The 72,089-nt window shown below is 38.9% G+C and overlaps 4 protein-coding genes across 4 annotated transcripts; 2 read left to right on the forward strand and 2 right to left on the reverse strand.

Moving 5' to 3' along the window:
• Nucleotides 1-14,828: 14,828 nt before the first annotated feature.
• On the forward strand, nucleotides 14,829-25,218 carry LOC114169357 (protein CHUP1, chloroplastic). The gene is made up of 9 exons (XM_028054496.1): nucleotides 14,829-15,224; nucleotides 15,309-15,364; nucleotides 15,495-16,223; nucleotides 16,868-18,235; nucleotides 18,330-18,461; nucleotides 18,590-18,771; nucleotides 18,966-19,077; nucleotides 19,195-19,338; nucleotides 24,862-25,218. The coding sequence occupies exons 1-9, from the start codon at nucleotides 15,140-15,142 to the stop codon at nucleotides 24,961-24,963; spliced, it is 2,910 nt and encodes a 969-aa protein (XP_027910297.1). The 5' UTR covers nucleotides 14,829-15,139; the 3' UTR covers nucleotides 24,964-25,218.
• Nucleotides 25,219-25,537: 319 nt separating this feature from the next.
• On the reverse strand, nucleotides 25,538-29,084 carry LOC114169365 (uncharacterized protein At1g26090, chloroplastic). The gene is made up of 7 exons (XM_028054503.1): nucleotides 28,844-29,084; nucleotides 27,575-27,718; nucleotides 27,406-27,480; nucleotides 27,108-27,298; nucleotides 26,859-27,030; nucleotides 26,359-26,778; nucleotides 25,538-25,745 (listed from the first exon to the last, which is right to left on the reverse strand). The coding sequence occupies exons 1-7, from the start codon at nucleotides 29,024-29,026 to the stop codon at nucleotides 25,614-25,616; spliced, it is 1,317 nt and encodes a 438-aa protein (XP_027910304.1). The 5' UTR covers nucleotides 29,027-29,084; the 3' UTR covers nucleotides 25,538-25,613.
• Nucleotides 29,085-41,150: 12,066 nt separating this feature from the next.
• LOC114168394 (coiled-coil domain-containing protein 130-like) lies at nucleotides 41,151-44,540 on the forward strand. Its single transcript, XM_028053191.1, has 7 exons — nucleotides 41,151-41,302; nucleotides 41,797-41,859; nucleotides 41,949-42,028; nucleotides 42,783-42,891; nucleotides 43,153-43,312; nucleotides 43,683-43,846; nucleotides 43,996-44,540. The coding sequence occupies exons 1-7, from the start codon at nucleotides 41,300-41,302 to the stop codon at nucleotides 44,353-44,355; spliced, it is 939 nt and encodes a 312-aa protein (XP_027908992.1). The 5' UTR covers nucleotides 41,151-41,299; the 3' UTR covers nucleotides 44,356-44,540.
• Nucleotides 44,541-54,511: 9,971 nt separating this feature from the next.
• Nucleotides 54,512-55,147, reverse strand: LOC114174440. The gene has a single exon (XM_028059282.1). It carries the CDS (start codon nucleotides 55,145-55,147, stop codon nucleotides 54,512-54,514), a length of 636 nt encoding a protein of 211 aa, XP_027915083.1.
• Between the last annotated feature and the right edge of the window lie 16,942 nt (nucleotides 55,148-72,089).

A 72,089-nucleotide genomic window follows, 5' to 3' on the forward strand; every position in this document is an offset into this window, starting at 1 on the left:
TTCTTTTGATCAATTTGCAATTGATCTTCATCACCTTGTGATTGGATGGATTTCTTTTGCATCATTTTGAACTTGATTTGTTTGACCAATCTGATACTCATTTTATACTTTGACACTTTACTCGTCTAGTCATCTTTCAATTAGGTCGTCTAATGGAAGTACTCGTTTAATAGGTGTTTCAACATTTTACTTCATGAGTTGACTTTGACTCGTCTAATAGATACTTGTCTAGTATCTTTTGTGTGCTTTTATATTGACTTGTATGATGTTTCATATTGAATTGTTCTAGTACTTTTTGCCTGTCTAGAATGTTTCTTTTCTTTACTCGTCTAATATTTGCTTTAACTCATCATTTGTTTATAAATATTTATTATTGGGATACGCAATTTTTTTAAAACAAAAAATTTTCAAGGTTGTAAATGGTTGCATTAAGAAATAAAAAAATATCTATCTTCTTTTTATTTTTATATTGATTTAGTTATAAATAATTGTAAGTTAAAAGTTATCACTAATTTATGAATATTATAAAAAAGTTATTTGCAAGCTAAATTTTAAAACACTAATAATAAATATACATTATATATGTATATGTGTAAGATCCACTTTAATTTTGTCCTAAAATTTAAGGGCCTCTCTTAGTCAGTTGGGCCTAAGGCTGGCCCATAGGGCATCCCAAAACCCCTAAAACAGCCTAACCCTCTCATGTTCTACCCACTTTGCAAAATCAGCCATCTTACTCCTCTTTTCCCCTCAAATAGTGCTCTGTTAGGGCTCGAAGCTCATTCAGATTCAAGTCAGCTCAACCTCATTCCATGCTCCTGAAGTTGTTGGGTTCGTTGCCGTAGGTGCCTGTGCTTTCCACTAGCATCTGTCCAGGTGAGGGAAGCTAGGATATTTCATACTTTTATAAATAATGTGTCTTTTTGTTTCTGTTGGGTGCTCTTGATAATTTGATGTGCTTTTGATGGTGTGAAAATAATCAGTGTATTGTTTCTGGATGGGCTTTTGGCTTTGCATGCGTGAGAGCAGGTGAGATCTGCTATGCTCGCCTAAGCGAGCTGTTTCTTGCCCAAACGGGAAGCTCTCGCTTAAGCGAGAATGGTAGTAACTCGCCCCTTTTTAGTTTCGAGTGCTCGCCTGAGCGAAGGCCTCTCGCTTGAGCGAGATGAGCTAGCTTGAGCGAGAACTCGAAGTACTCTTTGTTTTCAATCTCGCTTAAGTGAAAGTTTTTTCGCTTGAGCGAGACACCCTGTTGCCTGAGCGAGAGCTCCTTAGCTTGAGCGAGATTGACAATTGTTAAATGCTTGTATGCTCCCATGATTGATTTGTTTACTCTTTTAAAGCATGAAATATGATGCCAACGTTTTATACAATGTGCTTGTGTTTTCTTAAATTTTTGCTGTTTGAGATTTCGTGTTTTTACATGTTGAAACCATTAAAAAGTTGTCAGTTTAGCTTAAGCGAGGGATTTTAGCTTAAGCGAGATCAGTCTCGCTTAAGCGAGAATTTCTAGCTTAAGCGAGATCAGTCTAACTTAAGCGACAATTGCTGCAGAATTTTAATTTCTTACTTTAACTTGAACTTGTGGATTGATTCAATTACTTTTAAAAACATGAATTGGAAGAATGGGTATGAGTAGAATGGTTTATGGTCTGTGATTGATAAGTTTAACATGACCTTGGCATGTGACTTGTATGAGATGGTTGGTAATCAAAGTGGCATGGTGTCGGTATGAATTACACTTCTATATTCATGAATTGGGAAGGATGATTTGGAATGGATTCAACATGGAACATGTATGAAGATGGATTATAAAGGTTGGCATGAGATTTATAAGCATGATAAATATTACTGTTTGTTTGAATATGTATAGTATGTGGTCAGTACGTAATTCCTTGGAATCTCTAGGTGAGATTTCATGGTCATGCTTCAGTGGTGGGACGTAATTCCCTGGCCCCTGTTAGTAGGTGTCCATGGTGGTGCCCCATCTATATAATTTAGTAAGGATTCAAGGTAAGGATTGCATCCTAAGACTCTAAGGAGTCAGTTAGTCTCACTTAGAGCGGACTGACTCTTGTGGTGAGAGTAGCAGGAGGCTTGAAACTCATTAAGGGCTAACCTTGTGTGTGGGGGATTGATTCATTGTAACACTTGTAACACATAGCTCGGGGGTGAGCAGAGGTATCCACCACAAGTGCAAGCATCCGCTGAATCCGACCAAATTATATATATCAAGATGAGTCGAATCGAGTCTTAGTGTATTGATTGTAAGGTCATAACATGCTTGGATGATGTATGTATATTGGACTGTGAAAGTATATCTGATTGCATGATAAAACTAATTTTGGCTCTAGCTTACCCTTGCTTGTTTGATTGCCTTGTATGTTGTCCTTCTACCTTTGCGATGATCATCAATTTATTGATGGGAGCAGATGCGAGAGGTACTCGAGATCAACAGGGAAGAGATGATTCCGCTGCATAGTCTAACACTGGACTTCATGTTTTATTTGGGCTTTTCTTTAGGGCTAAGGCTCGTGTATTGTATTACCCTTAAGGCTTTATTTCGAATACCGGCTATCTCTTACTCCTTTTGGGTTGTAGGCTTTGTAGTGAGCTTTAGTATTTCCTTTTAAGTACCTTGGATAACTGTAAGGAGTGACTTTATACTCTGCAACTTAGCTCTTTATATTATCCGGTGTAAGATTTCATTAAATTATGTTATTATTTAAATGGGATGTTACAATATGTATCATCTTAATTTGATTACGAATTTTATTTCATAAAATTTGGCCCCTTTTATTTAATGTAAATGCGGGAAGAACCCATGCGAAAGATGAAGAAGGAATAGTACATGAAATTTATAAATTAGTTAGCCAAATATAATAAAAAATTAGTATAAAGGTAAAATGCAGAAGGTGTCGAGACAAATATCAATTTCACGCGCTGAACGGAGAATAAAATTTAAAGAAGATAGATGTAGGAAATTCAATTAATGAATCCAATTTCGTTAAATAAATGGAAGAAATATAAAACAAGATCTCTCCATTCACTTAAAAAAATATAAACATAGTAGAATTGATTCCGTGTGAAGTTTTATTCCCTTTAAGAAACAACTAAGAGGGAGATAAAACATATACATAAAAGAAATTTGTAAGGCCCCCATTTTATTTCTGCCCTAAAGTTAGTGGGCTGCCCTTGTAAGTGGGCCTAAGGCCGGCCCAACGTATAAAGTCCTTAGGTCTGCCCTAAACCTAACGTACCTTACCATTTTCAGAAAAACTTTGTCCTTGCCTTGAGCTGCAGCCGTCACCCCCTCCGCTAGGGTTTCGTTCGACTGTCACGTAAGCTAAAGGGACTTCTACTCCATGTAAGTGTCTCTCCCAGCCGTGCCAATTCTCTTTCGCTATCTTGTTCGTATTTTCGGTTAAAAGCCTCCGTTGACTCAGTTTCCCTGGTTCTATTTCGTTGTCCTGCCAGTTCTGCGAGCCATCCTTGAGTTGTTGCACCCCGAGGTCCCGTGTCGAAGCTCCGTTAGCCCTCTTCCAGGTACGGGAAGTTAGGGTTTTTAGTTTTAAGTCATCCTTCGTGTATGAGTTGGGTGTTGATTTTATGGTGTGATATTTGGTTTTGATGCGTGAGAGTATATTGCATGAATTGTTTGGGTGGAGAACATGGCTGCTGCAGGTGAAACAATGGCGAGACCTGTTAATCTCGCTTAGGCGGGCCAGTCTCGCTTAGGCGAGATAAACAAGGGTTCGCCTAGACCAGCTTATGCGAGTGGTCGCCCAGGTGACCCGCTTTTTATTTTGAGCGACACGCCCTCCAGTTCAGGCACCCCATCAGCATCAGGGGAGAGACAGAGGCAACAGGCCTCAGGCGACGGAGTCTATGCCATGACCGGAGCTGAGGCTGCAGGTTTAGGTAACCTTGTTATGGGTTATTGTGTGCTTTCTGGGATGAGATGTTGTGTGCTATATGATTCTGGAGCGACACACTCTTTTGTGTCAAATGCATGTGTGGAACGGTTGGGTCTGTCGGTGCGCGAGTTGCAGTGTGAGCTTGCGGTGTCTACTCCGGCGTCGGGTTTGGTCAGGACATCGTCCTTATGTGCTAGGTGCCCAGTGGAGGTAGAGGGACGCAAGTACAGGGTGAACTTAATTTGCCTGCCTCTACAGGATCTGGAGGTGATCTTAGGGATGGATTGGCTCTCTGCCAATCGCATTCTGATAGATTGTCGGGAGAAGAAGTTGTTGTTTCCCGACTTAGAGGAACTTGAGTTGGTGTCCCCACAGGGAGTGGTGAGGGAGATTCAGAGTGGTGCGCAGTGCTTCATAATCTTCGCTCGTATGAAGGTAGGAGAGGGAGAGAGAACATGAGATATACCGATAGTCCATGAGTTTACAGACGTATTTCCGGATGAGGTACCTGGGTTGCCTCCCAGTAGAGAGGTGAAGTTCTCTATTGATCTAGTCCTAGGAACAGGCCCGATCTCGATGGCCCCGTATTGCATGGCTCCGGCAGAGTTGGTAGAGCTCAAGAAATAGATAGAAGATCTAATGGAGAAACAGTTCATCCGACCCAGCACTTCGCCTTGGGGAGCACCAGTGTTGTTGGTAAAGAAGAAGGACGTGAGTTCACGTCTGTGTGTGGACTACAGGCAACTGAACAAGATGACGATCAAGAATAAGTATCCGCTCCCGAGAATCGACGACTTAATGGATCAGCTACATGGGTCATCGATATTCTCGAAGATAGATCTGAGATCGGGTTACCACCAGATTTTAGTGAAGGTTGATGATGTGCAGAAGACGGCCTTCAGATCCAGATATGGCCACTATGAGTATGTGGTTATGCCGTTTGGCATGACCAACACTCCGGCGGTGTTCATGGACTACATGAACAGGATCTTCCGACCTTTCCTAGATAAGTTTGTCGTGGTCTTCATAGACGACATCCTTATCTACTCCAAGACGTAGGAGGAACATGCAGAACACCTGAGGTTGGTGCTTGGTGTTTTGAGAGAGAAGCAGCTGTATGCCAAGTTGTCTAAGTGCGAGTTCTGGATGGGTGAGGTTCAGTTTTTGGGGCATGTGATATCCGCCCAGGGGATTGCAGTGGACCCGGCAAAGGTCGAGGCAGTGGTTAAGTGGGAAAGTCCTAAGTCGACCACAAAGATCAGGAGCTTTGTGGGGTTAACGGGCTACTATAGGAGATTCATAGAGGAATTCTCCAAGATAGTGGTGCCTCTGACTTTACTTACCCGGAAAGACCAACCCTTCACTTGGACGGACAAGTGTGAGGAGAGCTTTCAAGAGCTAAAGAGGAGATTGACGAGTGCTCCTATATTGGTAATTTCGGATGTGGGGAAACCGTTTGAAGTCTACTGTGACGCGTCTCATCTCGGACTAGGTTGTGTCTTGATGCAAGAAAAGAAGGTAGTGGCATATGCTTCGAGACAACTTAAGGTACATGAGCGCAACTATCCCACTCATGACCTTGAGTTGGCAGCGATAGTATTTGCCTTAAAGATCTGGAGGCACTATCTTTATGGTGCTTAGTTCCGAGTGTTCAGCGATCATAAGAGCCTCAAGTACTTGTTTGACCAGAAGGAGCTTAACATGAGGCAGAGGAGGTGGATGGAATTCCTAAAGGACTATGACTTCGAGCTCCTATATCACCCAGGGAAGGCAAATGTGGTGGCAGATGCTCTGAGTAGGAAGATGGTGCATACGGCACATCTCATGATAAAAGAGGTAGAACTATTGGAGAAATTCCGAGACATGAGGATACAGGTGGAGTTGGGGTCCGAGTCCATTAGGTGTAGTACCCTTACTATATCTAGTGACTTCTTGGACTCGATCAGAGAGAGGCAGTTGTTGGATGCTGGTCTGAACAGAGTTAGAGAACAGCTTGGATCAGATGAGGCTAGAGACTTTGCTTTGGGTGATGATGGTATATTGTGATTTCAGGGTAGGGTATGCGTACCTGATGATGCAGAGGTGAGGAAGTTGATCCTTGAGGAAGGACACAAAAGTCGTCTTAGCCTGCATCCCGGCAAGACTAAGATGTACCAGGACCTCAAGGAAACTTTCTAGTGGCAGGGGATGAAGAAGGATGTGGCATAGTTCGTATCCGCCTGTCTGACTTGTCAGAAGGCGAAGGTGGAGCACCAGAGACCTAGTGGAATTCTACAGCCTTTGGAGATACCAGTGTGGAAATGGGATAGCATCTCCATGGACTTCGTGACTCATCTTCTGCGAACTTTTAGAGGACATGACACCATCTGGGTGATAGTGGATCGGTTGACCAAGAGTGCACACTTTTTGGCGATGAACTTAAGGATGTCCATGGCCAAGTTGGCCCAGCTGTACGTCAAGGAGATTGTAAGGTTGCATGGGGTACCCTCGAGCATAGTTTTCGACAGAGACCCGCGGTTCACATCCCGGTTTTGGCAGACGTTACAGAGTGCTATGGGTAGCAAGCTCACCATGAGTTCAGCTTATCACCCTCAGACCGATGGCCAGTCTGAGAGGACGATCCAGTCATTAGAGGATTTGTTGAGGACATGCATATTGGATCATCTAGGAGCTTGGGATGAGGTATTGCCTTTGATTGAGTTCACCTACAACAACAGTTTCCATGCGAGCATTGGCATGGCGCCGTACGAGGCTCTTTATGGCAGGAGGTGTAGGACTCCTCTCTATTGGTATCAGGATAGAGAGGCAGTGTTGGTTGGACCAGAGTTGTTAGAGCAGACCACCGAGAAGGTGAGGATGGTGAGAGATAGGATGTTGGCTTCTCAGAGTAGGCAGAAGGCTTATGCAGACCGTAGGAGGAGACCCTTGGAGTTTGCAGCTGGCGATCATGTATTCTTGAGGGTGACCCAAACCACGGGCGTGGGAAGGGCTCTCCGCTCAAGAAAGCTTTCGCCCAAATTCCTTGGCCTGTATCTGATCACGAGGAGGATTGGGCCAGTGGCTTATGAGATAGCTTTACCCCCACAGTTAGCAAACCTTCATCCAGTGTTTCATGTGTCACAGCTGAGGAAGTATGTATTTGATCCGGCCCACGTATTGGAAGCTGAGGATATACAGATCAGGGAGGATCTCACAGTGGAAGTACCACCCATAGCCCTTGAGGATAGCAAGGTTGACGAACGTCGTGGAAAGACCGTCAATCTTGTCAAAGTCATCTGGGATCGGAGGACGGGTGACTCGACTTGGGAATTAGAGGAGGACATGAGAAAATCACACCCACATCTGTTTACCTGGTGAGTCTTTATTTTCGAGGTCGAAAATTTTGTTGTTGGGGAGAATGTAAGGCCCCCATTTTATTTCTGCCCTAAAGTTAGTGGGTTGCTCTTGTAAGTGGGCCTAAGGCCGGCCCAACGTATAAAGTCCTTAGGTCTGCCCTAAACCTAACGTACCTTACCATTTTCAGAAAAACTTTGTCCTTGCCTTGAGCTGCAGCCGTCACCCCCTCCGCTAGGGTTTCGTTCGACTGTCACGTAAGCTAAAGGGACTTCTACTCCATGTAAGTGTCTTTCCCAGCCGTGCCAATTCTCTTTCGCTATCTTGTTTCGTATTTTCGGTTAAAAGCCTCCGTTGACTCAGTTTCCCTGGTTCTATTTTGCTGTCCTGCCAGTTCTGCGAGCCATCCTTGAGTTGTTGCACCCCGAGGTCCCGTGTCGAAGCTCCGTTAGCCCTCTTCTAGGTACGGGAAGTTAGGGTTTTTAGTTTTGAGTCATCCTTCTGAACCGTGTATGAGTTGGGTGTTGATTTTATGGTGTGATATTTCGTTTTGATGCGTGAGAGTATATTGCATGAATTGTTTGGGTGGAGAACAAGGCTGCTGCAAGTGAAACAGTGGCGAGACCTGTTAATCTCGCTCAGGCGGGCCAGTCTCGCCTAGGCAAGACAAACAGGGGCTCGCCTAGACCAGCTTACGCGAGTGGTCGCCCAGGCGACCCGCTTTTTATTTTGAGCGAGCGAGCATCTCGCCCAGGCGAGAGGGGTCTCGCCTAAGCGAGATCCTGCATTGCTTCCTGAAGCTCTTTTCAAGCCCTCGCCTAGGCGAAGGGGACTCGCTTGAGCGAGACTGTCTCGCCTGAGCGAGACCCTTCAGCATAAGCGAGGGATTGGGCGAGACAGTGTGGTGTGGGTTGTGTATTTACTCACTTATGATTGAAATTGTTTGGGTATGACTGCCATGATGAGATGCGTGTACAAGTGTATGGATATATGCCTAATGGTTTGCTATATATGCGTGACATGATTCATAAATGATGAATGATGGGTGTTGGGGGAAACTTGGCATGTGAAATGAATGCGTGGTTTGAAACTAAAGGAACATGGTATTGACATGAGATGAGACCCTAGACTCATGGGATGGTGATGATCAGATGTATGGATTCAAAATGTGATGCGTATGAGGAATAAATCTCATGGATGGGTATGGAATTGTAAACATGATTTTGATGTTCTCCTACTGCTGTTTTACGAATATTGGTCCGTGTCAGTGTGTAATTCCTTGGGGTCTCTATGTGAGACCTCCGGGGCTACGCTTCAGTGGTCGGGACGTAATCCCATGGCCCCTGTTAGTGGGTGTCCATGGTGGTGCCCCATCTGTATAACTAGGTAAGGATTCAAGGTAAGGTTGCATCCTAACACTCTGAGGAGCCAGTTAGTCTCACCTAGAGCGGACTGACTCCCGTGGTGAGGGTAGCAGGAGGCCTGAAATCCATTAAGGGCTAACCTTGTGGTGAGGGAAATTTGATTCATCGTAACACTTGTAACACATAGCTCAGGATCGAGCAGCTCAGGGTCGAGCAGAGGTATCCACCACAAGTGTAGGCATCCGCTGAATCCGACCAAGTTATACGTATCCGGATGAGTCGAGTCGAGTCGTAGTGTATTGAATGAAGAGTCATAACATGTTTGGTTGTTATAAGGATATGAGATGATGAAAATATATTTGACTGTATGATGAATATGTTGTTGGCTCTAGCTTACCTGTTTTGTTGCATGGTTGTGTTGTATGTGGCTGTTCTTTCTTGCGATGATCATCAACTTGGTTGATGGGAGCAGATGGGCGAGGTTCTCGTGGTCAACAAGGGAATGGCGATTCCGCTACTTAGCCATCTGGGCTAGATCTTATACTTCTTTCCTTCAGGCTTTCTTTAGGGCTATGACCCCTGTATTCGTGGTTATTAGATTGTAAACTTTTAGTTAAACCGTTATCCTGTTTTTGTTGGCATCGTGGTGTGCCTAGTTTTGTAGGGGTGATGTTGAGAACCCTAGGACTGCGTTGTTATACTATCTTACGTGTGGCGTTTCTTTTAATTGCGTTTATAAATTAAATGGGACGTTACAAAATTAAACTTCAGTATTTTATGAGTAATTTTAACAAAAAAAATACAAAATATTTGACAAATTTAATATTATTAATTAAATTAACTAAATTTCTTTGTATGACAAAAGGAATTTTATATATAAATTGTATTATTATCTTTTAATAAAATCATACTAAATATTAGTATTAGTTAAATTAATATATCATGACACATTTATCATTTATCATCACATAAAAATATTATTAATAAAAAATAAGGTTAAAATACTTTTTTGTTCCCAATTTTTGTCAACTTTTGTCAAATAGGTCCTAGTTTTGTTTTTGTGCTGAAATAGATTCCAAATTGTGTCAATTTGATTCAATTAGGTCCTAATTGGGTAATGCCATTTAAATTGGTAACGTTTCACTGTACAATTGACATTTTTGTGCTACGTGTTGTATTAGTAAACCTATGTGACACTGTTTTAAGTTTAATAAGATGTTTAATCAGTTTTTTTTTAAAATAAATGAAAAGGAAAATTAATAAAAATAGAATGTTTAAAATGTTTAAACCTACATGGTAGCGTTGCACTATACATGTTTAATTAGCATTGTTTTAAATTAAATGAACAGGAAATAAAAATAAAAAGTTTTAGGGTTTGTTCTTTATAAAAATCGAACAGGCCATGTTCTTGCTCGTGTTTGGAACGTTAAGTTTGAATGCAGTAAGCTATGTCTCAGACCTAATCTTCTTCTTCATATTGTAATAACTATGTTCAGCATAGTGCTACCTCGTCTGAAGGTGGGGGGCGTAGGGTTTTGGGGTTAAGACCCATTTGTGATTGTGGAGAAGTTGTAATTCTCAAGACAACAATAACTCTAAAAAATGTGGGTAGAAAGTTCTATGGTTGTGCTAACTACAAGGTAAGATTGATTTAATTGTTATTCTTCTATGTATGTCTGATTTAATGAATCTTCTAATTGTTGTTCGTTTTAATGTTTTTCTGTTCAATAAATAATGAATACTAAGAAAAATATTAATTAATAGCTTCTGTTGATCGGACATAAATGCACATGCCCCACAAACTTCAGGTCCACCGAGATCACCCACTAGGATTTCCAAAAACCACTTCCAAGTCTCTTTGTTCTCTACTTCCACAATGGCATATGCTAGAGGGAGCATTTGGTCGTTAACATCCCGCGCGACTGTAGTAAGCAACTCTCCCCATATTTCCCTTTTAGAAAGCAACCATCTAACCCAATAAAGGGGAGACAAACCACAAAAGAATCTTTGCATGCCTTGAAACATGTGTAAAACCTAATAAATACTGATCTGCCTTGCATATCATCCACTTTCACTTTGATTGGGCTACCAGGATTGCATCTCATAATTTCGTATGCATAGTCATGTATTCTTCTAAAATGTTCTTTAAATGACCCTTCCACTTGGTCTAAAGCTAATGACTTTGCCCTACGAGCCATCGTGACTGAGATACTTGTATTCCACTTCCTCAACCCCTTCTCCCGCATATCCTTAATCTTGAATTTAGGATTTTCCCTTAAAGATTTTTCTATGTTCTTACTAAGACATTTTGCGCTCATAATCTTTAGTTTGAACTCCCTAGAACAACTATGCCTATCAACCACTTTCCTTAACTGTCATGTCTTGCGTAAAGGGAAATATGCAGCATATGTGGACCATTCACATTTTCCTTCTGCCCCCACACATCTTACTCTTACTCTTTGTTTATCATTTTTAACCCATTTAATATTTCTACCAGAATGAAATACATAAGAAATTATAGCTTGTTACAAGTGTTCCTTATGTATGAAAATTATGCCTACATCCCACTTATAGTCAGCCATGGAATTTGGCATGACAACTGTCCCAAACGTACCATAATTGCCCCCCTTCATCCTTTGATATGTCATTACCACTTTCTTCAAGGTTAAACAGCTCATCTGACTGCCATTCATCTCCTGTTGTCTCCTTATCATAAGCTTTATAACTATGAACTTCCTCTTCCTCACTATCTTCCTCTTCCTCGCTTTCTTCCTCCCTCAGTCTGTTCCTCTTCCTCAGACTCTTGCTCATTTTGCACTTGACATTGCACCTCCACACTCCCTTCAAACAAATTTTGATCACCATTGTCAAAACTAATCTGGACATCAACAAGTCCCTCAACATCTACTTTTGCTGACCTTTCACATCCCCTAACAGATTTTGGATCAGGCAAATTATCATATTGGTGTACTTCATCCCCCACCTTATGCTTAACTTCATCTTGAACCCCTTCCTCATCTCTCACATCAGTTTGGTTAACTTCAGGCAAATGATTCCTCATGTGAGATTGCATTTCACATTCACTTAAACCATCACCTCCCCTCTCAACTTCAACCTCAGTCACGTAAAGCAACCTCAACCTCAACCTAAGATTCACGTCTATTATCCTCCACTTCACAAATCACATCACCTACATGACCATCTACCTCCTTATGAACCTTGTCCACCTCATCCTAAACCTTGTTGTCATTATCATTGATATGACTACTCTCTCCACTCTCTAAGTCATCCCCACACTCATCACCCACTTTAGCTTCCAAATTATTTTCCACAACTTCTGCTTCAAAGATACCATGCACAACAAACATGTGAACTTGACCAAAGTGCCTGGCAACGTGCATCATGTTTATTGCACCTTTGTCATTAACCAACATGTACATGGCATTGTCAATTGCATACCATAATTCCTTGACATTAACATAGCTCATTTCCCTTACTTCCCCTGTGACCTCAAAATAACTCCACCTATTTGGGTCACAGGCCTAAATAGTGGTTTCCCCTCCTATGTAATTAACTGGACCATGTTGTTTAAAACGTCCACCATGGTGGACCACAACTTCGAAACTTTCATCACACATCTCACACAACTATTCAAATACGTCACAAAACTATCTGGAAAATATGAAAAAAAAGTTAAGTTAAACCTGGGTCCACTCACAAATTCAATATCGCATAAAAAACACATAAGGACCACAACTTTGAAAGAAACAAAACCGATAACCAACAAAGCACGCACACAACCCCAATCCACTAACAAAGACTATCACTAAATTAGGGAAATGGAGTGGGACACACCAAGGCAAAGGAGAATGGCATACAATAATCGCACAATATCATCGCACCACAACTAATAACCAAAAAACAACACCACAAAAGCACAATCACACAATCACAAATTCAATCGAAAATAACACAAACACAATCGCAAATAAGAGACAAACATTCTCAAATAAGAGACACACATTCGCAAATCATAAAGTAAAGCTTACCTTTCTTTGTTGACTCGCTAATGATCCCAATAGCAATCACAAACCCCAATCGCAATTGCAAACCCCAAATTTTGATACCCAAGCGCGATCTCACATTTTCTTACTAAAACCCCAAATTCGAACAAACCTAAATCCCCAAATTTCTTACTAAAACCCCAACTTGTGTTTTTATTTTTATCTGCCTGTGTTTTTATTCTGCTTAATTTTCCTTTTCATTTATTTTAAAAAAAATATGTTTAAACATGTCATTAAACATCTCATTAAACTAAAAACACGTAGCACATAAATGCCAATTGTACAATGCAACGTTACCAATTTAAATGACGTTACCCAATTAGAACCTAATTGAATCAAATTGACAATAATTAGGACTCATTTGAGCATAAAAACAAAATTGGGACCTATTTAACAAAAGTACAAAAATTAGGACTAAAAGGTATTTAAACCAAAAAATAACAAAAACAAAAATATGAAATTCAAATTAAACCTCTGAAAAAAAAAGGTTAACCAATTACATCAAATTAATTATATTTATGTATCAAATTGAGGTTAACAATACGTGATTAGTACAATATTAAGAAAAATGACTTAATTGTATTATTTTTTTCTTAAAATAAGGATCAAATTAAAATAAATAAAAAAAAGATTAAATCAATATTTTTTTACGAAAATGGAGACGACAAAAAACATAATTTAACCAAAAATAAAACAAAACTTTCGTTAAAGACTAAACATAAACACTTGGATGTATTATAAAATAAATCAAATCCTATCTTAAATGGCATTGAAATATGGCAATATATAAACTATATTAATATTACTATTGGAAAATTTCCCCGTCAATATTTTTACTTTTCTTTGTAGTACTGACATGAGCCAAATTTAGCTTTGAACCTAGAGAAAAGAAAAAAAATCACGTGCCATGCAAGTAACCTTGCAGCAGAAAAATTCCTTGGAAGACACGAATCCTAATTATGTGTCATGCAATGCAACAAACCTTATCCTTAGCACAGAACACCCTCTTAGACAACAAGTTCTTATGAAGTGCCAAAAAGGTTAACAATTGTTGTGGGTCTCTACCCTAAACAGTCCAATAAACCTTTTCGCTATGTAGAGAGTAACTTCCATATGCTTCACTCCAGCAACTAAACTTCAACTATAACCCTTTACTTAATCAAACGTAGCATCTATGTTAACTTTCCTATCTTAATTTTTTCAAAAATCTTAATATTGATTGGACCCATTTGTCCATAAAACTTTTACTCGTATTAATGAGACAAATTGCAACCCTTCCTTGATCAAGCAATTTTCTTTGTGGGTCCTATCCTAGAATAAGAACCACTAAAGGTACCCTTTGAGAATTTTCTTTTGCAAAATCATGTTTTTATTTATTTTCCTCTACTTTTTCAAAAGAAAACTATTGGAAGCCTAAGGATAGATCTATACAAAGACAAATATTTGTTCAATTATAAAAAACTTAACATGACAAATAAAAATAATACAAAATCATAATTAAAGTATTCTGTCAATAAAACTTATAATAAGCTTTATTTACCTGTTTATTTATTATACGTAGATTGTCACTAAATCACAATTCATATTTACTAAATAACTATCACGGATACTTAAAAAAATTTAGATTTTCTCTTGATTTTTCTAATATTATTTATCTGCTGATACTTCAAAATATATTAGTTTTGATATATTAAAAGAAATTTTAATATATTTTAAAATTTCAAAATCAATATCTATTAATATATTTTGATGACAGAAAAAAAGAACAATACCAAAAATTCAAAAAAAAAAAATCCATATGGAGAAAAATATTATGGTCATCCCTTACTCTTTCAAAAAACATTTATTTTCCTACCTAACGTGGATACTTAAATGTGGCTCGAACATATAGGTAGATTTGGTTTCTGATATAAACGGTACCAACGTCTAACCACCTTAAATAAGAGACAATGTATTATTGAAGGACCAGAATAAGTAACCAAGTAAAGAAAGAACATAGACAGTGGGGAAACATGTCTTTGTTCCAATTTTACTACTGTCACTGGTCCTTGTCACTCTTGTTCCTCCTTTCTGGCTGGTTTTAACTGTTAATATTCTCTTGAGCGAAATTTGGTGACAAATTAATATATATTATACTACACAAAATGCGAACTTATCAATCTCTTCAGAAAATGGCTGGCCTCTAGTTATTGGTGGCTGCTGTTGTTTCTGACAGAAAGTTCCATAAACCTGATAAGATGATAAAGTCAATTGTGTGGGAAATACCAATGAATTTGCAGATATATTAAGTTTCCTGACATGTGTTTCTGACTTTATCTCTTCCAACTTCTGCCCCAGTTGGAGACCCTAATGGTCGGAGAAATCTGTTATGGCGATTTTAGGAAATGGGTAGAGGGTGGTTCTGGAAATTGCTGTCTGTGAAGAAATGCAAAGTTAGAAAATTTACATCACCTAAAGCTTCATGATAGTCAGGTTAGGACTCATAGTTGCTGCTTCGCTTGCAGCTTTTACTGTTAAGCAGCTGAATGTCAGAAGCTCAAATCCAGGTACTTGTAGATAAGTCTGTTTTTTACATTTTTATTTTCAAATTTTCAATCTGCTAATTCAATTTCCTCCTCATTTTGGCTCAGAACATAAAGATGAGGGCACAGAAGAGGAACATGTCACAAGATTTAATGATAAAGAAGTGAGTTCAGCAAGCTGAATTTTTGATAAAGTTTTAGTCTTGTTAGAGCTATGAGTATTTCTTTGGCAAATTTGTGTGTTTCTCATTTCGACATCATTTGTGTAAATGAAAGTTGTTTGGTGTGTTGCAGAGGGAGGAAGAAGAAGAGAAAGAGGAGGTTAAGTTAATTAGCAGCATAATAAATCGAGCCAATGACTTTGAAGATGATATTCTACCAGAATTTGAAGATCTTCTGTCTGGGGAGATTGAGTTTCCGTTACCACCAGATAAGGATGAGAAAGACAGAGTTTATGAAATTGAGATGGCAAACAATGAAAGTGAACTTGAGAGATTGCGACAACTTGTGAAGGAATTGGAGGAGAGGGAAGTGAAACTGGAAGGAGAATTGCTCGAGTACTATGGTCTGAAGGAGCAGGAATCAGACATTGTGGAGTTGCAGAGGCAACTGAAAATTAAGACTGTGGAAATAGACATGCTTAATATCACTATCAATTCCTTGCAGGCAGAGAGGAAGAAGCTCCAAGAAGAACTCACACAAGGAGCTTCAGCCAAGAGAGAACTTGAGGTGGCTAGAAACAAGATCAAGGAGTTACAGAGGCAGATACAGCTTGAGGCTAACCAAACAAAGGGCCAGTTGCTGTTGCTTAAACAACAAGTTTTGGGTCTGCAGGTCAAAGAAGAAGAGGCTGCCAGAAAAGATGCTGAACTTGAAAAGAAACTGAAAGCTGTGAATGACCTAGAGGTTGCAGTGGTGGAGCTTAAGAGAAGAAACAAAGAACTTCAACATGAAAAACGAGAGTTAACCGTTAAACTCGATGCTGCTGAATCTAAAGTGGCAGAGCTCTCCAATATGACAGAGGTTTGAATCCCTGAGTGGACCTCTTTTCTTCATCATTGAGTTTAACAGATTCATATAATTTCTTCTAACCAAAACAGCAGACTTTTGAAATTTTGAATCACCCAGAAGTGTAAATTTTGTAGTCAATTATTTGGCATCATGTTACCTATCAAATGAACATTTAAGTACCCTTGACTAAAAATGATTGTTGAAAGCATATAGCAACTTCAGTGACACCAAATAAAAACTGCCAAACGGAACATTAACCAATAAAGTATTTATCTAATTCAAGTACTCACTTAAAGTTTATAGTTTAATGTGAATATAACTTTCTTTTGCAAGCTACATCAATTGGCTTGAGTTCTATTTGACTACTGCTATGAAACATGGTTGTGATGCAGTCCTGATTCTCAATTGGGTTTTTTGGTACTGTACTTTTGTGGCATTAAAAATAATGATGTCGATACTTTAAAAATCTTTTTAACATATTTTAAAACATCAGAATCAGTATCCATTAGTTTATTTTGATGCACGGCAGAAGGCAGAAGAACAACACGGAAAACAGTAAAGAATATAAATTGGTTGTGATGTATTAGTGTTTAACAAGTGTGTATGTACAAGCACAAACAATGAGTGTGACTCATATCAAGAAGCTTTAACTGCAGACTGAAATGGTTGCGAAGGCAAAAGAGGAGGTGAGTAACCTGAGGCATGCAAATGAAGACCTGCTAAAGCAAGTGGAAGGGCTGCAGATGAACAGGTTCAGTGAGGTTGAAGAGCTTGTGTACCTTCGTTGGGTTAATGCATGTTTGAGATATGAGCTAAGAAATTACCAGACACCGCAAGGAAAAGTATCAGCCCGTGATCTCAGCAAGAGTCTTAGCCCGAAATCACAAGAGAAAGCTAAGCAATTGATGTTAGAATATGCTGGATCAGAACGTGGACAAGGGGACACAGATCTTGAGAGCAATTTCTCCCATCCTTCTTCACCAGGAAGTGAAGATTTTGACAATGCTTCCATTGATAGCTCTACTAGCAAATACAGTACTCTTAGCAAGAAAACTAGCCTAATCCAGAAGTTTAAGAAATGGGGTAAAAGCAAAGATGATTCTAGTGCTCTTTCATCACCTGCAAGATCCTTTTCAGGAGGTTCTCCAAGGAGAATGAGTATGAGTGTGAAACCGAGGGGTCCACTAGAATCCTTAATGATAAGAAATGCTGGAGATAGTGTATCCATCACCAGTTTTGGGCTCAGGGATCAGGAATCTATTGATTCTCCTGAAACTCCAACTGACATGAGAAGAGTTACATCCAGTGATTCCTTGAACTCAGTTGCTGCTTCATTCCAATTGATGTCTAAGTCAGTGGATGGATCCATGGATGAGAAGTACCCTGCGTATAAAGATCGCCACAAGTTGGCCTTGGCAAGGGAAAAACAGATTAAGGAAAAAGCAGAGAAAGCAAGAGTGCAGAAGTTTGGTGACAATTCAGGTTTGAATATGACTAAGGCTGAAAGAGGAAATCCTATATCTTTGCCATCAAAGCTTACTCAAATTAAGGAGAAACCAGTTGTTTCTGGCACACCAAATGATAAATCTGAAGATGGAAAGAATGTTGAAGATCAAACCATCAGCAAGATGAAGCTTGCTCACATTGAGAAAAGGCCTACTAGGGTGCCTAGGCCTCCTCCTAAGCCATCTGGTGCTGCTGCTGCTACCACAAATGCAAATCCTGCCAATGGAGTACCATCTGCTCCACCACTTCCTCCTCCTCCTCCAGGTGCTCCACGTCCACCGCCACCGCCAGGTGGACCACCTCCACCTCCTCCTCCCCCAGGAAGCCTATCAAGAGGGGGAATGGGTGGTGACAAAGTTCACAGAGCTCCAGAGCTAGTTGAATTTTATCAATCATTGATGAAGAGGGAGGCAAAGAAAGATACTTCAACACTTTTAGTTTCTTCAACAAGTAATGCATCTGATGCTAGGAGCAACATGATTGGGGAAATTGAGAATAGATCATCTTTCCTCCTAGCTGTATGTTGAATCTTCCGTCTACTTTGCTATTTTTTTTTTTTTCTCATTTTTCAGCTAAAGGCATAACTCAGTTTTGAAAAATATTTACAATCAGGTGAAAGCTGACGTAGAAACACAAGGTGATTTTGTCATGTCCTTGGCAGAGGAAGTTCGAGCAGCCTCCTTCTCAGATATCAATGATTTGGTGGCCTTTGTGAACTGGCTGGATGAGGAACTGTCCTTCCTGGTATTTGCATATTCCTAAGTGTAACTTTATGAGAAAGCATAGAAAAATTTAACCATTCCTTTCTGGGAAAACCTCTTTATTTTCTTTTCCTTAGAAAAATTATCATCTCATTTTATTCGTTATGCAAGGTTGATGAACGAGCCGTCCTCAAGCACTTTGACTGGCCTGAAGGGAAAGCAGATGCACTAAGGGAGGCAGCTTTTGAATATCAGGATTTGATGAAGTTGGAGAACCGAGTCTCCACCTTCATTGATGATCCCAATCTACCATGTGAAGCTGCTCTGAAGAAAATGTATTCATTGCTTGAAAAGTATGCATCTTTTTCTTCTATATATTCTCTTTCTCTTGAAAAGTCTTTTTAAATAGTTTTCATATATATCCATTAAGACGAAAAAATGTTGAACATGACCTTATTATGTCAGGTTTCTTGTAGTTCTCTACAGCTACACTATTACTTCTTTTCATCTACTCATTTCTTTATATCTGCTATGTTTATCTTTCCAGAGTGGAGCAAAGCGTATATGCACTCTTGCGTACGAGAGATATGGCTATTTCACGGTACAAAGAATTTGGAATCCCAGTAAACTGGCTATTGGATTCAGGAGTTGTAGGCAAGGTATGCTTCTAAAACTAATAAAACTGTGTTTCGGTTCACACTAGAGTTTGGTTCATTATAACGTTGCAAGGATGATGCAACTAACATGGTTACTTTGTTTTTACACTCCCATTGCAGATCAAGCTTTCTTCTGTACAACTTGCAAGGAAGTACATGAAACGTGTTGCATCAGAACTTGATGCATTATCTGGTCCAGAAAAAGAACCGGCTAGAGAGTTTTTGATTCTGCAAGGCGTGCGTTTCGCTTTCCGTGTCCATCAGGTAAATTCTAGAGCCCTTGTTTCGTTTGCCGTAAACACATATAATAAGTATTTAAATTGCAAGGATAAAGAAACCAGAAATTGAGAATCGAATGCACTGATCCAGTTTAATTGAAAACAAGAAAAATACAGAAGGATAGGAATATCCAACTGCCCAGAGCCAAGCTCCTAAGAAGCAACCACAATGGTCCTGCTCCAAAAAAGACCATCCCCCCCCCCCCCCTTTTCTTCTCTCTCTTCTAACCAACTTATTCTTCCTAGTGTGCCACGTCATTCTTCCTAGACCGTTTCCTCTCATACACCCTGCCCCACCTATTCTTACCATTCTCTTCTTGGATCATGGGCTCTTTAAACCCAATTGTATTTGGGTCTGTATCAATACCCTCTTCTTGAAATAGAGCCTTGTCCTCAAGGCTGAATTCCGGAAATTGGTTGTGGATGGTAATCGTATCCTCCCAAGTCGCCTCCTCAACATCTTGCCCCTTCCAATGTACCAATACTTGTGTTTTGGTCTCCCCCCCTTTTGTGTTGTTCCTAGTCGCCAATATAGCCTCTGGTATCATTAATTCGACTCTGTCATCCTCCAGCCCTTTGGGAAGATCCTTCTCTACCTTGTATTTTCCTACTGCCTTTTTTAATAGGGATACATGAAACACGGGATGAATTTTCGAAGATGGTGGTAATTTCAAACGATATGCCACCTCCCCTATCTTCTCCACAACCTCAAAAGGTCCATAATATTTAGCATTCAGCTTTGACTGCACTCTATTCATGACAGAATGTTGTCTGTTCTGTTTCAACTTCAAAAAGACGAAATCCCCCACAACAAAATGTCTCTCCTTACGATGCTTATTTGCTTGATTTCTCATCCTGTCCTGAGCTCTGAGTAAATGAGATTTCAACTGCCTCAAAGCTTCATCTCTCTCTACAAGGTCTTTTTGGACAGCCTCCACTCTCACTTCCCCTTGAACCACTTGAACAATCTTGGGTGGTTGTCGACCATACACCGCTTCAAAAGGAGTCATTCCCGTAGATCCATGGTAAGTTGTGTTGAACCAAAACTCAGCCCAAGGCATCCAAATCACCCAAGTCTTAGGTTGATCAGTGATGAAACATTGTAAATACGTTTCAAGACACCTATTGGTTACTTCCGTTTGTCCATCCGTTTGAGGATGGTAGGCTGTGCTCATTTTCAGCTTGGTTCCCTGCATTTTAAAAAACTCTTTCCAAAATACACTCATAAATAAGGGGTCTCGATCACTCACAATAGAATTCGGAACTCCATGTAGCCGCACTACCTCCTTCACAAAAATTTCAGCAAGAGTCTTCGCGCTATAAGGATGTTTAAGAGGCACAAAATGACAGTACTTTGTCAATCGATCTACAACCACCAAGATTGCTTCAAACCCTTTTGATCTTGGTAATCCCGTGATGAAGTCAATACTAATGTCTTCCCAGACCCTCTCCGGAATTGGTAATGGCTGCAAAAGACCACTAGGGGCTGCTGTAATATATTTTTGTCTTTGGCACGTGTCACAAGCTTGAACATACTGTTGGACGTCTCTCTTCATTCCTTTCCAATACAAATTTGCTGCTATCCTTCTGTATGTACGATAGAACCCTGAATGACCACTTTGAGGAATAGCATGAAACTCTTCCAAAAATTTCGGAATCCAAACAGATTTCTCCGAAATGACTAGGCGATTTTTATAATAAAGTACTCCTTGTTTATAAACAAATCCCGCACAGAACTTCTCGCCACGTCCTTGCTGCACTTCTTCAATTATTTTTTGCAACCTTTTATCTGCATGTACTTCAGTATTGAGCTCTTGCCAATCCAACCATACTGGGAAATAAATCATATTGTTCAGCCCCATTTCATCTTTGCTACGAGACAAAGCATCAACTCCTCGATTCTCTTTCCCCGGCTTATAAACTATCTCAAAATTGTACCCCAAGAGTTTTGCCACCCAATTTTGCTGCCCTCCCGTTGTAATACGTTGTTGTAATAATTGTTTGAGACTTTTTTGATCAGAAAACACAGTGAATTTCCGCCCCAACAGGTAAGGTCTCCAATGCTGTACTGCAAGTGCCACCGCCATCAATTCTCGTTCATATGCTGACTTAGTTAAGTTACGGGGACTCAACGCTTTGCTGTAGTAAGCAACAGGTCTCTTGTGCTGCATTAAGATAGCCCCAATTCCTGTCTCGGAAGCATCACACTCCAAAAAAAATTTGTCATTAAAGTTTGGTAATTGCAACACAGGTGTTGTAGTAATCCTCCTTTTAAGCTCCTCAAAAGCTTCTTGGGCCTTTTCATTCCACTTGAATCCATCCTTTTTTGTCAACTCCGTGAGGGACCTTGCTACCTTACCATAATCTTTAATGAATTTACGGTAATATCCCGTAAGCCCCAAAAACCCGCGGACTCCCTTCACATTCGTAGGGATAGGCCAATCAATAACACTACTCACTTTATTTGGGTCAACCGCAACTCCTTGTATCGATATAATATGACCCAAGTATTCGATACTTTCTTGCCCAAACGTGCACTTTTCCTTGTTCGCAAATAACTTATTGGCCCTCAACGTACTCAACACCTTTTCCAGCAATTGCAAATGTTCTTCCCAGCCCTTACTATATATGAGTATATCATCAAAAAACACCAATACTCCTTTCCTTAGCCAATTGCGGAATACTTCATTCATAAGTGCTTGGAAAGTGGAAGGGGCATTCATAAGCCCAAACGGCATTACGAGATATTCGTAATGCCCCTCGTGTGTTCTAAAGGCTGTTTTCGGGATATCCTCCTTTCTCATCCGCACTTGATGGTAGCCCGAACAAAGATCCAATTTTGAGAAGAATTTGGCCCCATGTAATTCATCCAAAAGCTCTTCTATCACTGGAATAGGAAATTTGTCCGGTATCGTGGCCTTATTTAGTGCTCTATAATCCACACACATGCGCCACTTGTTGTTTTTCTTCTTTACTAAAATAACTGGGTTGGAATATGCACTTTGGCTATGCCTCACATGACCCACCTCCATTAATTCCCTCACTTGTTTCTCAATTTCATTTTTCTGGTGATAGGCATAACGGTACGGCCTCACGTTAATGGGACCTTGCCCTGGTTGAAGGTTGATACTATGTTCCTTCGCACGTACAGGTGGCAGCCCCTTGGGTTCATCAAACACCTCCGCAAAATTCTGCAACACATCATTTAGCACACGTCTCTGTTCTTGGCTCAACCCATCCTTTTTTATTTCCCTTTTTTCCTCCAACAAGCCAAACATTGACACCAACAACGAATCTTCACGAGGTGCTCCTTTTAACACTCTCTCTCCTTGATCCGTTTTGACTCTCATAATCTGCCTTTTCCAATCCACCGTAGTTTCCCCTAATGTGGTCAACCAAGACATACCCAATACCATATCCATGTCCTCCAAATCGAAGAGAAAAGCATCAAGTACAAATTCCCCTTCATCGAATGTCACCCTCATTCCGCGACATACACCTTGAGTTTCAGATTTATGCCCGTCTCCCATCAAAATTTTCATGTGTTGCGTCCTTTCCCATTCCCAACCCAAGGCTTCAACCAACTTCCGTGAGATAAAGTTGTGGGTTGCTCCACTGTCTACTAGAAACATCATTGGGATTTCACCCACCTTTCCTCGCAACTTCATCGTTCGTGGTTGTTCCTCCTTCCCTTTCGTCATAGAGTACAAACTCAATGCAGTACATGCCCCTTCGACATCGTTAACGTCATCTGCAGTATCTTCTATTATCTTCTCTTCATTTTCTTCGCATTCAACTCGTATCTCCTCATCAATCATTATGACCCGAAGTTGTTTAACGGGACACTGATGGAGCGGTCCAAATGAACCTCCACACTTAAAACATAAACCCTTTTTCTTTCTTTCCAACAACTCCTGATAAGAAAGGTGACGAGCCCCTCTATCCTTGGGCCCATTTTTGCTGTTCTCACCCCCATCATTTTGTGCACTTGGGCTTGACCCTTTTCCTCCCCAACTTCCATTATTCTGCCATGGGCCGGTTTTACCCAACACATGCGAAACGGGTCGAGTTCCAAGTTGGGTCTTTCCCTCTCCACGTGTCTCACCTCTTCCCTGCCACCCCCTGCTCCTACCATAGATTTCTACGTCAATAGCACGAGCTACATTCATCATTCGTCCCCTGGAAAGAGGATTCGCAACATGTATACTTCGCATCCTTGCCCGGAGTTCGTCCTTCAATCCATGTGTAAAGTACGAGAAGTATTGCTCATCTTGCATACTAGGCACCTGAGCAATCAGACATTCAAAGTTTCGAATGTAATCCTCCATAACCCCAGTTTGCTTCAACGAGGTCAATTGATCATAAACACTTCCTTCTCCCCTTCCACCATACCTCTCCAATAACTCTCTCTTCAAGTCCTCCCATGACAGATTTTCATACTCATTTAACAGAGATTGAAAAAAATGTATCGTACCCCCTTCCATACAAAGTTGAGCAAGACTCACTCGAACAGCTTCTCGTGTCTCTTGAACGTTGAAATAAATTTCAGCCCTAGCAATCCACCCTGCTGGATCTTCCCCATAAAACGATGGTAACTCAATTTTCTTCATCGATTGACGAAATTCCTCCAAATCATCTCCTTCGAGTTGTCTCAAACTTCGATTCCCACTGGACTTCACTGTTCCAGGACTCGACTTTCCTTTTGTTACTGATCCCTGGCCTTCACCTTTTTCCTCAATTTCCTTCGAAAATGTTGACATGAGATTGAGCAGCTTCATCTGATTTTCAGCGGCCTCCTTACGTAACGTTTCCATCTGATTCTGGTTCTGCAATGATTGTGCAACAAGCTCCTCAACTACGACTTTGAGCTTGGTGACTTCTCCTACTACAAGCTCTACTCTCGCATCTCCCGGCTCCTCAGTTGCTGGTTCTCCCTGAGCATTGTTTCTCTTCGGTGGCATTGTTTCTAGATAAAAGAATTATCCGGCAGGTCGGACCACTTAATTGAAAACAAGAAAAATACAGAAGGATAGGAATATCCAACTGCCCAGAGCCAAGCTCCTAAGAAGCAACTACAATGGTCCTGCTCCAAAAAAGACCATCCCCCCCTTTTCTTCTCTCTCTTCTAACCAACTTATTCTTCCTAGTGTGCCACGTCATTCTTCCTAGACCGTTTCCTCTCATACACCCTGCCCCACCTATTCTTACCATTCTCTTCTTGGATCATGGGCTCTTTAAACCCAATTGTATTTGGGTCTGTATCAACATACCATTCCATTGCATTTTATGTTACATCTTTAAAGTCATTGAAGATGCTTTTAAAATTTTCTGCCGAAAAAAAAAATGTCACTAGAAACATGCTAGTATCAAAGCAACTCCAGTAACATGTTTAGTAAATGAATTTGCATACGTTTACAACAGCTATTTAATATGTATGTGAAATTCGTAGGGTGAAAAATTCATAAAGAGCCCGAATAACACACTAATGAGAGTGTGGAACTCTTTTCAGTTTGCAGGAGGCTTCGATGCAGAGAGTATGAAGGCTTTTGAAGACCTGAGGAGCCGCATTCAAAACTCTCAGGCTAGCGAAGATAACAAATCAGAAATATAGAATATCCATAAGAAGTTTTTCTTTTTTTTTTTTCCTTTGTAGCTGTATCTCTCATATATATGTTGCCTTTTCAGCTGTATATTTCATTTTACTTCAATTTGCATAGCCTATACATATTGGATGCTACACAATGATGATACGAGAATCATATTGTAATTGACAATTTGAACCCCGACATGAGCCCTACCTACCTCTGCCTACTTTCATTTTTTCCGTACAATATGAAATTCAAATGAATAATATTCAATACTGTCATCAAATGCTTAGGTCTCGCAGCCACTCAAACTCCACGAGATTATTCTGGGTGGACAGTTCAAGGCCTATAACTACAAGAAGTAAATTGCAAAGCGGGAAAAAAGACACTTCCTACACCAGCATAAACAAGAATAAGCATTCTCCAAATATATGTGGTGTTGATGTATAACAAGCAATAATGTGCCATTCTTGTTCCATTGTATGACCACTGATGAAAGCAAGTCATGCAAAAAATGTCTAAGAATTGCCTCTGCTGTAATGGGGCTATCTCCCCCCATTTCACATCTTTTTTACATAAAAAAAAAAAAAAAAAAAAAAAAAAAAAAAAAAAACCTCCTCCAAACACTGATAATTATCAGCATGCATAAAGGAGGAAATTAAAAAGAATAGTAAGGTCACAGCAATGTAATAACAACACTTCTGTCCTCAAATTTGGCTCCGCCAACCTTTCCTTGAATTTCTGGAGGCAAAGGAATGACACGTCTTTGGTCTCCTGCTTCTACCAACAGCTCAGATCCTCCCCTATACTGCATTCGGCATTTTTAAGGGAGAGACAGACAGACAGAAAAAACAATCAGCTTCTCAATTAAGTTATGCACCAACTTGCACCATAGTAAAGAGCAGCATTTGTGACAGAAAGAGAAGCGCACTATAACACTGTTTGACATTTGTCAAACATAAACATTCAATACAACCTTAAGATTCAAGCTATCCAGTTCAATCAAAAACATTAAAGTTAAAAAAATGATATTTTATATTTAATGAAATGTACACAATTCAAGTCGTAATTCCATCATCTGTTATACAAAAATTCATAATTATCTACCAGGAAGTTGGCCAAAACCTTGGTGAATGTAGAAGGTTAAAGGTTTAAAACAAATACTGCATGCATAATAAAGACAATTAAAAGCCTATTTACAGTAATAATCAATTTCCCAAATCGACACACATTACAATGTAAAATCTTTAGCTAAAATTAATTTAAACAAAGATGTCAATGATGTTCAACAACTCAAAATCAATTGTACTAAAAGCTAAAGCAAATAAACACTCAATTTTTATCTCTTAAATTCTTTCAAAGGGAGTGTCATCAATATCATGGTTTTAAGAAAATCACAAAAACAGAAGGACATTACATACTTGGTACAGCTTGATCTCTGATTTGTCAAAACCTGGCATAAAGAGAGTAACCGATCTTCTTTTTATATCAAATCTAACTGGAGATGGCATAACAACAACTTGACTTGTTAGCGAATTAAGAAGATGCCTAGCATCTTCATTGTCGGTATCCAGTAGAACTCTGCTCCAATCTATAGGATTATTCATCAACAATCTTGAAATGAAAGCAGATGGCAAAGGAGAAAACTCTTTCTTTGCTCTTTCCAATATTTCTAAATTTTCTTGCTGAGAGGTGATTCCGAGAGCACCAGAAATCTGAGCACCAGCCTGAATTGTACATCCCCAATATCGTAATGCAGAATTGATTGATGTCGGACTGTTCGGATCCATCACAAGGAAGCAAGCAAATTTCTGTGGGTTTAAGAATGCAGAAGATCCTCTCTGGGCAACACACAATCAACAAAGAAAATTACAGTTTTGTGTGAAAGGTATGATTATCTTAAAATGTTGTTTACTCTTACCTCCAGCATTTGATCCAAAGTGTCCCATATTTCCGAACTCATTTTCCCATTAAAGTAAGATCTGCTGCTACTTATTAGCATGGCCTCATCCACAAGTCTCAGTAGTGAAGGAGCAGCCAATCTCCCAAGTTCAGTTTTCTCAGCCAAGGTGCGGAGATATTTCAAGTACAATCTGAAAATCACAATATCAAACCAAAGATAATGATAAGAGAGTGCATGTGAGTTCAAGAATGTAGCAATTCTAATAACCTTGCTTTACTGCTTCCACCTATGATTCGCAGGGTTTCCTCACTGCTGATACCATCATATATTATTAAGTCAAATTTATCCTCTTGACTCTTTGATGCAGCAATCCCCAAAAACCCTACAAGTCTCTCAAGTGCAAGTACCAAAAGGATAGAGTCCATCCCAGGCAGGATGCCAAGCTCTTCTCCAACAATCTGATTATTTGACAGAAAAGGGAATATAACCCATCTATAAAAGCTGGATCAAGGGAATGCGTCCAATATGGATAATATATGATATTGAAAACATATTACGTACCCACCCCTCCAAGTGTGCCCTGAGTCATATTAAGTTGGGCATCTGCTTGCTTCAGAAGTTTTAAAGGTTCAAGAAGCATCTGCAGTTACAGATACACAGATTCCTTTAGACTCAAAGTAAAAGTATATAATGTGATTTATTGATAGGAAGGAAAAGAAAAAAGCAATACGCACTTTGGTTGTTTCCAACCTAACAGCAGAAAGGTTCTTGTTGCATGCCATATGGGAAGTTCCAATCTTACAGTTGAGAAGGTAGTCAGCAGTGGTGTCTTGGCCATGTATGACCAAACATGTATTCAGCCCAGCCAAAGCATAATGCTGAAATAAAGGCTCGTGAAATATAAAATAGAAAGTGTAGATTAATTACTTTTCAACTCATGAACTTGGATAACTACGACTTCTATCAGTATATATTTTGGAAAAACAAAGAATCTGGAGTTCTCTTCAACAAAAATACAAAAAGGAAGTAGGAGTCTCCTTAGTTTGAGATATACTTCTATCTTTCGTTTCCAGTTTGAACGAATAATTACAATAATGTCACCGAATTTTCCCTTTGCTTCCAATATTAAAAAGTCATACATGAAATATCGACGACATAATGTCTGTTTTTTAAACTGTTTTCTATACAAATCTCTGAAAATAGGAAACAGAAAAAACAAAAATGACATTTTCACAATTATTTGTGGAAAAAAGAAATGAACACAAAATATTTTCTCAAACTAAACAGACCTTAGGTTATGTGCTTCTCCGAGAAATAGGAAAATGTGAAGAAGAAGAGAAGGTGGAAAATTAACGAAGAAATTAGGTTCCCTGATAGAGTCCACAAGAAACTTCATTAATGACCATATTCCTGGATTGGAACGTGGAATAGACGTGTTATTTTTGAAACCACAAGTGCCATTTAGACACGCTTCCATGTTCCAACACACCTTAATTCATCTTTTCTTGTTCTTTTTTCTTCTCAATGTTCAGGCTCACAAACTCGCATAAACGAATGTGCAAAAACACATTCCCGCATTGCAAGCAAAAGAGCTGCAATGTACAACCTGAAGATGCGAACCGTTTTGATAAAGTAGAAAAATATAATTCTTCCTCTCTAGCTTGTTAACAAACACTCTACTTATGCACATGTAAGTTGTTGTTTTTTTTTTTAATTTCATCTCACTTTTTAGTAAAAAAGAAACAGAAAATGTAATTCTGTGACAGTAACAAGTTACATGAATAACGAATGTTGAAATGAATTTTATAAAAATATTATATTAACTTAAAGAAACCCAATTTTAAACATTTTAAGATGAAATTAAAAAAAAAAAGTAATTAATCCATTTTTTTCCTTTTTTTTCTAAGTACATTGAGATGATAGGAAACAAAAATGTTCAGGAAAAGGTAGGAAATGTGAGACGAAAACTAATTTGTAAACGTAATTGAAGATGGACAATGTACCTGGGCGGCGAGAATAGCGGCGGTGGTTTTGCCTGAGCCACCTTTGCCGAGAAAAGTGAGCAATTTGGTGGCTGAGGAAGAGGCACCGCCCTCGGAAGCCGCAACGACGAGACGCGAATTTGAGGAACGGGAAATGGAGGTTCCGATAAGAGGTGGAAACGAGAAGGATGAAACAGTGCCCATAGATTAGGATTTTCTCAGTTCTTTCTCACGCTATGTACTCAAGCAACACACATGTATTCTTCACACCCAACACTGGTTACTTCTTACACGGGTCATAATGTTTTCCGTCCTAATTTGGGCCCTTTTCATTGGCCCAATCAGCCTGCATGAACAAATTCATAAGGCTTTTTCTTCCTCCAGGCTCCTTATTACTAAACCCACATCATATTAGTAGAAAAAAAGTAGAATACCTTCGCTTACTATATATCACCCCACCGCCGCTACACCTGTTCTTTGTAGATAGACATGTCAAAATGAGTCAACTTGGGTCACATGGGTTGGCTCACCATGAACCATACTAAAAATAAGTGAATCTAACCCTCATTTTGTAGTGAGTCAAAAATTTTGCAACCCAGCTCAACCCACCACGGGTTGGTGGGTTAAGTAGATTGGCTCACCATCCCACCTAAAAAAAATTAATTAGTTATTTTTAAGTATTAAAATTTAAATAATTTTTTAAGCAACCTATGAGATGAAAATCACAGGAAAATCAAGAACCAATGCCTTTATCATGCTCACCACCAATATATGATGAATTATTTGCAAGAAAGTATATTACACATTTGTTGTCACGCTATTCAACAAAATATAAATAAAAAAACTACACATTTTTATCTTGCTAATTTAGAAAAAATTGTTTATAAGATGGTTGTTTGAGCAATATTCTAACATTTCAAACTACGAAATTGTGAACTTATATAGTTATGAGTAATTAATAATTATTAAAAAAATAAAAAAATTGTAAAAAAAAAAAATGTTGGTGGATTAAATGGCTCAACCCACCTTCAACCCGCATCGAATCCGTTTAACCCGTGGATTAAGTGAGTCGGGTTGAGTTCAACCTACTTTTAGAAAAAGTGAATTTTTCTCCATCCAACCCGGCTCGAACCCGTGGTGAGCCGGATTGACTCACAGGTTGAAACTAATTTTGACATCTATATTTGTAGAGGAAGAAGAGAGAGAAAAATAGTCTTTTAAAATGTTTGTTTAAGAAAATTTGTTTCAAAACATTTATTTTTGTACCACACCTAGCCGGCCTAGCCAAGTTATATTTGTACCACACCTAGCCGGCCAAACCAAGTTATATCTATAAAGCCCATCTACGTAACCACCAAGGACGCAAATAATAATCGCCATGTATGAACGAATGATAAGTACCCGGCCCAAACTGCCAAAGAAGTAACTGGCCTAAGCCGCTAACTAAGATTAATTAAACACGAACTTAGCAATAACTTAGCATATTCGGGACACTACCAGTAAGGCCTTTGACGCCCACGATAATCAAACTAAGGGGCCTAACCTAAGACCCAGGCCCACCTATGGCCCAAATAGGGGCCTAGCCCATGACGTGGCCAGACATAATTAATAATCTATAAATACGCATGGACCCCAACAATTAAGGGTACGCATTCATTACTCTCCTAATTACAAGATTTGACTTTCTAAGAGATTTTGCTGACTTGAGCATCGGAGTCTCTTCTGCAGGTAACCCCCATCGGATCCAAACCAATTCACACCGAGATATCCACAAATGACATGTATCGGCCGGGAGGAAGCCAACTGAGGAGATTCATTTTTAGTTCCCCACCCTTACCACAAGTAAGCGGCCTGGGTCGAACACCCTTAACTTGATGATTAATTCATTTTTAGTTCCCCACCCTTACCACAAGTAAACGGCCTGGGTCGAACACCCTTAACTTGATGTTTAATTCGTTTTTAGTTCCCCACCCTTATCACAAGTAAGCGGCCTGGGTCGAACATCCTTAACTTGATGTTTAATTCATTTTTAGTTCCCCACCCTTACCACAAGTAAGCGGTCTGGGTCGAACACCCTTAACTTGATGTTTAATTTGTTTTTAGTTCCGCACCCTTACCACAAGTAAGCGGCCTGGGTCGAACACCCTTAACTTGATGATTAATTCGTTTTTAGTTCCCCACCCTTACCACAAGTAATCGGTCTGGGTCGAACACCCTGACTTAAAATACTTCCCAAATTAACACGGATGTTCACGATAACATCACTCCACACGCTACTATAACACATCATATCGGCATCGCACAACAACAAACATACCAAGAATGAACATCACATTAACAGTAAAGTAGATAATGTGCGTGTCAACACCCAATTTCGTCCGGATAAATAAATTTATTTTCAAAAAAAATAAAAAATAAATAAAAAAAATGTGAAACATTATTTTCTTCAAAGATTTTTAAACTTTAATTTTAGAAAAAAAAAGATGAAAAAAAGAGAAAAAAAAGGAGGAATAAAGAGGGAAGAGCCCAATTTGTTATTAATTATTGCACTCCTTCTTATGAGCCCAACAACTCAACCTGCTTTCTACCCTTGTTCTTGGAGGAGAAATTAGTGATATGATTCTAATAATTAGAAGAAATATTTCTTCAAAATGGTTATAATCAATATTACTAATTGGGATTGATTTTGTACTATGATTTGTTAATGGTTAGAATCAACATTAATAATTTGAGATTGATTTTGTACTCTGATTTACTATGATTTAATGAGAGGTTGAGAATAACTTAAGGGAATTTCTTGATAAGCTTCAGACAAGGAATAATGCTTGCTCAAGTGAATGAGAGTACTTGGTTAGGTGGAGAGGACTTGGGTTCAAGCCTTGTGTGTGTCCTTTGTATGTTTATTTAATTGTGTTTTATTTTACAAATATATTGTGAATGCGGAGGTTGGACTTAACACGATATATATATATATATATATATATATATATATATATATATATATATATATATATATATATATATATATATATATATATGTGAATTAAAAATGAAATATATGATAGCTTGATGGTTGTGGTTATGCTTGAGGGGTGGGAGGATGTGAGTTCGAACCTTGGTTAGCATAAGTTATATTTTTATGTTTAATGTTTTTGCTAAAGAAGGAAAAGCCTAGAAACACTAGAGCTCCTCTGAGAAATCAGAAGGGCAGCGTAGAGGCAGTTGGGGAAGTAAAAGCACAAGTTAATGACCACTAACTTAATTTTTAATTAAGTTTTTGTTTTAGTATTGGAGGCTGGAAATTCAGAGGGAGAAGAGAGTGAGTGAGAAAGCAAAGAGTCATAGAGTGTGGCAGCAAGGAAAGGTAGAGAGAAATGAAATTTTCTATTTAAGGAGAAAAAAGGAGTGCTGGAAAGGAGTTTTAGAGTAGTAACAAGAGTTGGAGCTTTGGGGACAAGAAAGGATCATTGGGAGTGCACTAGAAGCAAGGAAATCGGGTAAGGAGACCTGTCCTTACTTGTATTGTCTCCCTTTAATTTTGTTCTGGATGATGATTGGTTTGAATGTTTGATTATTTTTCTAATTTGCGCGATTTTTCGTAAATTCTGGAATTCTGTCCAGAAATCGCCTAGTGGCTAAGAAGGTCCTGCTAGACGACACAACCATTTTCACGTGGTTTTTTGGGTTCTGTAATGAACCGCCTGGCGACAATGAAGAATCGCTAAGCGATATGCACTGAATCACATAGTTCGATGCGTTTTTGATGTTTCCGTGATGTGTTTGGCATTCTGCAATTGTATGATCTTGGTAACATGTTCCTTGGCATAATTGGATGATAATGTATGATGTTGGGGTGATTTGATAAATTGGGGTTTGTGGGCAAATACAGGATTAATATGGGTTTAGGTTTGATTGTAAATTTATAATGTGTAGAAGTTGGAAAATTGATAGTAGTAATGTTGGGTTGGATGAATCAAAATTTGAATGCATGATTGGATGTGTGAATATTGTGGTTTAATTGCATCTGGAATGTTGATTGCGAAAATTGGGTTTTTGGGTTTTCCAGTAGGTGTAAGGAAATTTGGAATATCCAGAATCTTGATGCACCGCCTGGCAGTAGATAAGTGCCGCCAAGCGATGAAGGTTGGCCAGCACTCAGTTTTGGGTTGGCTTAGTGGGAAAATGAATTTGGGGGTTATTGGGTATGTTGTTGATTCGAGTAATGCATGATTGTATGATGTATAGGTGTTCAATTGGTGGTATTGATGCAATGGGTTAAAGTTATATATTTAATATGGAACTTGTATTTGTTGAGTCATGGATCGGAAAAAAAGAGTAGAAGGAACATTGTTGATGGTGATAAACTGATTTCATATCTTAAGAGTCTAGAAAATGACAAATTGGAGGCTTTTCACTTATATATATATATATATATATATATATATATATATATATATATATATATATATATATATGTGTGTGTGTGTGTGTGTGTGTGTGTGTGTGTGTGTGTGAACTACTAAATGAATAAAATAATTGTTGAGATAGTTATGTATGGGTGGGTTGTCTATAAGGCTATATGAATGGTGTAATGAGGTATGAGATATATGGATTCATGAGTAGTATTGATTTAGAGATGTGAGATGCGTGATTGATACGGGTGGGGAGGTCCGTATCTTTTGTACTCTTGTGTAGGGATACGAGCGAGGAGGTTCGTATGTTTTGTGCTCATATTTGAGGCTACTATGAGCGGGGAGGTTCATAGTAGGTGTTTATGCATGTTGGACTACGAGCAAGCAGGTTCGTAGAGTTGGACTACGGGCGGGGAGGTCCGTAGGGTTGGACCACAAGCGGGTAGGTTCGTGGGAGCATGATAATCCCTAATGACCGAGGTGATGAATGAGTCTATCTCATATAGGTTATGAGATTGGGCTAGAATGTTATTAAGAAGTCATTAAATAAAAATTAGCTAAGATAGGTTGGGTGATGGTCGATTCTTATTAAGTATTGATTGTATTATTTTTCTTTCTCAGCTCACACTTTCTACTTGTGTTTGGTGATGATCGTGTCACTTGTCACGTAGGAGCAGATGTGAATCCAGGTGAGCATGCTGATGCGTAGGGACTGAGCGGGGCAGATCATGGGATGATTTACTCTATGTTTTAATTTCAGACAGTTGTAATAAACTTTATGAGACTTTTCTCTACTATGAGCTTGTAATAATGATGTCACCGCGTAATATAACTACTGCGATAAAGTTTTAAATTTTCCCACGTTTGAGAACCTTATTTACTATCTTGAATTTCAATAAAATTATATTTTATCAAGTAATATCCACCCATGATATTACAACATAATTAAAATAAAACTCTATTCCTATTTTATTGAAAATCTCAATAAAAATAGCTTTACAACCATAAACATTATTGAAAAGGAAAAACATATGATTAAAGGACTACCCTAACATCTCTCGACATTGAATACTCTATTTAGTGTTGTACATCTTTCTCAATACATGTACAATCATTTATATGCTCCCGTGATAAATCATGATCATTATAGTGAAAACTACAACCACAAAATAGAAGAGTGAGCTAACATCACCAATAAAAAACCTCAGTTTTGAAAATGAACTCATTTAATGTTTAAAAACCAAGAAATTTTAAAAAAATATATAACTTTTCATAGCAAACCCCGACAACGCTTTGGCTCATAGAGTTCTTAGTCCAAAGACATCAATCCTTTAACCTTGACATTCAATAGCCAAGTATCAAACATTAATCAATAGACCCTAGAGATATTTGTCCTCTGACTTCGACACTCCAAAACCCTCACTACCAAGCCTCAGTTCATTCAGTCTAGAGACATATGTCCTCTAACCTTGACACTCAAGAACCAAGTATCAAACACTAGTCAATAGAGTTCTTTACATAGAGACATTCGTCCTTTGGCTTCGACACTCTAATAACCCTTCACTCCATTGCGCTACCAACCAAGAGGGATTCTCTCAAGGTACCCACTCTAGGAGCTACCCTAAATAGAGTGTCGCAACTGAAATCCCGATTGGACAGTGAACAAAAAGTAAAATTTGAAAAAAAAAACATAGTGTGGAGTCGCTACCATAGTTTATTCTGGAAAACTACGGAAAAACCAAAAAGATAAGACAAGGTCTGCAAAAAACCAGATTTTGAGTCAGGGGGTTGGTTACGCGTGGGGAAGGTATTAGCACCCACAACTTTCGTCCCAAGATGGTACCTTTAATTAAATGTTTATTTTTCCCAAAAATAATAATAAAAAAATGTACAAAAGAAACAAAAATAAATTTTTTGGTTTTTTAGGCCTGACTAGGATTAATCCTCGCTCCTACATATCTCTATTCATGATGGAGAATTAGGGTTACATAGTTCTTTATGAATTTTTTTTGAAAACTTGTTGATTTGACTTTTTTTTTATAATTTTGAAAGCTTTTTTATGTTTTTTTTATATTTCTAATTATTTGGAGATGAGTGTCATGCGACGCTAGGGGTCGGACAAACATTAAAAAGTAAACAAAGAAAACATTTTTTATTTTAGTTTTTTATATATACATATATATTTTTATATTTTCTAAAGAAAAAAAGAATTTTGAAAATTAGTGTTGGGCAAATATTAAAGAAATGAGAAAAACTATTTTTTGTTATGATTTTTAGAATAAGAAAAAAAAGGCCAAAAGTAGGTGTAGAAATAAAAACATTTAACATTAAAACAAAATATAGTGAAAATTTAGGAACAAATAAATGAAAAAATTTGGCACTAACATACCTTTTAAACTTCCCGGTTCCTCTTATTCTTTATCAATCTCCTTCTTTTGTCCCCTATATTATAACTTCCTTGTCTCTCTTCTTCTTCTTATTCCTACCTCCTCTAATAAGAAATTTTCTCTTCTCCCAAAAAGATATTAAAGGGAGGTGTGACTGTGTGAGTGGTAATAAGAAAGATAGAAATGTAGAGAATATTTTCTTTTTTTTTTTCCTCCGATCCCCTTTTTCATATGAAAAATTGTGTATTTATATCCACATATTGCAATATCAATGTAATCCTAGCCTTAATTGCAACGAACAATATAAAGAAGAAATTGGTCATGATAGCAGCACATTACGGAAATCAAATCACAACAAATTATAGCATAATATCAATCATCATCAATAATATTGATTCTAATCATTAGAAGAGATATTGCTTCTAATTATTAGAATCATATCATTATTTTCTCTAGGAGGAACAAAGGTAGAAAATACATTGGGTTGTTAGGCTCATGAGAAGGAGTGTGATAATTAATAACAAATTGGGTTCTTCCTTCTTCTTTTTTTCCTTTTTTTTGCATCTCTTTTTTTTTCTAAACTTAAAGTTTGAAAATATTTGAAGAAAATTTTGTTTCACCTTTTTTTTTACCATTAACTAAAAAATATTTTTTATTTGATTTTGGAAAATAAATTTGTTCACCCAGAAGAAAATGGGTGTTGACACAGAGCCTCAAACAAGGCTCAAAAGATTCTAGCCCTAACAAACAGCTCATATTTAATTAGAGCTCACACAATGCTTAGAGGGAGCAAGTCATATGCATTCAATCAAATTCACAAATATACACAACCCACACAAATACATAACAAAACTTAACACAATTCCTTATCATCTACCCAAAACTTTTCAAAAACATATTTTTAACATCATATGAACACCAAAACAAATGACATGTAAACTTCCCTTACACATATCATCATCATCATCAAATCAAATAATCAAATTTACCATTTATCATACCACTCCTTCCAATACATAATATCCATAAAGGAGTCAGCTTCCCTTGTAATCATAATTTAACACAATACATATACAATCAATAAAATTAATTTCCATTAACCCAAGATACTCAGACACTCCTATACCCATGAAACTCATAAAATCATGAAAAAAAATATTCTTTCATCATAAATACTCTTCCTAAAAAACACCCTTTGAAACCCTATCACCAAATTAATTGTCAATTTATCAAAATCTCAACATAATTCAAATAAAAACTCTATTAAACTTCCAAATATAATAATCACAATTTAACTCAACTCATCATACACATATAGAAGCAAGAAGGCACAAAGTAAGCAAGAATGTCAGCTTCCTATCTCTTACTATTCACTTTTTTGTTCTTCCCCTTCAAAACTCAACCTTTAAAACTTTTCCCCTTCATCCTTGAATTGCCCACATTTCTATTATGATTTTCCACCTAAACATTGTCCTCCCTTATATCAATATTCAATGGTAGAAGATATAAGGGGCAAGGGGAGCCTTGTCCCCTCCAACATTTCTTTTATTAAGTACAACATTTAATGTTAATAAACAATAAAACATAAAATCAAATATAATAAAGAATTTTTTTTATTAAGATATTATTTATTTTTTCTCCAATTATGTTTTGAGTTTTTCACATATTGTACCCATCTCTCACACTAATATGTTTTCTTTTGTTATTGAAGACAAAAAGTTAGCACACTCATCATTTATGCCCTCATTTTTCATATATTCTCTTCCATTCTTAAAGAAAAAAAAAGATAACTCTCGTTTGTCTCACTTGATAGTAAAATATTTGTTTAATATTTAACACTATTTTTTATCTCATGACTCTTTTGTATATTCATTTTTTATGGATATAGAAGAAAAAATAATGTATTATATGGTTTATCATAGTTGGTTTTTAATTTTGACTTGATTATCATAGATTTTTTTTAGTAATATAAATTATTTTTTGATCTTAAATTTCTTTTTGAGATAGTTATGTTAATGAGAAACAAAAGAGAAACTATAAGTGAAGATGAAAACAAAACAATATGGTTGTTTATCGCATAACAATGAAATGAAAGCTTTTGAAGACTTTTGAATCAATATATGCACATCAATAAAATGAAAGATAAATATTTTGTAGATAATATGATTATTTACATTGAAAATAAAAAAATAGCTGAAAAACTTAGTTATGATTCAATATTGATGAGTTCAAGAATATTAAAAAACGATGAGTAATCCTTTAGATATATGTAATTTCTTTTATAGTTATAACTATATTAAATTCTGTATATGTTTTGATTGAAGTAGGGTTAATAATTAAATATATAAATTTTGAGTATATTATTTTGACTCCCTCCAAAATTTTGATCAAAATTTGTCACTACCTATATTTATAAGCCTAATATCTCTAATACAATACTTTATTATCATTTATTAATGTCTAACAATAATATATAAACAATATATAAGAGTACCTCGCGATATCTAACTATATATAAAGCTTTCTGATCATTTCTAACAATATGTAATATATAATAGTATCCTAAAATATTTCATATAACAATATATAACAATATTCAAGAATATCTCCTAATATCTAATAATATATAGGAATATGTGATGTAACATCCCGTTTTAATAGTTTTTACGCTATCAAACAAAACATTATATTATGATAATTCAAAGCATATGATAGGAATAGGCTAGTATAAAGTATCAATACAGTCATCCAAAAATGACCATACATGTACTGCCTATAAACACAACCTACATTGAAAAAGGGTTACAAAACACCCAACAATCTAAGCAAAACAAGGAGTAAATGCTACTGCTGGAAACACTCAAGCCACAACTCAACTCCTATCCAGGAGGGGTGTGTCTTCACCTGCACTTTTATCTGCTCACGCCAAATTATAGGCGATTAAGACACAAAAAGAAAAAACATATGCAAGAAGGGTAAGCTAACTTAATTAAGAGAAATCATGCAGCTTATTAATTAGACATCAACCAAGGCTTATCACATTTATCAGAATTATTCAAACCACCTCAACCACAACACACATTCATAACTCTAGACTCGATATCCGGATTATGTAAGGGACATTGGAGCTCTTGGTGGCTTGCACCTGTAGCAGTTCCTAAACTCTGCAGAGTTTTGGGCATAAGGGGTTATCACCCAACCACTACCAGGGTAAGTTCCCTTCGTGTCTATGACGGATCAGGTCCATAGACTAGGACCTCCTGCTACTCCTCCCGACATAATCCATTATACTCTATATGAGTCTTAATGGTTATTGGAGTGTCAGGATACCACCAAAATGAGTCCTCATGTCCTTACATTCACTAAAACCTTCCTCTTTAGAATTCCCCTTGAAATCCTAATTCAATCACAGTCTCTAATGAACCACATTCACACAATTCCATCACGTACACTATCATTTATAAACTCAAGTACAGGATAGGCAAATATCACATAATTTCACTTAGTATAGCTTCATTTAATCTAAAACAAAGAAGTTATCAAATTTTGCAGTGAAACTCGCTCAAGCTAGAGGATCTCGCCTAAGCTAGAGAGTTGTCTTGCTTAGGCGAGTCACTCTCGCCTGGGCGAGACCCCAAACAGAGAGCAACCGCAAACTTTGAGCGAATTCTCACTCAGGCTATGCTGTTTCGCCTAGACGAGAGTGACTCTCGCTCAAGCGAAACCAACTCGCCTAGGCGAGACCTCGTGCAACAACAAAGGTGAATTTCTGATATTTCTGCGCAGGCGAGAGCTGCTCGCCTGAGCGAAACCATCAGAGTTTCAGTCTGTTTTCACATGTAAAACCACACAGTTCATGCCAATATCGCAATTTACCACACACAATTGTTTCCACTCATCAATCAAGCACCCAATCATGCAATCCTAGCTCTAATTAACGATTTTTATGCAAAAATTGAGTGAAAGGTTAGCTTCCCTTACCTCAATTGATCACCAACTAGCAAATATGACTTTTCACAGTGAGGCACCCCAATTCACAACCTAAGGGACTAGAATATAGGTTCACATAGTGAGAATAGGACCCAACTTTCAGTTTAGCCAGAAGGGAACTTCCAAAATTCGAAAATGAAAAGAATTGGAGTATTGGAATTGACTTACATGGAAGGGAAGGAGACTCAATTAGGGAAGGAAGTTCGGTATTGACTTCCAGACCTATTTGCTGCAACAGGGAGAAAAGGCAGATCAGAAAGGGTTCCAATTCTCTGGTTGAAGAGAGTGAGGAAGATCAGTGAAAGGAGAATGAGAGGAATGTTGAGCTGGTGGGTGTTTCGGTGCACGTGGAATGAGAAGAGAAGGAAATAATAAAAAGGGTATCATATATGATGTCATAATATCTAACAATGTCTAAAAATATATTATAATATCTAACAATATCTAATAATATATATTTAATTAATAATTTATTTACCAAATTCTCTCTTAGAATTTTTTTTAAATAAAACAAATCTTTTAAGTAATTAGTAAACTATTTTAAATATCTCCTAATATCTAATAATATATAGTAATATGTGATGTCATAATATATAAAAATGTCTAAAAATATATTATAATATCTAACAATATCTAATAATATATATTTAATTAATAGTTTATTTACCAAATTCTATCTCTTAGAAATTTTTTTAAATAAAACAAATCTTTTAAGTAATTAGTAAACCATTTTATCTTTTATAACAATAAAATATATCTTCTTAAATATATAATAAAGCACCTTAAATATATATTTTTTAATTATTAAAAGTTTTCAGATCTTATAGGCTTAATTGTAATTTTACTTTCTATATTTTGAAAAGTTCATAAATTCGGTTCTTATTTTTTTTTACTGTAGTTCCTCAATTGTAACTTTTCTTGTTAATTTTAGGCTTTGAATTTCCTTTTATGCAACTTTTATTTCTTTGAGTTTTAATTATTGTTAAGTTTTAGTTAAATTCTTTATAGTTTTTCCCTTTTGAAGATAACACGGTGAGACTAAGGAAAAAATACATTAGTCTCGTGATTATTTTACAGAATAAAAAATGGATAGGAATAATATAATTAAATAATGATTTAATAAATTTTTTGAACAGAGAATTGATTAAATAACATTACTTTCATTACACTATGAGTAAAATTAAGGAATCACAGTATACTCGCGATATATTGCATTATATTGAAAATAATAATAATTGTATGATTTATTATTATATTTAATTTAATATTGGCTTTTTTTTTAAATGATCAAAATTACTTATGATTAAATATTTAATAAAAAATTAGTCTAAAATTGTATATAATTAAAAAATAAGAAATTAAAATTGTTGAAAAAAATTAGGAAAAATTATAATTAGTCCTAAAAATAAACAATACTATTTTTTGTTTCCAAAGTACATTTGATTTTAATGAAAGAAAAGGATATAATTGGTCAAGTGACGCTATTGTGGAGTAGTTTTTGTGGCAGGAAAATAATTTTTAATCGGGTCAGGTTATCACATTACCGACCCGAAAGATTAGACCAATACTATTTATAAACAACTGCACCTTAGAATGACAAATTTTATTCCGATCGAAATTTTCTGATCAGTGAAGAATCTTAGATTCCGCGGGAAAAGCTTCATAATCTCTGAAGAAGATAATCAACAATGGTTCGATTTTTTTATTCTTATTTTTCTTTTACGTTTTATAGTTATACGATCACAATTAGGGTTTGTTCTATTACGTGCTTCATAATTTCTGGATTCAATTATGTATCTTCTGTTTGGATTAAGCCGTTTTATTTGTGTTCTTGTTTGTTGTGTTAAGAAACTTTAATTGCAGTAATTCAATCTGTACACTGAAAATCGTTCGTTTTCATGGTCAAATTTTGTAAAAGGGGAAACGAATAGGCATATTGATAATTGTAAGCTGATAGAACATGCTTGTGGCTAATATGTAGGTGTATAAATGTTTGATAGAACTGCTTTCCTTGAGAAAACTATGGATTCTGCTTTCGTAATACAATTGATTGGTTTGTGGCTTAATGGTTGTCTGTTTGAATTTTGTTTTTTAAGAGGGATTCTTGATGCTTCTTATGTATTGGTCAATTTGGTGTCTGTTAATTTCCTGGTATACTGAGTTTGCTCTGATTGGATTGTTACAGTCTTCGCTTGCGGCTGCTAGAGCAGACAACTTCTACTATCCTCCAGAATGGGAACCGAGTCAGGTATGTTTAAATAACAGGTTTCATTAAGCTCTCCTGTAACTCAACAGTTGTCTAGTATCAAGAGACTAATACACTTTCTACCTTTTCAGGGTTCTCTGAACAAGTTTCATGGTCAGCATGCCTTGCGGGAGAGGGCGAGAAAACTAGATCAGGGTATCCTGATTATAAGGTAATCAGAAGTAGCTGCAGAAACCATTTAGTCATATTAACTGTCTTCCATTGGTGAATAAGGGATCCCAATTATGTGTCCCACTACATTATCTTACTTGAAGTTCTATAGTCTGGAAAATGAAATGATAGATGAATGTGAATGACGAGCCTTTGTAGTATTTGGTATATATTCTTTTATTCAGCACATGGACAAAGTGTAAAAATAACAAAATTGAAAGTATTGATGCTATGAATTATGAGCATTTTCTAATGAAGCCTTTTGATTGAACTGAATCTGTATGAAATATTACATGCTTGAACATGTTCATACAGATTTAATTTTCTTGTTTGTGCAAGTGCTTGGTTTCAAAATAGTTTTCGACACAAAAATCAATGGTTATAAAATTGTGAGATCCCTCCTAGATCAGAAAGGGGACCAAGGATGGCTGGTGTAATTGTAACAAAGCTTGTGATATGCACTTCGCTATGATGGGATCCCAAAATCCCATAATGAATAGTATGGGATTGGCAGAGTATTTAAGTAGTTGCTTCTCTCCCCTTATTAAAGAAAATCCCAAGTGTTTGGGTTCCTATCAGTTTGTATGATAGATCCACGAGACCTAAACTGGTCTGGTGTATATGGAAGCTTGGAAAAATTGTTGTTACATGTCTCATTCATTTAACTGTTTCTAAATTGGTTTGCTTAAGATACCATGTTGATATTGTTTTTTTTCAATATTTAATTTGACTTCATCTGGCTAAACTACTTTCAGATTTGAGATGCCTTATAATATATGGTGTGGAGGATGCAATTCAATGATTGCAAAGGGTGTTCGGTTCAATGCAGAGAAAAAGCAAGTTGGGAACTATTACTCAACAAAGGTTTGTTAAGGTCGACTGCAAATGCATTTGAATTTAAATTATTTTTTCAGTGGATGTGATTAATTGTATCATTTTGGTATTTAAAGGGTGGACCTGATATAACTTACGAATAGTTATATTTTGTTTAGTTTGCCACTATTATGTGGGTGTTGATTGCCTTATACCTTTCTCTTTGCTTATACATTATTTTATCCCTCATCTAGTAATGTTCCACCTAAGTTTTCTTGTTAACTATCTAATAAATGTTTATTGGTCCTTCAGATATGGAGCTTCTCTATGAAGTCTGCTTGCTGCAAACATGAGATCGTCATTCAGACTGATCCTAAGAATTGTGAATATGTCATTATTAGTGGGGCCCAGAAGAAAACTGAAGATTTTGATATTGAAGATGCTGAAACTTTTGAATTGCCTGCCGATGAAGGTGTGTATTACAGTATAAGTGAAAACTTAGCAGTATATGTTTTCTTTAACTGAAGATTTTGATATTGAGGATGCCAAAACTTTTGAATTGACTGCCTGTAAAGGTGTGTATTACCGTATTAGTGAAAACTTTTTAGCAGTATGTGCTAGCCTGAATGTGTTAGTGCATGCAGTCACCAACTTTTTTTGAGAAGCAGAGAGAACATTCTGTCAGACCCCACTGGCCAATGGCTGTCTGAATGGATGAAATGTTTTCTTTTCTAAATCTAGTGCTATACCCTTATTTTCCTTTTGCCTTTGACCATGTTTAGCAAACTGAAATGTTGTCGTTAAAGTTAGCTAACTATCTTCATATTTAATTTTCCTTTCAGAAAGGGGTAAGCTTGCAGATCCATTTTACCGCCTTGAACACCAGGAAGAAGACTTGAAGAAGAAGAAGGAATCTGAACCAGTGCTCGTACGTCTCCAGAGGCAGTCTGATAACAGACATTCAGATGACTATGCTCTCAATAAGACTCTACGGGCCCGGCTTAGAGTATACTCCTTGGCTCATGATACTTATTGTAGTTTATTTGTCTATTGCTTTTCCATTTTAACCCTAGAGTATATTGGTCTTTTGTAAATAATATTTCCAGCCTGCTCTAAAGAAAAGAAATATTGGTTGACACTTGTACATTTTGTCAGAGTCAGAAGAAAAGAGTTGCTGAAGAAGAGAATGCTTCCAAGAAAATAGGCCTTGGCATAAGACTACTACCAGCTACTGAAGAAGATTCTGCCACAGCAAAAAGAGTGAAGTTTTCAACAAAGTTTGAAAAGAATAGGAAGGACAAGAGGGCACTGATCAATGCCGAATCAATTTTCTCTGGAGTGTCTAGCTATTCTATCTCTGATAAGAGAAAACAAGAGCTAGAATCAAAAAGAAGAAAAATTTGTGCAACTTCAGCCTCCAGTCTTATAGCTGGTGGCTTTAAGCCATCCTCATGGTCACATGCTGCTATGATATCAGGCAAGAAAAAGGGAGCTTCAATGACTGTAAGGCGCTAGAAAGCTAAAACACGTATGTGACACTGGACATGGCAATCGTCATTTGTACATAGCAGTTTCATGTATTAATTTTGAACTATGTTTTCCGTTTTAAACCATTTATGAATATGTTAACGGAAACACATATTTTTCATCATTCTCTCCCCTCAACAGACTAAGAAAGAATAGTGTGATATTTTATGTAATTTTGTTCGATTGAAAAAGAAAATAAATATTTTTGAAAGTTACATTTATTTTTTACCTTTAAGTAAAGGGAATTGTCTTAAGCCAAACGCTGAAGTATTAATAGTTTTTCTATTCATGATCAATTACACGACTTAAATATGGCTCTAACCGTTTCACAAAGTTAAGGGTGTGTCTTATACTCATCACTAAAATCTAATTAAGATAAATTCCTCGAATGTTCATACATGTATTTTCAATCAATCGTACATCAAATGATTAAGGTAATAATAAACTTAAGACAGTTAATACCATGTAAATTAAATACTATTATAATAACTGGAAGATAACTTAACTTTAAGATTAACTTTCATGTTCACATGAGGAGTTTAACTTTTCCACTTGACCTTCAAGCTTTCAAGAGTAATTTTGTGTCCATTAGAACTCCCTTATGCGCCACTCATGTGCAATCCACTTAATTCATCATTGTTTTTCACTTGTAGTTATTACATCTCCCTAATTTCAACCCTAATTTCAAGGAACTATCTATGTGCATTTCCTAATTTCAAGAGGTTAATATGTTTTAATCATGTTATTGGATTCAATTCTTGATTAACAAATTTTACTCCATTTTCTTATTCATTCTTCTCCCATAGGCTGAGCTACTCCGTTATAAATAGGAGTCTCTCCCATTTGTAAAAACACACCTTGAAAATTAAATGGAATCTCTTTTACGAGTTTATTCTTACTTTGGTTCTTATCTTTAGAAGCTTTCTTAAAAAAATATGATTGTTGAAAACACTTTTAAATTACTAATTTCACAAAATGAGCCAAATGAAGTTAAAATTCTTTTATAACAAAATGCAGATACAAACACCACTAGTTTATATAAGAATTCATGGTAACCATTGTTGATTTCATGTAACTAACATCAATTTAGTGTTGACAAGATCTAACATATGAGTTTTCCAGTATTCACTTTGACAATGCCAAAATCGCAAATTGTTCCTACAGAAAACAAATAAGATATGTTAAACACAAGCATTACCTTACTCTGGTCCGGCATCTCCTTGGTAGGCTTCCTCCCGGTTGATACATGTCGCTTATGGATATCTCGATGCAATCGGTTTGGACCCGAGAGGGGTTACTTGCAGAAGGGACTCCGAAGCTCAAGTCAGCAAAATCTCTAAGAAAGTCAAATCTGGTGATTAGGAAAGTAATGAATGTGTACCATTAATTCGTGGGATCCATGCATATTTATAGATTATTAATTATGTCTGGCCACGTCATGGGCTGTGCCCTTGTTTGGGCTGTAGGTGTAAGGCCCATTAAGATTATTCTTTATCTTCCTGCCCTAAACTAAAAGGCTGCACTTGTAAGTGGGCCTAAGGGCTGGCCCAGTAGATTAAATCATTCTTAGTTGTCCTAAGTCACATTTTCCATTCATTTCAGAGAACCTAAGACTGCAGCCGTCAACCCCTCCGCTAGGGTTTGCTTCCACTGTCACGTTGAGCTAAGAGAACTTGTGCTCCATGTAAGTATCTCTTCTAGCCGTGTTGGTTCCCTTTTACCATCTTTTCATAATTTCGGTTAAAAACCTTTGTTAACTTCATTTTTTGGTTCTATCCCACCCCTATTTAAGCCTATAGTTCATCCTTAGAGCTGCTGCGCTCGTGGTCGTGCCGTCGGGGTCTTAGCTAAACTTTTTCCAGGTACCGGGAAGTTAGAGTCTGAGTCTTGATTGTTTTATGACTGAGTTAGAGTTGGTTAGATGTTGTATGCACTATATGATTGTGTTGAATGCGTGAACTACCATGTACTGTCTTTTGGGTGCGAGCATGTGATTGTTGTAGGAGGAGCAGTGGCGGGATCTGTTAATCTCGCCCAGGCGAGAGTAACTCGCCCAGGCGAGACTTGCAGGAGTAAACTAAGGGTTCGCGAAACCTCGCCCAGGCGGAGGACTATGGTTTTGAGCAAGGCCTAGTCTCGCTCAGGCGAGAGCCACTCGCCTAAGCGAGGAGGAGTGAAGGCCTGGAATGCTACTGTGGTCTAGCCTAGGCGAGGGATGTCACTGTTGGGCGAGAGGTTGTCTCGCCCAGGCGATGCAGGACTCGCCTAAGCGAGCCTACGAGAAAGTTCCAACACTAGTCGCGATCTTGCCTAAGCGAGAGTCTATCGCCTAAGCGAGAGTACCCCTCTCGCCTGAGCGAGGGCTCTTGACTTGAGCGAGATGCGCTGCGGGTTGGGGGACTTTGCTAAATTGTAAATTGTATTATTGGTTTATGATGTGTTTGTGTGATGTATGAAATCTGTGAAATGAAAGGCATGGTATGTTCTGTATTATAAATTGGATAGATGTGATTGAAGAATCTTGGCATGTGAAATCAATGAATGGGTTGGAATTAAAGGGGCATGATATTGTTATGAGATGAGACCCTATACTCATGGGGTGGAAATGACCAGTGGTATGGATTCAACATGGGATTCGAATGAGGATTTATTTTCAAGGGTTGGTACAAAATTGTAAGCATGATTAATGTTCTCTCATTGTTGATGTATGATTTTTAGTCCGTGTCAATGTGTAATTCCTTAGAGTCTCTAGGTGAGACCTCCGGGGTTGCGCTTCAGTGGTAGGGACGTAATTCCATGACCCCTGTTAGTGGGTGTTCATGGTGGTGGCCCATCTGTATGGTCTAGTAAGGATTCAAGGTAAGGTTACATCCTGACACTCTAAGGATTCAATTAGTCTCACTTAGAGCGGACTGACTCCTGTGGTGAGAGTAGCAGGAGGCCCGAAATTCATTAAGGGCTAACCTTGTGGTAAGGGATTGATTCATTGTAACACTTGTGACACATAGCTCGGGGGTGAGAAGAGGTATTCACCATAAGTGCAAGCATCCGCTGAGACTATACGTATCCGGATGAGTCGAGTCAGGGTCTAGTGTATTGTCTGTGAAGTCATAACATGTTTGGGTGATATATATAAAATGTTGGATTATGCATTGATGTGTGGCTACTTGATGAACTGTTTTACTCTAGCTTACCATGTTTGTTGTCTGGTTATCTTGTATGTGGTTCTTCTTCTTGCGATGATCATCGATTAAATTGATGGGAGTAGATGGGCGAGGTCCTCGTGGTCAACAAGGGAATGGTGACTCCGCTGCTTAGCCATTTGGGCTGGATTTTCCTTTTGTTTTAAGCTTTCTTTTGGGGGCTACGACCCATGTATTTGGCTACCCACTAAACTTCTATTTCTGTTTGGTTTCTCGCATCTACTTAGTTAACGTCTTGGTATGCCTTGTTTCATCGTGAGGTGTTTTGTGGAAAACATATAAGACTGCGCTGCTATGCTATTATGTTGTGACATTTCCTTTAATTTCTGCTATTAATTAAATGGGGTGTTACAGTAGGTGGGCTTGGGCCCTAGCCCAGGCCCTTAGTTTGATTATTGTGGGCTTGATGAATCTTATGGAAATGTTCTGGTTTTCCCAAGTCCTTGGTTAGTTTCCTAGAGTTAACGGCCTAGGCCGGTTACTCATTAGCGACCTAGGCCGCTATTGTTGCTTTGGTTTATTTGATCAATATTGCTCCTTAGCGGCTTAGGCTGGGTACCTTAGCATGTGTATAGTAATTGTTATTACTTACATCCTTGGTAGTTACACGAACGAGTTTTCTAGTTATTATTCGGCTAGGCCGGCTAGGTGTGGTACACGAGTCCCCCAACCTTTGCCGATATAGTTATGACGGTAAAGGATGACAAGTATTTTTCGTTTTTGGCTAGGCCAGCTAGGTGTGTACACCAGTCCCCCAGCCTTTAAATGTGATGAACATTGTTAAGGCTAAAGACGTGAAAAGGTTTGTAGCAGGTGAAGGGGTGTCAGAGGTCTAATCAAAAAGGGTTTTTGCGTCGTTGTTTCTGGTGCTCACAACCTTTGGTGTGCCTTGTGACGATTGGTATGGGTTGTGACTTTTAGCGGGAAGAAGTTATGGCATTTGGAATTCATGCTTATAAATGCGGATTTCGCGAAGATTTTGCTTTTGTTGGCTCATTTGTGAGGATTTCAAAATCAGAGACTTACGTGCGTTAGAACTGTCCGACTAGTCCCTTGTTTCTGCCGACATCTTTCATAAAAGGTATGTCTGGTACTAGTGATACTGTGTCATTGTCTTTGTCAAGTAGTGGGAGTATGCAGTCTAGGGGGAATGTAGGTAGGCGTCTTGAGGAGGAAAGTATCAGTCCAGTAGCTGTGGTGGGGAGGTTCCCGATGGAGACAGTAACCGAGGTGAGGGAAGATCCTCTCGAAGAGATAGCAGAAAGTAGCTGGCCGGCTAAGGCTGGTTATGACTGGGTTGCGGCTGATGTTCGAAACCAGTCGTCATTGTTCCGGTGGTCTTGTCTGCTAAACTCGTCGCTGAACTGTAGCCCCATTATCACGAAGGGCGTGGACCGTGGTATCGTGTCATTGGAACGAGTGAGCACTATTGAGCGCGTCTGCCATGGCCAAGAAGGAGCTGCCGAAATTTTTTTTACATGTATATGTGTCACTTTTCTCAGTTACATGTCAGGTTGCCACTAGAGGATTTCACCATGGGGGTGCTCCGCCAGCTAAACGTGGTGCCTACTTAGCTACATCCGAATAGTTGGGCGTACCTGTAGGTCTTTTGTGTTCTGTGTCAGTCGTTGTACCTGCGGCCGTCTCCTCATGCGTTTTTATACTTCTATGACACAAGACCTCGACAACCGACTACATGGCTATCCTTGGTGAGCAGACCGAGTCTTAGCAGATTGGACGCATTTTCACAGTCATTCAAGCACTTTAAGGATGGGTATTTCAAAGTTATGGTAAAGGAGGGAGGAAAGTCGCATTTCCTTAATGTAGATGGCAGTACAAAGTTCCCTTTTAGTTGGACGGGTAACCCTTCTCGGTATAAGGATATGAGTACCGATGAGTTGTCGGCGGCGGATAGGGAGGTGGTGGAGGTGCTGATGAAGTTTACTAATAAACTGCCTACTAAGGGCTTAGTTAGGGTTTATAATTTAGTTATCCCGATTATTGATATTGAAGGTATCTGTTTGTGACTTAAACTGTCTCGATGTTTCTAAGTTAAGCTAACCGAACTTTGGTGTATTCGTGCAGGACATATGGCTCAAGCTGGAAAGAAGAACTTGACCCTTTTTCAAGCACTGAGGAAGGAGAAGGTCGTGAAGGCGAAAGCAATTGGGAATACTGAGGTCCCAAATTTACAAGAATCGTTGGTGGAGGTGCATGTTCATGGCGGCACCAAAAGGAAGGCCGAGTTGCCAGCTAGGCCTGGTAAGGGCAAGGATGTGAAGAAGGTAAGGGCCGCCTTGCTGGGGCAAGGGTCGTATGGTGGTGCTAAAGGACCGGAAGCCGGTCTGATAAAGTTGCCGGAGATGACCGTTAGAAAAGACATCGCGATTAACCTGCGGGAGATAGTGATTAGTTCTATCGATAATATGGAGCCGGACCACTTGGTGAGGACGATGGTGGAGTTTGGGAGCAAGGTGCTAATTTTGAGTCGCCAGGTTGGATCATTGTATCGTAGGGAGGTTAAGGAAGGGAACCGGGAAAGGTTGGAAGATCTACAAGAGAAAGTTGACAAGTTTGTAGAGGAAAGAGCTGCGTGGAAAAAGGAGAGAGAAGGGTGGGAGGAAGAAAAGAAGAGGTTGGGGACCTAGAAGGTTCGTTGTCTAGATTCAGAGACTAAGCTCAATGGGAGGATAGCGAACCTGGAGGCGGATTATGATGAGTTGAAGGAAAAATATGAAGGCGTGGAGGTGGAACTTGAAGATTTGAAAGGTTGCATTATTCAAGAGCACATTAGCGGGTTTCAGAAGGGGGTGAGGCAGACGGCCTTCTTCTGCCATGATATTGATGCGGCCGATCTAAGATTTGACGTGAACAAGGATGTGGTGGACGACCAGCTTATCAATGAGGTCGAGAGTAGCCCCGAGGAGGAGGCAAAAAAGACAACAGCGAACGAGGACATGAATGCGGGAGAGGCCGTTGAGGGTGATAACAACAAGGCGGCTTAGGATGCATATTTTTTATGATGTTCTATTGACAATGAATCCTAAGTCTTTAATAATTCGTACAATATTTTACCTTACTTTTAATGTGATGAATATTGTGGATATATTTATTGTGTGGTTGTTAACGATAGCGTATGTGATAGGAACGCGTTTGTTCGATAACGTGGTTATGTATGCGATATGTTATGTTAAGTGCGTATTTACCTGGAGGAGTACCATTGACGCTTGTATGTTAATGAGAGTACTCGACTAGGGCTGCTTACGCGTGGTGAAGGTGATGAACTAAAACGAATTAATATTGAGTTGAGGGTGTTCGACCCAGGCCGCTTACTTGTGGTAAGGGTGGGGAACTTAAACGAATTAACATTGAGTTAAGGGTGTTCAACCTAGGCCGCTTACTTGTGGTAAGGGTGGGGAACTAAAAGCGTGTTAAAAGTATGGTGAGGAGTAGTCGTGAGGTTAAGAACCCTTTGTTTATTCATGAAATTTGGGGTGCCTCGTTAAAACCTCCCTGGCCAAAACCCTCCTTAGGAAAAAAAAAACCAGGTGAGGGAAAAGAGTGCACCCAGGGTTACAAGTATGTGCTACAATACATGTCTTTAACTAAAGTAAAACTTGAGATGGGACAGATTCCATGTATTGGGTATTTCTTCCCCCGATAATTGCTCAAGGCTATACGCTCCTCCTTTAGCATCTTCACGTCCCAATTGGCGGAGAACTTGCCATCCTTCTTTCTTGCACTGCTGGCCATTCTCCAAACTAAGTCCCCCTTTACGAATCATCTTGGGCATAGGTTTGCATTATATTTTCTGGCTACTCGCTGTTTGGCAGCTAAGTTGCGTATCTGGGCTTTTTCTTAACTCGGGCAGGAGGTCGAGGTGGGTGCTCATGTTTTGATGATTTTGGACTGGGTTGTATAGTTTTCAGCGTAGAGATGGTTCACCAATTTCAACTAGTATCATGGCGTCTGCGCTGTATACTAGGCTGAATGGAGATTCGTTTGTTGTTGATTGAGGGGTACACTTGTAGGCTCATAGCACTTCCACTAATTCTTCTGGCCATCGGCCCTTGGCGTTGTCCAATCGTTTACGTAGTTCTACTAGTATAACCTTGTTTACTGCCTCGGCCTGTCCATTGGTCTGTGGGTGTTTAACAGAGCTGGTTACATGTTTGATGCCTAGGCCGGTATAGAATTTAGCAAGTTCTTTGTCTATAAACTGTCAGCCATTATCGGTGATGATTGTATGTAGGACGCGATACCGGCATATGATATCCTTCCACGCGAATTGTTGGACTTGTTAGGCTATAATGGTGGCTAATGGTTTGGCCTCTATCCACTTGGTGAAGTAGTCGACGACTACTATCAAGAACTTTACTTATCCTTTGTCGGGAGAGAAAGGGCCAAAGATGTCCATTCCCCACTTTGCGAAGGGCCACGGGGATAGTATAGAGTGAAGTTGCTCCTGTTTTTTGTGGATGAGGTTGTCATGTTTCTGGCATGGTATGCATTTTTTGACGAAGTCGTGGCAGTCTACTTCCATGGTTGGCTAGAAGTAACCGACACGAAGGATTCTGGTAGTCATGGTGCGTGCATCGGAATGATAGCCACATATGCCTTCATGTAACTCTTTAATGATGTACTGAGCTTGTTCTGCAATGATGCATTTGAGAAGTGGTTGGCAGTATCCGCGTTTGTACAAGTCATCGCCTATCATCGTGTACCTGGCGGCTTTAGTTATCCAGCTCCTGTCAGCGTCAAGTGGGGTGTTACCGGTTTGGAGGTATTGGATGTCGGGAGTTGTCCAATTGTCAGCTTGGTGTTGGGTTAGGGTATGGCAAGTATTTGTGATGGAGGGGGCGGATAACGTTTGTTGCAATAGTGATCGGTGGCGGATTTTTAACTTGGTGCTGGCTAGTTTGGACAATATGTCGGCTCTGACATTTTTTGATCTGGGATGTGTTGGATGCGGACTTGTTCGAAGGCGGACTGGACGTCTTTCCGGACCAAGTGATAGTATTGTAGGAGGGTAGGGTCTTTGATCTAGAACTTGTCATTTAAATGGCCTACGGTGAGCTTGGAATCGATTTTGCATGTCAATGGCTTGACACCAACCTCGCGGGCCAGGGATAAGCCGACGAGGATGGCTTCGTACTCAGCTTGGTTATTAGACGTCTTGAAGGCGAAATGGAGGGATTTTTCGATGAGGATATCGCTGGGGCCTTCTAGTACGATGCCAGCACCTGCCCCTTTTGGGTTTGACGAACCATCAACATAAAGTGTCCATTGGTCCTCTTTAGGAGTTCGTTGGAGATCGTTGACAAAGTCTAGAAGGCATTGAGCTTTGATGGGGCCGTGAGGTTCGTAGCGGATGTTGTATTCGGATAACTCAACGACCCAGGACGACATCCGCCCCGCAAGGTCTGGTTTCTGCAATATCTTCTGGATTAGGTAGTCAGTTTTGACGATAATGTTATGATTTTGGAAATATGGGCGTAGGCGTCGGGCTGCGTGTACCAGGGATAGAGCTAATTTTTCCACCATCTGGTACCTGGTTTCGGGATCTTGCAAGGTTCTGCTGACGAAGTAAACATGATGTTGGGTGCCGCCGACATCTTGAACCAGCGCGACGCTTACGGTGTGATCTGTGGTGGTGATGTAGACCAATAAGGGTTGATCAGTATTCGGTTTATAGAGGATGGGTGGTGAGGTGAGGGTGGTTTTTAGCTTTTGAAATACTTGTTCACAATCATCATTCCACGTGAACTTGGCAGATTTTTTGAGCAGCTAAATGATAGGTTGGGTTTGTTCGACTAGTTTAGGAAGGAAGCGGGAGATGGTAGTGAGGCGACCTATGAGGCATTGTACTTCTTTGATATTGGCGGGGCTTCGCATTTTAATGATCGCGTTGCACTTTTCAGGGTTAGCCTATATGCCGCGCTAGGTGAGCATGAATCCAAGGAATTTACCGCGGTTGACGCTGAAAATGCATTTGTCGGGGTTGAGGCGGAGGTTGTACTGTCTTAACGCGGAGAAGACTGCTGATAGGTCCTGAGCGTGCTGGTGATGGCTTGGGGATTTGACAACCATGTCGTCAACATATACTTCGACACATTTGCCCATTAAATGGCTGAAGACTTTGTCCATCAATCGTTAGTAGGTTGCTCCTGCATTTTTGAGACCGAATGGCATGACCTTGTAGAAGTAGTTGGCGTCGTTTATGATGATGGCGGTTTTGTTCAGTCGGATGTGGCCATGGGAATTTGGTTATAATCGGAGTATGCATCAAGAAAACTGAGGACCTTGTTACGACAAGTCGGTCAATATTGGGTAAGGGGTAGGCATCCCTAGGACGGGCTTTGTTAAGATCCGTGTAATCAACACACATCCGCCATTTGCCATTGGCTTTCTTGACCAGAAACACGTTAGAGAGCCAAGTGGTGTAGTGGGCTTCTTCGATAAACCCCGTGTTTAGCAATTTGTCGGCCTCGGCCTTGGCCGCTAGGCATTGTTCTTCGCCAAGTTTGAGTTTTTTTTGGGAGACATACCGGGCCTCCTTGTAAATGGACAACTTGTGGGATGCCACCTGAGGGTCAAATCCAGGTAGGTCAGCAACTAACCAAGCAAAGAGGTTCGTGTTGCTGACAAGGGTGGGTGTTAGGATGTCACGTTGTTCAGGTTCTAACCCAGTACCGAGTTTGATGGGGCAGCCATTAGGGAGCTCCAAGGGGTGGTTTCTTCGACAGGTTCGAGGCGGACATCCCGGCCCACTCTGGGGTCTAGATTGTCATCAGATAAGGCCATCTCAGAGCCGGGCGGTCGCTCAATATGATTGGTTTGAAGGATGGGAAGCTGTGGGCGTAGGCTGGCCATGTAGCATTCGCGTGCAAGGCGTTGGTTGCCATGAATGGTGAGGATGTCGCCAGATGGGGAGAGGAACTTCATGGCCATATGAGGTGTGGAGACAACAGTGCCAAGAGTTCATCGTATGGGACCATGGCAGTGTCAGGGAGTTGGAGTTTCTGATTCGTAGCCCAATAGAGGATGTCGATGGAGCTGCCTTGGTCGACGAGGACTTTCTTGATTGCGTAGTATTCTATTTCGACGGTGATGACCATAAGGTCATCTTGTTGGTGATCAAGGCCTTGAAAATCGTCGTCCGTGAAGGTTATTGGGGGCATGCGACGTCTATGATGAGAATGGGTGATGTGGTTGATGGATTGGATATGGCAGAGGTGTCTCTTCCTGGCGGATGATGTGGATCCTCCACTAGCAAAACCACCAGAGATGGTGTTGATAGTGTCGCGTAGGGGAGGGTCGGCAAGGGTGACGTCGGTGCAAGCCGATTGGGGGTCATGGTTTGCGGGTTGGTTTGGGCGTTTATCGTGGCGAGAGTCGCGGGGAGGGCGTCGGTGGTCGGAACGAGGAGGGTGATGGGATCGGGAGGGGTGGTCATCTCTGCGGACAAAACGGCGAAAATGGCCAACACGAACCAGTTCTTCAATTTTATCCTGAAGTGCTTTACATTCCTCTGTGGTATGACCATGGTTTCGGTGATAGCGGCAGTATTTAGTCATGTTCGCGTTGGGGGGAGTGGTTGTCTTGCGTGGCGGTGGGATGAGGTCGGCCTTTAAGGCCTCATCAAGGAGGCGAGATCTGGGACATTTAGGGGGGCGTATCTGGTGAAGCGAGGTTGTCGGGGTTCTCGGGGTCTCGGATCAGGACGGGGAGGTTGTGGAGTGGGGGTGGCAGCAAAGGGTGCATAATCATTGTAAAATTTTGTATGGAGAGTTTGCATTTCCTCCACGCGGAAGTAATCGACAACACGCAGTTTCAATTCATTCATGAAGGCGGGTGAGTGAAGGTAGACGTTGTTGGCGAAGGGGCCGGGTTTAAGAGTGAGGGCCATGCACTGAAGTATCATTTCTTGGTTTAGGTGTGGTGTGCGAAGGGCGACCTTATTGAATCGATCAATGAAGGCCCGAAGCGTCTCATCTTGTTCATGTCTGACGCCGAGGAGTGAGATTGTTGTAGTTTGATGCGGGCGGCTGCCGGCGAAGTGAGTGGTAAACATGTGGGAGAGGGTTTCGAAGCAGTCAATGAAGTATGGCGAGAGGGTGGTAAACCATTCGAGGGCAGGGCCTTTCAGGGTGGTAGGAAAGGCTTTGCAAAAAACGGCATCATGGGAAGTGTAAAGGGCGACGTGGGTGATGTAGACTTTGAGGTGTTCATCTGGGTCAGTTTTTCACCAGTGTAATGTTCTAGTGTGAAAGGTTCCCACTGGGTGAAGATGGGGGTGTTGGCAATGAAATCGGTGAAAGGGTGACGACGCCTGGGTTGGTGAGATGGTAGCGGGTGAGGAGGGATGGGATGGTGAACGAGGGTGGGAAAAGTGAAGGTGAAGTTGTGAGGAGGGATATGGGTAGTAGGGAGGTTGTGGGGGTTGTAGGGTGGGATATGAGTGGTGTGTAGTGTGGTGGGAATGTTGTAGGGCAGGATGTGTGTGGTGGGCAGGGTGGCAGCGGGGGTGGGAGCCGCAATATTTCCTGGGAGGGAGGAATGGAAATGAGTATGATGGGTTGAGAGGATGGGAGTTTGTTGGGTGGTGGTGAAGGTGTGCGGGGTAGGATTGTACTCGCTTTCTTCTTTAGTAGGTTGGAAAGCTGGGGACCCTGCGACATCAGATGTTTCCTTGGCCTTTCCCTTTTGAGTGGGATCAGCCTCAATCTTTCGCCTTAGGCGAGAGTTCTCCTGTTGTAGTGCCTCCATCTCATCAGCATTGCGCTTCTTCAAGTCAGCCAGCTCCTGTTGCATCTTGGCTTGACCGTTTAGGATGACGGCTAGATCCGAGGTGATGCTAGCAAGTCCTGAGGGGCCTGCTTCAACTTGTTTGTTAACTCCTGCTCTGCTGCGGGTAGAAACCATTTTCGGAAAAAGTGGGTGGTAAGGTATTATCTCGTGCCCCACGGTGGGCGCCAATTGTTCCTGCAGAGAACAAATAAGATATGTTAGACACAAGCATTACCTTACTCTGGTCCGCCATCTCCTCGGTAGGCTTCCTCCCGGTTGATACATGTCGCTTATTAGGGATGGCAAGTAGGGTCCGGCCCGCGGGCCCGAAGAAAAAACGTGGGTCGGGGAAGGGTAGTGAGCCCGCATAAAATTAAAAAAAAAACTTGCACTTGTTTATATTAATTACTTCTTTTATGGACTCTTGCATTAACGTTTCAAATTCTTGTATAACTGGAATAGACAAGTATTATGTAATTTTTAATGTGCTAAAATTTAAAGAATACATTGTGTATGTCATAGTATGAATATGATGAAAATGTTGAATTATAAATTTATCATATAATTCCCCAAAGTCTTTACTTAATTTTGTGAACTTCTTAAAGTTTCCCAACTTTTAAACATTGAAAGTTTTATCATAAAAATTTAAAAAAGAAGAAGGCTGGCCCGCGGGCCCGCGGGCCAAGGTGTTTGCGGGGCGGCCCAGTATTTTTAGCCCACATAAAGTATGCAGGGCGGGGCGAGCCAGCCCGTGTTGTGCGGGCCTTATGCGGGCTGGGCCGGCCCACATTGCCACCCCTATCGCTTATGGATATCTCGGTGCAATCGGTTTGGACCCGAGGGGGGTTACCTACAGAAGGGACTTCGAAGCTCAAGTCAGCAAAATCTCTAAGAAAGTCAAATCTGGTGATTAGGGAAGTAATGAATGCGTACCTTTAATACGTGGGGTCCATGCATATTTATAGATTATTAATTATGTTTGGCCACGTCATGGGCTGGGCCCTTTTTTGGGCTGTAGGTGGGCTTGGGCCCTAGCCTAGGCCCTTAGTTTGATTATTGTGGGCTTGATGAATCTTATGGAAATGTTCTGGTTTTGCCAAGTCCTTAGTTAGTTTCCTAGAGTTAACGGCCTAGGCCGGTTACTCTTTAGCGACCTAGGCCGCTATTGTTGCTTTGGTTTGTTTGATCAATATTGCTCCTTAACGGCTTAGGCCGGGTACCTTAGCATGTGTATGGTAATTGTTATTATTTACATCCTTGGTAGTTACACGGACGAGTTTTCTGGTTATTATTCGGCTAGGCCGGCTAGGTGTGGTACACAAATAATCTATAAAAAATAAATGTAAGTGAATAATGAAGAAAGATTTTCTTCATACCTCTGAAGATATGTAGATGATATTCAACTTTCAAAGGATGGTTGTGTAGGTTTCACTTTGCTGCATCTCCATTGTCATACTTTCTTGCATTTTGTTGGTAGATTTGATGAACTGTGCAGAAGGAGAGTTTCACTTTTGAAGAAGACTGTCAAATTGAAATTTGGGGATGGAAGAAAGAATTAGACATGTCAATACGGGTCAGAACCCGTAAGCCAACCTGGCTTAGCACGGGTTCGAGCCGGGTTAGGTTAGAAAATGAAATATTTTACCGGTTATGAGCTATAATTGGTCCAGCTCACTTAACCCATGGGTCAGTGGGTTCAAACCGGGTTTAAGTGAGCTGACCCACAACCAACTTTAATTTAAAAAACGGAAATGATATTTAGACATATATTTTGAACTTACTTTTGACATAGCTGACATATCAATCATTTTTTTATTTACAAATTTGTTTTATTTTTTTTAAAAAACCTGAAACACGTGTGAGAGAAGATGGGGAAGAGGTTCAGCAGAGAGAACCCATAGTTTTCTCATTTGGCAGAGAGAACTGCAACTTGAGAGAAGAGAGAAGCAATGCCTCGCGACGCCATCGAACAAAGAAGTAGGGTCTGAGGTTTGGGTTCTCAACGGCGATGGGTGGTGGTTCGTTTTGACTTTGTTCTTTGTTTCACTCTCACAATCGCCAATGATTCATTTTCGTTCAAATACCATACGTGATTGAAATGTTTGTGGTTGGTTGTTTTGTGGGTGAGTTGTAGGGTTTTTCCATTCTATCGTTGCTGTTGGTGTAGATATCATTTAGGATTTAGGTTTTTTCTTAGTTGAAGATGACGACACTAGAACCACTCTTAACGGGAAAGAATATGACAGCAGGAGTCACACAATGTGGCGATCTATGTGCAAATAGGTGGGGAGTTGCGTTGGAGTTTTTGTACAAATACTGGACAGTTCTACAAGTATGAGACATCATGTTCAATGTACCTAATATGAACCATAAAATGACATTGAAGTTCTTATGAAGAACTAAAAAGTCTGTTAGACCCAATCATGTGGACTACAATGTCATTTTTGTCATCCATATTAACTACATTGAACATATTGTTTCATAATTACATAATTATCCAGTATTTGTACAAAATCTCCAATGTAACTCCCCACTTATTTGCACATAGTTCCCCACATGTGTGTGACTTCTGCTGTTATATTTTTTTTCGTTAAGATTGGGTCCAATGAAGCTTTCTGTTCTTCATGAGGATAACAATGTGAGTTTTGTGGTTGACATTAGGTATATTGAAGTTGTCTCATATTTACATGATTGTCTAGTATTTGTACAAAAACCTCAATGCACTTCCCTACTTATTTGCACATGGCTCCCCACATGTCAGTGACTCCCGTTGTCATATTTTTTCATTAGGATTGGGTCTAACAGACTTTTTAGTTCTTCATGAGGACTTCAATGTCATTTTATGGTTCATATTAGGTACATTGAATATGATGTCTCATACTTGTAGAACTGTCCAGTATTTGTATAAAAACTCCAACACAACTCCCCACCTATTTGCACATAGATCCTCACATTGTGTGACTCCTGTTGTGATATTTTTTCCCGTTAAGAGTGGTTCTAGTGTCGTCATCTTCAACTCAGAAAAAACCTAAATCCTAAATGATATCTACACCAACAACAAGCTACAACTCACCCACAAAACAACCAACCACAAACATTTCAATCACGTATGGTATTTGAACGAAAATGAATCATTGGCGATTGTGAGAGTGAAACAAAAAACAAAGTCAAAACGAACCACTACCCATCGCCGTTGAGAACCCAAACCTCAGACCCTACTTCTCTGTTCGATGACGTCGCGAGGCATTTCTTCTCTCTTTTATCAAGTTGCAATTCTCTCTGCCAAATGAAAAAAACTATGGGTTCTCACTATTGAACCTTTTCCCTATCTTCTCTCACACGTGTTTCAGTTTTTTTTAAAAAAAATAAAACAAATTTTTAAATAAGAAAAATGATTGACACGTCAGCTATGTCAAAAGGAAGTTCAAAATATATGTCTAAATATCATTTCCGTTTAAAAAAAAATCCTAACTTTTAAATAATCAAATTAAAATCCATCTTTTTCTGAAAACAATCAGAAACCCTTTCCCTTTCATAATTTCTTTTGCTTCTTCGCATCTACACACTACACATAGTTTTCATGATGGTTCGTCTTCTTCATCCACTCTACACTACACAAAGCTTCGTCTTCGCCCATACTACACACAGAGAACTTCGTCTTCGTCATTGTGGTTCATCATCGATGCTCCTCCAATTTGCGTTCGTCGGTGGTCTTCCGTGTCACTGTGTTGGTGGTCCTCGACATTAGTGGTCATCCGTGCATCGGTGCTACTTTGCGTCTGCGTTGGTGGTCCTCAACATTAATGGTCGTCCATGCATCAGTTCTACTCTGCGTCACTACTCTTTGACGTTGTTGCTGCACCTTTTCATCTGTGCTCCTCTATGCAAATGATGAGATCTATTAAGCATAGTGAGATCTATTGTATAATGGAAAGTTATCGAATGATGTTTATTGACCATTACTTTTGATGCTTTCATGGATAGATTGAATGGATCCAAATGGATTATGACTTTGGGTAAGTCACTTTAGTGATATTGGTGGCACATAATGCTTCATTTTTGAACCAGATTACTGTTATTGGTAACACTATTTTCTTGGTCTGAATTGTATAATGGTGTTTTGGTGTTTTGTTGTGTCTAAATATTGTAGATAATTAGCGGTTATTTTAACTATAACGTAACTTTTGTATATTTTTGTTGATGCTTAATGAGTAATTAATTGTCTATTGCTGAAAATACATACCTGAAAGGTCTAAGTTGTGTTGCCTAGTGTGTGTGGCAAAAGAATTTTGAAGTAAGCATCCATTAGTTTCGACCTCGTGGCAGGTCAGGTGGCATAAAAAGGATATAATAGTTTGATGTTTTGAGTCCTTAAAAAACGAAAACATTTGGTGCTTTGAATATATAAGAAAAATATGTTGTGTAGTTTCATAATTTTCTCGACATCCTTGTTATGAATAGAATTCATAGAATTATGAGAATTACTGTTTGATTTCCCTATAGCATAACTTTTATATATTGTTTGTTTCTTTAAGTTGCATAGAATCATTCTCATAAAGCCACAATTTTTTTGTATATGCATTATTCTACGATAGATAAAAAAAAGAGAAGAACAAGAAATTACAAATATGAATTGTTTCGGGTGTAGGGACCAAGCACCTATAGTTAACACTCAAATTATCCCTTTTCCTCCTCTTTACGTTCTTCTCAAGTAACTTGTCGTATCCTCCGTTCCACACGATCTTCCTCCTTCCTCGATCGGTCAGGCGGGCGATGAGTGTACCTGTCTAAAAGGCTCCGATGCTTAAGTTAGTTAAGGTCGATCGGTAGATAATTATAACTGCTATAATAAATGCGAATTAAAGATCCTCACCAACCTACCTTAGGCCCCTATTTATAGTTTCTGGTGTGGGCCTGTAATTAGGGCTCCTTAATCATGACCCAATGGCTTTTTAATTATGATTACTGACTTGTTTTATCTTGATTAATCTGGCTGATTGATCAAGGTTTCCGTGTGGCCGACCAATCGAAGGTCGCACGGCTTGACGGGTTGTCCTCTAGAGGTAAGAGTCTATGAAGAGAAATAGTTTCAGAAGGAGATGAAAGTGGTGTTTAGTCCGTCTGACCGACAAAAAGCAGATTAAGTCTGTTCAGAGCCGAGACTTCGATGGGCTGGTTGCCTCAAGGTCTGCTACGAGGTATGTCCGTAACGGGCGGTCTGTAGCCACTTGACTTTGGTCCGTTGGGCCGATATACCGATAGGCCGTACAATACATGAATTAAAAAAAATTAATTTTTGTACGGGTTAGTGAGTCAACCCACTTAACCCACCAACCCGTGATGTCTTGAGTCAGGTTGAAAATTTTCTGGCTCACCATAAAGTGAGCTAGGTTGAGCTCACCAATTTTTAACCCGACCCATGGTAAGCCAACCTTGGTGAGCTAACCCGTGTGAGCAAGGTTGGCTCACTTTGACATGTCTAGAAAGAATAACCCCCGACTTATCACGCGAAAATAGTGAAAAATAGTAAAAAGTTATGAGTGAGACCAATTTGAAATTTCATTATTGCCTGAAGTACATTTTACCAACCTATATCTTTCATTCAAATTATATAAAACTTTCATTATAATTGCAATATGTTGAATGTAATATAAAAACTACAAGTGGACTCATTTTTAATTGAGGATAAGTAATTCTTTTCCACTTTTGAAGCCACTGTTGTGCTCATAGCGATTCACTTTCAATTACTACATTAATGAATTCAAATTTTAACACGCAATGGTTGTCGATCATACATATATGCCACACACCTATAACCTTTGTTTTCTCAATAAGGCAATGAAATAAATTTTTCTGAAATATCAAATTTGTATCATTTCATTTTACAATAATTAGAATGTCATAAGAATTGATGGTAACGCAAATGGACTCTTCAAAGTATTTATGATAATAAATATGTATGCAAATAAAATACTTGAACAACATATTGTTCATGAGTAAAAATAAGGCGAGGAAGATAAAGTCCAACTTTAGAGAGTTTGCCCTAGACTTTTGTTTATTGTCATTGCAAAGCATAGAGATATTGGAAATTGCCAACTTTGAAATTTGAAAGGGATGTTGGAATCAGAAGGTGTCAAGTTCATTCTTGGTATGAATATTTTATCACCAACATTTTTGCCTGTTATTACCGTAGTAAAAATAACATTCTTTCCCAAATCATTAACTTGCAATCTTGTACCATTGCAAAGACCATTTGCTTTATCAATGTATTTTAAAAGCATGATAGGTACACCAATTTTCAATTTAATCCTATGATTGGGAATTCTTGAGCATTTGATATCATTTAGAAAATTTTGAGTAAACCACTCACCTTGAATTTCTTGATCTTCACCATATTGGCAAGGAATGTCTGAACTCAAATAAGTTTGTTCTTCATCAAGTATCAAAGATAAAATGAAGTCATTTACTTGTTCAACACTATCAATTGTGGGGCAAAGTATAACATCGTCATCAAAGAAACGAGGAATCATGATATTTTCAATTAAATCACCATAAACAAATTTCACTAAAGAAAGTAAAGCTGTTTCACTTTCCTGAATTAGAAGATCTGCTGGTACACAAATGTTGGCTTCACCACTTAAATTCAAATTCATATTTTCATCTCCAAATTTTAGAATCCAATCAGCAAATTCTTTTATAGATATTGCACTTGGATTTGAAACAACAGTCTTTAATCTCAGTTTTTTGTGATTCCTTGATTGATGTTTGATAAGTCCCTAATCTTTAGAGTTTTTCTTAGCCAATTGCATTGTTTTGGGTAGGTTTAAGTGGTTAATTAGGAGTAATTAGTTTAGAATTAGTTTAGTTAGGTTTTTAGTCTAGTTTTATAAAAATTAGGTGCTTTTAAAGCATTTTTAGTATAGCTTTTAAGAGTGTTATTAGTGTGGTCCATTTTAGCATGCATTTTAGGTTCATAAATCCATAGTGGCATATTAGTGTAGGTATTTGCTTGATAGATAAACTTAGAAGTAAAATTTGGTCTAGTTTTAGGAGTCTTTAAAAGTAGTTTGGTTAGAGAAACATTGCCCTTTTAGATTTTTGAGTGTAATCTATAAGAAAGACCTAAAATCTCATCTCAGGGTTTCAGAGAAGCCATGAGGAGAAAGTTGATCCAGCCATTTTGCTTAAAAGTAGCAGAGTTGACTTTTTGGTGCACATGTTGACCAAAGTTTGACCATAGTTGACTTTTTGCTTTTCAATTCCAAATGAGGTGGCAAACTTTGGGAAAGCTTTAGGGAATTGAAATACACTTGTTCTAAGCTTGAGATGGTTTAAATATGGTCCAATTATGCATAACACTCTTAAATATTATTTTTGCATGTTTAGTTCTTTTAGGTGCATTGTAGGCATCACATGATTTGGTTTTGTGAATGTTAACTTGTTCTTTTAGTGGAAATACAACCAGAGGGTTAAATTGGAGCTGCTAGATTAGAAGGTAATGTCGAGCTAATGTCATGCAAGACTAAGTTGAAGAAAAGCTTTTGAATGAGGAGTTTGGAGCTGCTATGAGCCACCTGGAATCGCTCACTGTAAGATTCGAGAAAAATTAAAATAAAGAAAAATCCATGGAAACAATTAATGGATAGACTAAGATGGTTGATCTATTTAATTTAATTATTTTAGTGAATTATCAAGTACGGAAAATAATTATTTTAATAATTTAAGTTATTGTTGTATTTATTTTAATTATTTTATTTAGTTATATTATGTGCAAAATATGTGTTTATAAATATGTGGAGCAGCACAATGGGGCCATATATATTTGATTTTATTTTTCTCTCACCTATTTTATGTTTTGGGTAACGTAGGTTGCTTTATTTTTTTAGATTTTTCTCTCTATGTTGCCATGCTGCAGATTAATATCTTTTATTTCCTTTCTTTCTCTATTTGTGTTGCCACATGAATATTGCTAAGGAAAATGATATAGTAACATATAAAAATTGACAACTTCTCTCACAACCCTACGTGGCAATGATATTTTAATTTTTTTTAATTTATTTAATTCCACATTGGTTGTGTTTGAATGAAAGTGGGAGGCAAAGAGAGAGAAAGTTTGAGAGAAAGAAATTGGGAGTTCGTGGTATTACTGAAGAGCAGTTTGTTGGTGTTGGAGAACCCATCCCCTCCTCTAAACAATTATTCACTATTTCTTATTCTTGAACGCCATAAGTTTCCCCATTCTTCCTAAACCCCATCTTCTTGCTGGTTTCCCCGTTGGTGGTGTTGGTGGAGACATTGTGGTTTACGCACTGTTCGAAAGTGTTGGTGGGTAGTGTTTGTTATCCTTTTTCGTGGAAAAGGACCCATTTTTTCAGTACTGAGTGTTGTGGGTATTGGAGGAGTGACATTTACTGTTGGTGGTATTGGCAAACTTTTGTTAGTGAAGCTGACCATATTGATAGTGTTTGCTGACTGTATATGCTTTTATGTTTTGTTGTTCTGTATTTCCCTAGGATCTCTTGGATTTTAACGGACATGCCTTTTAGGTTATTAGATAACCTAGAAAACCTTAGGAAGTACAAGTGGGCGAGTTATGTTCACAATTTCCTCATTGCTTCTTTTAATCGTTCATCAAAAGTTTATAGAGAAAATGCAAATGACCACACCATATTTGTGTCGGGTTCAGTCGTTGTGGTTCAAGTAAATGTGTTTCAACTACAATAATGTTAATAGGTTTTATTTTTTGACGTATATTAATAATGCCTTATTTCTAAAAGGTTTGGGCTGCAAGGAGGCTTTCATTGGGAGACATTACTGGTAGATTAATTTTCCCCCGATTTTTGTCTTGGCCGTGGTCAGAATCCGGGGAGACAATATTATGAAGTGCTTTGAACGCAATAAGGTGTGTGATGTTTTATATATTTGTGTAAGGTATTGACGTTGTGTATGAATTTCAAATACATTGTTAAGTGAAATTAAGCACTACAAATTTTGTATTTGCTAAGTATGCAGTCTATAACTTTCAACCCAATGGTTTTGATTTGCACTTTTCTTAATCCAGAAAACTGTTAGGTTCATAGTTAAGATATGGTAAGTTTGGGTTTAGCATTACCTTATTTAGTACTTACCATATTCTCACATTGCCTTATTTAGTTTTAATTACATGAAGGTATGTGGAATATATTGATTGCATTAGTGTCTTTGCAGTTGTATAAATGCATGCATGGTATACTTTGTTGGATTATTTTTTTCCTGTAAATTTAATTATTTGCTTATTTACCATTAAATATTTGCAACCCATGACATATTATTTAGACATATGATAGTCATTGTACTTTCATATCACCAACTTTAATAGAGATTTTATGCATTTAACTACCAACCCCTGGGTTCCCAACTGCAAGTCCATGATATGTGATATGAACAACCGTTTTAGTGTTTGTGTTTCCTGATAATGTTTATTTGGGATTGGAATCCAACTCTGTATTCTGGCAGGTTGTTTTGGATTAGGGGTTAACGTAGGATGAAATGAACCATCCCATTTTGCTTGATGAGTGATAGATGTCCTTGATGGAGAAGTGGAAGGAAATCCATGAAAGACACCAAGAAGTAGAGGAAGTGCAACGAAAATGAAGATATGACCAAGAAGTGCTCTCAGCAATGGAGGTTTTTGGTGAAGATGTAGAGTAGAAATGGTACTATGGTATGGCAGGTGGTTAGAGGAGATGAAGGAGAAGGATAGCCATGTATGCTCTCAAATTAATAGAAGTGTGGAGTGATCTCAACACTAGCATATATTAGCAATTCAAGAGTCCCTTTTACATGTGCATAGGAAGCTATCATTTATAGTAGATTAGCTTCCTTAATGCAATTCAAATTAAGCACAAATGAAACATAGATGTAGCTTGAACAACAAGCTTGATTATCGGCCATATGATGTAGGAGGTGATGCAAGATGATGCCAAGTGTCCTTGTCACACACTCCTTGCCACCTTCACACTCTTCTTGCCTTGGTCATACTTAGCTTGCTTGTCTCCATGTGTAGCACATGCCTAAGTATTCTTAGCCAAGAAGGAAATTGGGCTCGACCCAATTTTATGCACCATGTAATCACAATTGTTCTAGCTTATTTATTGAAAGAAAAGCCTAAACAATGGTCCAATTTAAATCTAAACTATGGCCTTCCATGCATCAACTCATATTTTGTAGATTTCTTTGGCCCATGTGAATAAAATAAAAAGCCCATGGTTTACTTGATCATCTTGTGAGAGGCCCATATGTATCTTCTTCATCATGCTTCTAGTGATTGGGCATGAAGATGGACTTGGGCTTGTTGATGCATTTGGGCTTGGGCTTATTGGGATCACATCAATGAGGCAGGTCCAACGAAAAATAATAACAAAAAGAAATTGATGGAGAGGTTGAATGCTAATGCAAGGATGCTACAGAAATTGAAACAAGAATTGCAAAACATGAAAAGAGAATTTTACAACACGGGTGCAACAGAAGGATGTGATGAGGAACACATTGCCGCTTATGATGCAGGTGACATAAGTGGTGGAAGAGATGGCGTGCAAGCCCCCCTTTTGACGCTGATGAAGCACAAATTAATTCTCAGAAGGGCCATATTGAGGATGCTCATGCTACAACCGACGATATCGGCTTTGAGGGTGACGATAAGGGTGCTCATGAATCTCCCATTAGTGGTTAATAAACAACAATTGACAGTGAGCATATCTCCGCTAGTGTAGTGACTACAACTGCTGAAGGTGTTAAAAGTGGTCAATCAATAACAATTGACAATGAGGACATCGATGTTGCTACAACGACTACAACTGCTGAAGGTGTTCAAAAAGGTCAATCATCAACATTTGACAATGAGGAGATAGCCGCTGCTACAAGGACTACAACTGCTGAACCTGCCATGACTGTTGAATCTTCCATCACTGCTAAAGAACAACAATTTGACAATGAGCTGAAGGTCGTTAATGATGCCGCGTTAAGTGATGATTAGCTTAAGACAATAGTGAGGCTCCCTTAATTACCTAAAATCTCCTCTATTGTTTGTTGTAGCCACTCAGTCCAATAATCACCGACTCCTAATTCTGGTACCCACACAACTGCATTCTACCACTGTTACGATCCAACGCCGTTTACGATACCATTCTGACCTTTGTCAATACTTCACTTAAATAGTTTAATTCTCTAACATCTCCTTAGCGATCCTACTTCTGACTCCTTGCCATTATGTCTTCAATATCTCTTTCTCCTACTTCTCTTACTTCCTAATTCCAGCAAAAACCCTCCAATTAGGACTATTGGCACCAATACTACTTCAGATACTAATGCAAAAGCGAACTTCCCCATTCCAAGATGAAATTCTAGTAACCCTCTCAAAACATGTTTAGGGCCCTTCCACCACTAAGATCCCTCAATCTAACGCGTTGTTTCTAAACTCCTCTAGCGCTTTTCGCCTAAAACAATCCACAACTTAACCTCTCTCGTCCACCGATACACAATGTTCTGCATATTCACATCTTCAAGCAAGAGACCGACTTTAAGGCCCTACCCAACCTTTGTAAAGGCAAGCAAGTCAAGTTTGACCTTGAATCTGCATCCATTTGCCGCTACAAACAACAAACACATACCACAAAAGTGCAAACATAACAGGAAAATGTATAGGAGACAAACTCAACCTACAACATTCCTCTCTTTTTCCAAAACCTTTAGAATTAAGAAAGGAAACTATCTCTGATATAGTCATAAGTGTACACCCTCATCACTCTTACCAAGATATTTTATGTTCTTAATGCTTCCAATTTAACCACTTTGCGTAGTCCATAATCAATAATATGATTGATAGAGCGCCAGTCCATTCCTACAAGGTTTTGTAACCGAAACACGACAAGCTCACTCCCCAATGCCCAAATATGACTAATTTAAATAATTAAAATAAGGATATAAGTATAAATCACATTTATGATAATTCCTTTTCTCAAAACGTGGGAAAATTTAAGACTTTATTTCAACGTGCCAATTATAAAATCCATACGACGTTCAATTATTACAAATATTAATTGTTCATAATATTCATTACAAAATAGTTCATGAAGAAAACTAGTAAAAACTCCCATAGCTGGTCCTCACTCCGACTCTAGCATCCACACGCTCTCCTACATCAACATCTGCTCCCATGTAACAGGTTACATGATCATTGCCAAACACACACAGATAGGGCGAGCTCAAATACAAGAAGGACAATTACAACATGACATAATTAAAGCATTTCATAACCATAACTCATGTTAGACCCAATCCTCAATCCTCCACTTCCAAAAATTTTGTTGGACGCATCTTGATTCTACACCCTTTGATGAGTACATTGACCGATCTTTGCTACACGAGTGTCTACTCGCCCCTCTAACTATAGGCCACCACCTAATAGTCCACACGTGGGAATAAATTGCCATGACCACAATCCGCGACACCAAGTGGAGTTCCCCAAAATGAACCACAGTCCATAGTTGTCCCCAGACTACCAAACTCTATCAGTTACAATGAAAAGGGCAATCTTTTGGAACCTCACCGTACGAGCCACTATCTCCCACACTTCACTGGACTTCCAAACCCACCAAGCTACAACCTCGAGTGGCCACGTGTTCCCCGAATACAAGTTACACTCGTAACTGGGCCCCTAGCAAAGCATCGCATCATGACCTCCATCCAAAGAAGTGTAGAAATCCTCCTCGCGGTCCAACTTTGAACCCAAAACTGTCTAGTGCACCTCTCGCGTCGCTAGGTGGAACTTGGATCTAGACTGCCTAGCAGATACCTCACGCCGCTAAGCGCCATACGCTTTCTAGAGCCTCTACCAAATCTTTTCTGCCTGGCAGGATCACATTTTCTGCTAGGCGCCATGCGTTCCAAGCTTATCTGGTTTTCCCTTATCACCTGGCAGCACACCCCAAGCCACTAGACGCCACACCAGTAGCATCACTACTACTGGTTTTTGGCACTTTGAAGTAAGTTCCAAAGAACCCCAAGCACTATACATACAATCTATAACATGTAATATGCTTATCCAGTCATAATCACATGACTGGGTCATAGTCCAACACAATCGTGAAAAACCAAACAATATACAAAAGCAGGAAGAATACATAACCATTGCCCCAAAATATCGCACAGACAATAAAATAATAATAATGATAATAGTAAAAAAAAACAACAACTGTACTGCACCCAGGAGGCCTAACATGACTATAACCATGAAATTCGCGTACATAACCCCCAAAGGACACAAATAATCACTAGATAAGTCAAACAGACAAGAGTAAGCGGCCTAAGCTGCTTACTTCAGAAAATGAAACGAGGAGCTGATAGACTTAAAGCATTACTAGAAAAGCCCTAGGGCCTACAATGATCGAGTTAAGGGACCTGGACTAGGCCCAGGCCCACTTGCAGCCCAAACAAGGGCCCAACCCATGACGTGGCCAAACATAATTAATAATCTATAAATATGCATGGACCCCAACAATTAAAGGTACAATTCATTAATCCCTTAATCACAAGATTTGACTTTTTTTGAGAATTCTTTGCTGGCTTGATCGTCAGAGTCTTCTCCGCAGGTAACCCCTCTTGGGTCCAAACCGATCCAAGCTGAGACACTAGCAGATAACATATGCCAGCGGGAAGGAAGCCTACTAGGGAAATTGCAGAATTAGGTAAGGTGGCATTTGTGTCCGACATCTCTTATTTGTTCTCCGTAGGAACAACAACAATAACAATAATGATAAGAATAATAATAATAATAATAATAATAATAATAATAATAATAATAATAATAATAATAAAACAAAACAATACAAATAATAAAAAATAATAATGAAAATAATAATAAAATAAAATGAATCAATAATAGTAAAATATTAATGATAATAATAATAATAAAATAATAAAAATAAAATAAAGCAATAATAATAAATATTAATGATAATAAAATCATAAATAAAATAAAATAGTGATAATAATACAAATAAGAATAGTAATAATAAAAAAGATAAAGATAATTATAAAATAAAATAAAATGAAAATAATAATAATAATAATGTACTATGACTTGGATAACTATACGGCCAAAACCGCATGGGTATAGTCCCACAATAGAAACAATATATGGATAATCAGCTAAAACAAGACCACATAGCGGCAAAGCCGCTTGATATAAAGTGTCATGTTGAATGTAAGGCCGTTAACTTCGAACTTAGGCCTCTCACAGATGCTCAGAACTTGGGCCCAACCCAAGTCCATAGAGATCTTGGGTGTTGGCCCAAATTGGCTTAAAAAAGGGCCCAACCCATAAGAAGGGGCAAACTCATTTAATGACTCTATAAATACGAGTGGACCCCAACAATTAAAGGTACCCTTTCATTAATTCCCTAATATGAGATTTGAATTTTGAGAGCCCTTTGTTGACTTGATCATCGGAGCCTTTTCTGCAAGTAACCTCTTAAGGGTCCAAACTGCCTATGTAGGAGACGACATGTACAAGTTGAGAAGGAGCAAGTTCGAGAGGTCAAGGATTGAGGTAAGACATTATTCATGTCTAGGCATTTCAACGGGGCGGGTAGGGTACGAGTAGTAGCTCTCCCGTACCTATATCCGTCAGGTATCCATTATGCGGGAACTCGCATATTTTTTTCATATCCGCAGATGGCATATGCAAGCCGAGGAGGAGCCAACTAGAGAGGTTGAGGATTGAGGTAAGACAATATTTGTGTCCTTAACATCTCTTATTTGTTTCCGCAGGAATAATTGGCGCCCACCGTGGGGCACGAAGAGATACTTTACTAAGCAATCCACATACTATTGAGAATGGTTTCCACCAGTAGCAGAGCTGGAGTTGTGAAACACCCTGAGACAGGTCTTGCGGCGCCTACTAACGTCATCCCGGACTTGGCCACCATCCTTGAAGGCCAAGCCAAGATGCAACAAGAGCTCATTGACCTGAGAAAGCGCAATACTGATGAGATGGAAACGCTCAGGCAAGAGAACTCGAGGCTGAGAAGAAATATCGAGGTTGACCCTACCCAAAAAGGGAAAGGCAAGGAATCGTCAAAAGCCCCCAACTCCCCAGCCTACCAACACAACAAGGAGGAAAGTGAATACAATCCCACTCTTCACACCTTCACCATCACTCAATAAACACCCATCATCTCTACCCATCACACAAACATTCATCTTCCACCCACCATCCCCAGGCACCCCGCAACAACCACCCCTGTTGCCACCCTCCCCACCCTCCCCACCCTCCCCACCACCCATATCCCACCTCATCACTTCACCACTACCTTTCCTACCCTTATCCACAATCCCATTCCACCACACCCATTACCACCCCAACCACCCAGACGTCGCCACCCTTTCATTGACGCTATCACCAACACACCTCTCCCCGTCCAATGGTAACCCTTCACACTGGACTGTTATACAAGAGAAATCGACCCCGACGAGCACCTCAAAATATACATAGCCAACCTCACCCTCTATACATCCCATGATGTCGTTTTCTGTAAAGTTTTTCCTACCACCCTCAAAGGCCCTACCCTTGAATGGTTCACCACCCTTCCCCCACACTCTATTGACTCCTTGGACACACTCTCCCACATGTTTACCACCCACTTCGCTGGAAGCCGCCTACATCAAACCACAACCCTATCCATTCTTAGC

Source organism: Vigna unguiculata, chromosome 2 (genome assembly GCF_004118075.2).
Source record: "Vigna unguiculata cultivar IT97K-499-35 chromosome 2, ASM411807v1, whole genome shotgun sequence".
Taxonomy (NCBI): domain Eukaryota; kingdom Viridiplantae; phylum Streptophyta; class Magnoliopsida; order Fabales; family Fabaceae; genus Vigna; species Vigna unguiculata.

Excerpts from the sequence above, each read along its gene's own strand:
- LOC114174440 (XM_028059282.1), bottom strand. The coding sequence starts at position 55,147 with ATGACTAAATACTGCCGCTATCACCGAAACCATGGTCATACCACAGAG.
- LOC114168394 (XM_028053191.1), top strand. Across the intron at positions 41,860-41,948 it reads CAGAATGGGAACCGAGTCAG|GGTTCTCTGAACAAGTTTCA; the intron begins GTATGTTTAAAT and ends CTACCTTTTCAG. Across the intron at positions 43,313-43,682 it reads TGAATTGCCTGCCGATGAAG|AAAGGGGTAAGCTTGCAGAT; the intron begins GTGTGTATTACA and ends TTTTCCTTTCAG.
- LOC114169365 (XM_028054503.1), bottom strand. The coding sequence starts at position 29,026 with ATGGGCACTGTTTCATCCTTCTCGTTTCCACCTCTTATCGGAACCTCC. Across the intron at positions 27,299-27,405 it reads CTCAGGGCACACTTGGAGGG|ATTGTTGGAGAAGAGCTTGG; the intron begins GTGGGTACGTAA and ends TCAAATAATCAG. Across the intron at positions 26,779-26,858 it reads CTTTGGATCAAATGCTGGAG|AGAGGATCTTCTGCATTCTT; the intron begins GTAAGAGTAAAC and ends TGTGTTGCCCAG.
- LOC114169357 (XM_028054496.1), top strand. The coding sequence starts at position 15,140 with ATGATAGTCAGGTTAGGACTCATAGTTGCTGCTTCGCTTGCAGCTTTT. Across the intron at positions 15,225-15,308 it reads TGTCAGAAGCTCAAATCCAG|AACATAAAGATGAGGGCACA; the intron begins GTACTTGTAGAT and ends ATTTTGGCTCAG. Across the intron at positions 16,224-16,867 it reads AGCTCTCCAATATGACAGAG|ACTGAAATGGTTGCGAAGGC; the intron begins GTTTGAATCCCT and ends CTTTAACTGCAG.